Below are 72,089 nucleotides of genomic sequence, written 5' to 3' on the forward strand. Positions count from 1 at the left end.
AATGATAAAGATTTTAAAATAAAAAAGGGTTAATATCAATAATATACTTTTTATTTTTTTAAAATATATTTTAGTGATTTTTTTTTACAGAGAGGAAGAGAGAGGGATAGAGAGTCAGAAACATCAATGAGAGAAACACTGGGGATGTGCCCGCAACCAAGGTACATGCCCCCGACCAGAATCGAACCTGGGACCTTTCAGTCCGCAGGCTGACACTCTATCCACTGAGCCAAACCAGTTTCGGCAATAATATACTTTTTAGACCTGCTAAAATGGACAGAAAAAGAACAACAACTCGCAGGGAAAATTGTAAGAGATATAAGTCAGATTATATAATGAATGCCCATGACTCTTGAGCACTGAATGCATGCTCCATCTCCCTCAAAGAGAAGAAACAACTGCACTGATAGGGCAATTTTGATGACTTATTCTGATGGCAAATTTGAAGGGAATGGTTTCTTCTCCTACATAAATACTGAAAATGAAAAATGGTACAGCCTGTGTGGAAGAGAATTTGGCAACATTTAACAGCATTAAATACACAGTTACTCTGATTCAGCAATCCTGCTTCTAGGATTCAAAAGTACATCTGCAAAAATAAAAGAAAACAAATGTTCAATTTTATTAAATGTGACTTTATTTTTATTCCGAAAGACTGTAAATTCAAATGCCCAATGGGGCCAGTTGAATAAACTATGGTATATTTACACAAAGGAGTACTATCTATACTAATAAAAGCCTAGGTGGCGCTCGCGTCCTCATGTCATCACAAGATGGCCGCCCCCATGTCATCACAAGATGGCTGCCACAAGATGGCCAGCAGGGAAGGGGAGTTGGGGAGGACAAGGCTGGCAGGGGAGGGCAGTTGGGGAAGACCAGGCCTGCAGGGGAGGGCAGTTGGGGGCAACCAGGTCAGCAGGGGAAGGTAGTTGGGGGAGACCAGGCCAGCAGGGGAGGGCAGTTGGGGGTGATCAGGCCAGCAGGGGAGGGCAGTTGGGGGTGACCAGGCTGGCAGGGGAGGGCAGTTAGGGGCAATCAGACCTGCAGAGGAGGGCAGTTGGGGGTGATTGCGAGTGCTGGGGTGCAAATAGGCATCAATCAGGCCAGTGGGGGAGCACTTAGCCAGGCAGAAGCAGTTAGGGGCAATCAGGCAGGTAGGAAGGCGAGTGGTTAGGAGTCAGCAGTCCCAGATTGTCAGAGGGATGTCTGACTGCCTGTTTAGGCCCTATCAACAAGTCAAGGCGCCTCATTTAATTTCTGAATACTTCCAGTGCCAAGCGCTGGCTGACATCTTAGTTTTATATTCACCAGCACTGTGGCCTCTCTAAGTTTCTGTCTCCTCAGTTGCAGATGGTAATACCCAGCTCATCCTCCCCTCCCTCTGTATACAGTGAGACCAGAACAATTGCTCTCCTGTGGCTGCGTTTTATCTCTTCAGTATTCTATGACACCTTAAAAATTGCTGATTGTGGTTTCAGAATCACAGCACAAGGTTTTCCAGTAGCTTGAGGTATTATTTATCTGGAACTAAGGGAGCATTCCCAACCTTGTCTGAACATCGGAATCAACTAGGAAAAAATGAAACCTGGTCTCACCAGCAGAGAAGCTGACATGAATGCCAGTGGAATGTCCTGGGTATCAGTCTGTTAAATGCCCCTCAGGTGATTCTAAGGGACACTCAGCGTTGTTGATAACCACTAGGTTAGAGATGCATACTATTCAAAGCAGACAGATGATTATTCTCTTCAACATCATGTCTTTCTTGGGCTAACATTTTCTATTGACTTTAAGTTAGAAGAGTTGTTTACACAGAGCTGTGAGTCCTCAAGCCACATGCAGAGAAAAGCGTTGATTGAAAAACTGTAAATAGTAATATAAAGGAAATATAAATGAAAATCAAAGAAGGGGCAAAATAGTAGCTCAGGTCTTCATAAATGCTGGGCCTGGTTTGCTTCTGGAGTCCCAGCAGCCAGGTCAGTTCAGCAAAGCTCCAGTTCAATGACTTCCAACAGTTTCATCTCATGGCACATAAACTAATCACTAAAACTGAGGCACACCAAAAATACAGTTTTTGCTGATCTTAAAAATAATAGTTGTAATTTTTATTCACTCACAGTAGAAGGCTATTGTTGTATTGGCTGTTTTTGTTTGTTTGTTTTTTTAATTGACAATCTAAGGGAAAAGAGGTCAGTGCCCCCGACTAAACAATCAGGTATTGCATGTTTTAAAAATTCTTGCGGCACACGGTTGAAAATCGCTACACTAGTTCATTGGTTCTCAAAATGCAGCATGCGTTAGAGTGATCCTTCGGGTTCGTCCCACACACTTTGCTGGGCCCCACCTTCAAGGTTTGTGATCAGGAGACTCGATGATAAGCCCAGGATTCTGCGTTTCTCCTAAGCTCCCAGGTGACGTGGATGCTGCTCAGGGGGCGAACCCACTTTGCAGACACTGCTCTAGTTGGGTGCTCCTCCTGGAGCTCCCTGAATTCGCTTCATCTGCTCGTCACTGGTGCTGCTCTCATGCCCTCTGCATGGCAGTGGTTCCCAGCCCTGTCCACTGAGCTCTTCTTTCTCAGGTGAAGTTTAGAAGCTCTGGCTCAGCCTCCTCCAACTTGCTGTACCGGGACTCGACCTCACTCCTCCCTCAGGTTTTGCTCTCACCGATCACTGGTGAGCATTCAAACTGCCTTAGAAAAAAAAAAAAAAACTATTGGTCCAGTTCATCTTTTAAAACCAGATGATAGGCCACTGGTCACTGGTTAGTTTGGTTTGGCTATATCCTCAATCTGCCAGAGTGAAGGTGAACCCTCTCCCCTCAAATTTTGATTCAAGAAGTCTGGTGTGCATCCACATTAAGAACTATTGCTACAGGATGGGTGCTTGGCTGGGGTCCTCGGACCAGTAGCAATAGCATCACCTGAGAACATGAGAGAAATACAAGCTCTCAAGCTGTGCCCTGGACTTCTGAATCAGAAACTCTGGGTGGGGCTGGCAATCTGCGTCTTAGCCAACCCTGCAGCTGAGGGTGTCGTGGGCAGAAATGGATCAATTCTGCTATCAGAGGAATCCAACTTAAAGCTCCAGACCTCACATTAACTTTATCTCATCTCCAATCTCACACCAAACTGGTGGCGAGATTAGAAAATACTTCCAAAATTATAAAATATTCCCACTAAATTTGTACTTCTCCAAACTCCAAATTTTACAAGATCCAGTTATCCATTTTCTCGGGTATATTTAAAAACCAACAAAAAAGTAGACCTGTCTCTAAGGCCAGAGGCCCCTGCTGCCACACTTCCACACTGTCTACAGCTGAAACTTCCATAAACAGCCTTGCTTCAGTTTATAATTGTGAAATCCGCAAGGGCCACGTTGGCAATAAAATACTCCACAACTTCCATGGCAGGGAACATCTGGTATGCAATTTTACATAAGCAAATTCTACTTTGATGAAACTTAACCTATGAAATTTAAACAAAATGGTGTTAGTGCTGAATCCCAAAAGAAAAGGAAAGGAATTTGGGTTTCTGTTTTTCCTTTTTTGAAACCCAGGTGCACACTAAAGTCGGTGCCAGGACATACACTGTGTAATTTGGCTCAAGTGCAGGTTTTCCTGTCTAATGACACTAGGCTGCCTACATCAAAGGACCAGCCTCTAGCAGAGCTCAGTACTCCCCACCCTTCCAAGGAGCGGGGGGGGGGGGGGGGGGGGGAAGGAACTTGCTTAGGTAACCAGTAATGTGCTCTGCCGCACCATAACCTTCAACTTGATATCTAGGAAAACATTGAAGGAAAGCACTTTTTTTGCACTTTGGATTGAATTACTTATTCAGGAAACTGGTGCAGGCAGACACCTATGTAAGGAAGCCAAAATGTTATCCTTCACCTTCTCTTTAAAAAATAGTTGGGGACTGGGGGTGTCAGATGTACATGTTCATCCTTTTTAACTATACATTTTGTGATCTGTAATGATGAAGTTAGATTTTTATATTCATTAAAATACATTTTTTTCTAAAGCTCATTAAGTAATGAAACATAAATCTTAGAGCTTTAGATTACTGTCATTCAACTGTAGTCATTGTACTTTTAAATACCTATTTAAGTCATCATTTTGTACCTTTAATCAATATGCCAATCTGACCTCTGCAAAGTAAAGGCACTGTGCCTGGCAGGTGCCCTCCTGGCTCGGCCAGTGAGCGGGGTTCTGCAGGGATGGGAAAGCACCTCTCCAGGCCTGCCTGCCTGAGTCCACCTGTGCTCCCCTCTCAGGCCGGACCTAAGGCAAGCCACCTGCTCCATCCCACCTCACTTCTCATCCGTACTTACCACAGGCACCGCCACCTTAGTATGCCCAAGATAGACCTCAATGTCTCTTCTCTCTCCTCACCACAAACTGGTCATCCTCAGTGCTCCATCTTAAGCAATAACTCCCATGGTTATTCCTGGCTCCGTCCTCAACCTATTTTCTACATATTCTATATTTATGATTACCTATATACTAGTATATCAATTCTACTTTGGAATTGCCTTTTAAATCTGTCCTTCACATCAATTTTCTATCATCTTACCTAAATTAATGTACTATCCTCATATTTATTTCTGCCATTTTCTCATTCTAATCCACGTACGACTTGCACAATTTCTTTCTTAAAATGCCCTGATTGTTTCTCTGTTAAATTCTTACACTGGAGTCAGTGGTGCTTACAGAATGGGACTGAGCAGCATTGTATATGAGATATGAGGCTCTTCAAAACATTGCACTGGATGTTTAAATTCATCTGTACAATTACTTTATGTTCCAACATGTGCATTTCTTACCATTGTCAGAGCAGGCCACACTCCGACAGGCCTCTCTACACTGCCACATGGCTGCTCTCTCTGACTGCCATGCGCCTATCCTTTCTCTGTTGCCCTGCTCCCATTTGTCCTGTCACAGGAAGTTCACCTCTTAGCTCACCTAAGCAGCCTTCTTGACTCACCCAGATAGAACACGTTTTTATTTAGTTGAGCATTTTGCACATTATATTGTGAGGCTCTGTGTCACAGACCATTCTGGTGCTCACCCATATCGGGTTCTCTTCTCTCGGGGCATGTGGGAAGATTACTCAGTTCCACCCCCGTGCAGACATCAAAACTATGTCACCAGATTTAAGTAAGGGCCGGTGAGCAGGAGCGAAGGAGCCACTTACAGCACATACACACATTCATACATCTGCTGCAGGCCAGGAGGCCATGTGTTATGAAAGGGTAGCTACAACAAGGTGGTAACTTCTGTTGGTCTGGGTTTCCAACTGACTCTATGGAGCAGAACTTCCCTGCCAACCCATGATGGGCCGGTAGCATGAGTGAGAATAAACCTGGCCCTGTTTCAGTTGTCTCTTGCTCGATAACAAAATCCAGGCCAAAATGTAGTAGCTTAACAGCAACTTATACTTTCTCCAGGGACTTTCTCCAAAAGAATAACGTGGCCTTCCTGACAGCACAGTGGCTGTGGCTCAGAGGACAAAAGCGAGGCTGCCAGGCCTCCTGCGAACTATGTCTGAAACCAGCGCTGGCTGTTGGTCACAGCAAGTTGTAAGTCCAGCCAGATGCAAGGGCTGAGACTACCACACCTTGATGGGAGGTTCACCATGGACATACACAGAGGGAGTTGTTACTGTCGGTCATCTTTGGAGACAACTACCACATAAGATTAAGCCACTGAGATTTAGCTTAACTATAGCAGACACTAGCCTTTCCTGGGTAATATATTCTACTCATATGTTTGTTTTATGAAATAATTATGTGATTCTCTGTTCAAAGAGATCCATGAATTGTATTGTACTTAGCCTATTTCCACAATTCCCCCAAGTAATGGTTGAACCATAGTCAGCAATTAACTAAAAACTTACTGGGTGAAAGAATGAAGGTTTCAATTATAGAAACAAAGGAAATATAGCTTGAGAACAATAAATAGAAATAACTTGGTAGAATGATACTAATATACACATTGCCTAATTGCTAGTACTCTCTATGGGATACAAAATATTGGAAATATTACAATAATATTCTAAGTCAAGTACTTGAGTCACAGAAAGGTAGAGAGTATTCAAGATCAAATAACTGGGGAGTTTCAGATATTAGCCCTTGACTTAGAATTCAGTTCTTTATTCATACATTACTATATTATTACACTGGAATTGGGAAATTGTTTGCAAGTGAAAAGAAAATAAGTTATATGAATATGTAAGAGTGAAGATCAAAGCAAATATTTAAAGGGGGATAAACATATTCAAGGGTGATAGCTTTATGTCTTCAAGAAAAATATGAGTAGGTAGTAGATACAATGGGTACTTTCATTAGTTGAAATGGATATGTATGTTTGAGAGGACACAAAAATGAAAGAAAAAAAAACACTCAGAAGAAGCAGTCAGATATGCATTTGTATATATTCAGACAACAGTGGCACAGATCATGAATCTTCTCTGCTAAATTCAGCATTTACAAAAGACCAGTGAATATATTTTTAAAGAAGTAGTTCATACAAAATAAAAATAACATGGGTCTTTGGTTAGAGAGCTTTCTTTTAAGCATCATTTGGAGCTCTGTGTTCCTCCATGAAAGGTACCTCCTTTAGAGGTCTTTTTCATCACCTTCCCTCTTATCTTAAGGATAACTACCCTTTGGAGTGTCTATCTTCCCACTCCAGACACTCTACCAGTAAATGGGTGTCTATGGGAGGATCCTGAAACTTTACATGGGCAAATTTTTTCCTGCCAACCCTACCTGCAGTTTGTTTTCTTGTCAGGACTTTGGGGGTGTATGTAAGAACTGGGATGCATGAAGGTGAAGGGCTCAGAGGGGAGAGGGAACACAGCTCACTGAACCCAGCTTTCTGTGCTTGATTGAGCTCTTCTTTTTACAATAACTTGCCACTCCTCATATCAGTCTTAAACAGCAGCGAAACGTCCCCATTTCTCCACATCAAAAAGTCTGATACTCCAAACCCACACCTTCTTTACCCCATACTCAGTCTGGTTATGAACTCGGATTTCTTTGTATATCATGGTTATTTGCAGCTCTGCCCCACTGTCAAAAGGAAAGAAAGTGCTGCCGTGAATTAGCATAGACGTTCTCAAACATTTGATCTCTGTTCCCTTTTTACATTCTTAAAAGTCATTGAGGACTTCAGAGAGATTTTGTGTATGTGGATTATAACTATTGATATTTATAATATTTATAATATTGCAAAATAAAACTAAGACTTTAAAAAGATCTATTTATCGCTCTAGGTGGTTTTGGTCAGTGGATAGAACATCAGCCTGCAGACTGAAGGGTCCCAGGTTCAATTCTGGTCAAGGGCACATGCCCGGGTTATGGGCTCAATCCCCAGTGCAGAGTGTGCAGGAGGCAGCTGATCAATGATTCTCTCTCATCATTGATGTTTCTATCTCTCTCTCACTCTCCCTTCCTCTCTGAAATCAATAAAAATATATTTTAAAATAAAAAATAAAAAGATCTATTTATCAATGCACTTAAAATAAAAATAGTGACCCTAATATATGTTTATATAAATAACAATTAAAAAATAGGTATGCATTTGATAACAAAAATAATTAGTGAGGTGATTTTCATTGTTTTACATTTTTACAAAACATTTAATGACTGGCTTCATCTATATATATAAAAGCCTAATCGAACTGGATGACCAGCCAGTAGCTATGACATGCACTTAACACCAGGTGGCAGACACTCAATGCAGGAGCTGCCTCCTGGTGGTCAGTGTGCTCCCACAGTGGGAGCACCGCTTAGCTGACAAATGGGCGCCAGATGCCAGGCTCGCAGCTGGCGAGCGCAACTGTAGCAGTGCAAGCCTCTCCCACGGACACCCCCCCCCCCCCCCCCGCGTGCCCCAGTGTGGCTGTGGCAGTAGGTGTAGCGGGGCTGGGATGAGTAAGCACCCAGCCCGGCTTGGGCTTCTCCCCTACCACCTGCTGCCTCCCGTACTCCTTTGTGCTGTGCGGGATTGACGCAGACAGCGGGCTGGAGCTGCGGTGGCAGTTCACTGATCCCCATAGGCCAGGCTGAGGGACCCCACCAGTGCACGAATCCATGCACTGGGCCTCTAGTAAAAGATAACTGTATTGTCTTATCAGCTTCTACATTAATTCTGTTGTGACCTGCTGGGTTTGTGTGTGTGTGTGTGTGTGTGTGTGTGTGTGTGTGTGTGTGTGTAAGTTTATGAAGTTTGTGGAGTTATTTGACAATGGTGGCTTGTAGCTCTACTGAGCTGGCCTCAGAAACTCTCAGGTTTTCATAGAACATTTTGAGAAATGTGTGTTGTGGGAGTTACATTCAAGTGTTTCATAGATGATTTAGTTTTTGTAGTTAAAACTCATCCTATTTAATAAAAAGCTAATATGCAAATAGACCAAACAGCGGAACAACTAGAACAACTGGACAACTGAACAACCAGTTGCTATGACGTGTGCTGACCACCAGGGGGCGTGTGCGGAACATGGCAGGTGTTGGCCTTGGCGGGATGGTGGGGCAGGTGAACGGGGGTACCAGACCAAGGCAGGGGTGCCAGTCACTGTCATCGGGATGAGCCTCTGGTGGTTACTGAAAATTCTTTGCTCCTGCGCGCCATGGTCCCACCCAGCACTCGCACCTGCTGCCAGTGCTGGCCCCACTTGCACCCACAGCCAGTGCCAGAGCTGCTGCTTGCACCCACTGCCAGCACCGGCCCCGCTTGCACCCACAGCTGGCGCCAGGGTCGCCACTCACACCCACTGCTGGTTCCCAGCGCCGGTCCTGATCAATCAACACCGTCAGCAGGTGTGAGTGACAGCTGCTGTCCCTGATTGCCCCTGAGGGCCGATCGGGCAGCAGCCATCGCTCGTACCCACTGACAGTGGTCCAGTTCACACCCGCTGCTGGTGCCAGCCCTAATGTCTCCACACTGTCAGCGGTATTAGCGGGACCGGCGCTGTTAGCATGTGGACATGGCAGCAGCAGGAGTGGGGCTGCTGGCAGACAGGGGACTGGGGCCTGCAATGGGAGGGGCACAGAGGATGGGCCGAGACCCACCCCTGTGCCTACCACAGCCTCACGGCCCACAGTTCCTTTCAAAGTGCACAAATTCTTGCACTGGGCCCTTAGTAGAAAATAAGCAATATATGAAGATACACCTTGAAGTTTTAAGTTTGGGGATATATCCAGAATTTTAAGTAAAGAGAGATCACTAGGAACTAAATAAGTCAGATAAAGTTTTTCAGAAGTGGAAGGACTTTAGCTGGATATTAGAAATTAGGTAGGACTTGGATTATCAAATGTGTTTGAGACATCCTGATGGAAACAACATGAAATAAATATAGAGATAGATTTTAGCAGGTCCAAGACAAGAAAAACACCTGCCTGCTTTCTGATGTCTATACATCTTTGTGTGTGTTCCAACTTCCAGTCTATTGAGGAGTCCAGTGTGTCCATCATAACGCATATACACCATCACATGCTCTGTCCATGACAGGTGAGGGAGCACAGATAGTCCTTCCCATTTAAAATGGAGAGTCTGGCTGCCTCTCGTGTCCATCCTGGGCTGTGGGAGGGAGGAGCTGGACATGTGAGGGGTGACTGCTCTTCATTAGGCTGTATAACTCCAGACAACTGGGGACTATTATGTGACAGCCAGACACACCAACAACTCAGTTCAACATTCAAATTCTAATGTTGTCACCAAGCCCCTCTCTAGTTCCCAAATCAAGCCACAGCCCTCTAAGACCTCCCAGCATGGTCATTTCTAAAATAAGTAAATGTCAAATGATTTCTATCATGAATAGGCATTCAAAATAGGCAAGTGGTGTCATTGAATAATTTACTCTCTCAGTGACTTTAATAATAATAATAATAATAATAATAATAATAATATAGAAATAATTTATTCCTCCTTGCATTTAGATATGTTGAGGCTGCCCTTGGTTGAGGAAGTGCTCGGTTTATACCCTTTAGAATACAAGTCCAATCTCCCTTGGCCTAGAACAGTGGTCGGCAAACCGCGGCTCGCAAGCCACATGCGGCTCGCTAGCCGCGGTTTGCCGCTCTGTTGACTAATGAGTTTGCCGACCACTGTCATACACTACCCTTTACCTCTTTGCACACAATATGCCACAATTGCCTAATCCTCACAGCTTCCAACTACACGGTAACATTTAGTCTAGTCCAGTGGTCAGCAAACTCATTAGTCAACAGAGCGGCAAACCATGGCTCACTAGCCTCATGTGGCCTAGAATGAATAACTGCCCTAGAATGAATAACTGATTCCCACAATTCAACACTTCAGAGAGGACACAGTTTGCTCCTGAGGTGGTGCTGAGATTGGAGTTGAGGGCACTGGTAAGGGTGCAAGGGAAGCAGGCAGACCCAGTAGCAGGAAGAATTGGTGGGGAGGAAGGGGGTGAAGGACATATTGATTAGTCATTCCTACACCAAAATTGGCACCAAATGAAGCACAGCTCATGTACAACTGTAGGTCACAGGTTAAAGAGAAGCCTGACTTACTGGTCACAGTCATATGAAGAATAGATATTTTTGGAGATTTGTGACTAGTAAACTGTTCCTTTAAGCATCATTTTATTTTATCCACAGAGCACTCCTGTGAAGTAAGTTTGCTTCAGCATTATTTCTTACTAGAGGCCCGGTGCACAAAATTCATGCACGGAGGCGGGGGGGGGGGCAGTTGTCCCTCAGCCCAGCCTGCACCCTTTCCAACTTGGGACCCCTCAAGGGATGTCCGACTGCCCGTTTAGGCCAGTCGGACATCCCTCTCACAATCCAGGACTGCTGGGTCCCAACTGCTCTCCTGCCTGCCTTCCTGATTGCCCCTAACCGTTTCTGCCTGCCAGCCTGATCACCCCCTAACCACTACCCTGCCAGCCTGATTGATGCCTAACTGCTCCCCTGCCAGCCTGTTTGCCCCTAACTGCTCTCCCCTGCAGGCCTGGTCACCCCTAACTGCCCTCCCCTGCAGGCCTGGGTCCCCCCAACTGCCCTTCCCTGCAGGCCTGGTCGCCCCCAACTTCCCTCCTCTGCCGGCCTGATCACCCCTAACTGCCCTCCCTTGCAGGCTTGGTCCCTCCCAACTGCCCTCCCCTGCTGGCCATCTTGTGGTGGCCATCTTGTGTCCACATGGGGGCAGGATCTTTGACCACATGGGGGCAGCCATCTTGTGTGTTGGAGTGATGGTCAATCTGCATATTACTCTTTTATTAGAGAGGATAGAGGCCTGGTACATGGGTGGGGGCCAGCTGGTTTGCCCTGAAGGGTGTCCCTGATTAGGGTGGGGGTTCCCTTGGGGCATGGGGCAGCCTGGGCGAGGGGTCTGTGGTGGTTTGCAGGCTGGCCACGCCTCCTGGCAACCCAAGCAGAGGCCCTGGTATCTGGGATTTATTTATCTTCTATAATTGAAACTTTGTATTCTGGACCGGAGCCAAGCCTTCTGCTAGCTCAGTGGTGGCAGCCATTTCTGTTGGGATTTATTTATCTTCTATAATTGAAACTTTGTAGCCTTAAGCAGAGGCCAAGGCAGGCCAGACCTGTGGAAACTTGGCATCCTCCATCTCCGGGGGCAACCTTAGCCTCCTGTTCTCTCCAGCTCCATGGCTGCCGCCATTTTTGTTGAGATTTATTTATCTTCTATCATTGAAACTTTGTAGCATTGAGTGGAGGCCTAGGCCAGCAAGGGCAGGCATAAAGCTTGGCTTCCTCCATCTCCAGGGAAACCCAAGCCTCCCTCCTGCTCTCCATGGCTGCAGCCATCTTGGTTGGGTTTATTTGCATATTCGCTCCTTATTGGCTTGTGGGTGTGGCAGAGTCAATTTGCATATTACTCTTTTATTAGATAGAATATTAATACAGATGACACAGAAATCCAGAGAGAAGTAAGCTTTATAAGAAATTATTTACCTATTTTCTTTTTAAATGGTTATTAAAGTTTTGGGGGTGATAATGCTTAATAAAATTATATAGGCTATTGTCTTTATATTGTACTGGGTATTCACAATGAAAAAATCAAGTCTCCTTCTGTCACCATTTAACGACACTTTACCCTCTTCTACCTTCCTCCCACCCCCTTTTCCTCTGGCAAACAATATACTGTTATCTGTATCTGTGTGTTTTTGTTTTTTGCTTAATCCCTTCATCTTTTTCACCAAGCCATCTAACCTACCCCTTTTCTCTGTCAGCTGACAGACTGTTCTCTGTATTTAAATCTTTTTCTATTTTGTTTGTTAGTTTATTTTGTTCAATAGATTCCCCATATAATTGAAATTATATGGTATTTGTTTTTCTCTGACTGGCTTATTTCACTTTGAATAATATTCTCCAAGTTCATCCATGCTGCCCCAAAAGGTAAGAGATCCTTCTTTATATGACCCAGTGGTATTTCATGGTGTAAATGTACCATAGCTTTTTTATCCAATCATCTACTGATGAGCACTTAGGCTATTTCCAAATCTTACCTATTGTAAATAATGTTGCAAATATTCTATTGAATTAATTATTTGAGTTTCTTTGAATATATTCCCAGAAGTGGAATTCCTGGGGCATAAAGCAGTGTATTTTTTTTTTTTTTTCAGGAAATGCCATACTATTTCCCACAGTAGTTGCACAGGCAAGAGGGTTCCTACCAACAGGCAAGAGGGTTCCCTTTCCTCCACATCCTTGTCAAAACTTATGTTTGTTGATTTATTGATAATAGACAATCTGACAGGTGTGAGCTGATATCTAATTGTGGTTTTAATTTGCATTTTCATGATGATTACTGACATTGAGTATCTTTCCATATGTCTTTTGGCCATTATGTCCTTTTTGGAAAAGTGTCTATTTAGGCCCTTTGCCCAATTTTAATTGGATTGTTTGGGGGGTTTTTTGGTGTTGAGTTGTATATGTTCTTTATAAGTTTTGGGCTGTATTTCCATTTTGTTGATGGTTTCCTTTGCTGTACAAAACATTTTAGTGTGATGTAATCCCATTGTTTTGTTTTGTTTTATTTTCTTTTTGTTTCCCTTGCCTGAGGAGATATATCAGAAAAAAAATATTGCTATGAGAAATGTCTGAGGTTTTACTGCTTATGTTTTCTTCGAAGATTTTTATGTTTTGGATTCTAACATTTAAGTTTTAAATTCATTTTTTAGTTTATTCATCTGTATGGTGTAAAAAGATGGTCTAGTTCCATTTTTTTTGCATGTATCTGTCCAATTTTATTAACACTTTATTAAATAGACTATCTTTACCCCATTGTATGTTCTTGCCTCCTTTGCCAAATATTAATTCACTTTATATATGTGGGTTGATTTCTGGGTTCTTTGTTTTGTTCCAGTGATCTATATTCCTGTTCTTATGCCGGCACTTTGCTGTTTTGACTACTGTGGCCTTGTAGTATAGTTTAATATAAGGTAGTGTGATACCTCCAAATTTGTTCTTCTTTCTCAAGATTGCTGTGGCTACTTGGGGGTCTTTTGTGGTTCCATATAAATTTTTGGAATATTTGTTAGAGTTCTGTGAAATATTCCATTGGTATCTTGATAAGAATTACATTGAAACTGTAGATTGCTTTGGTTAATACAGACATTTTAATGATGTTAATTCTTCCTGTCCATGAACACAATATATACTGCCACCCCTTGGTATATTTTGCAATTTATTTTTTCAGTTTCTTATCATTTTAGAAGTACAGGTCTATTACTTGGTTAAATTTATTCCTAGTTATTTTATTTGCTTTGATGCAATTGTAAGAGAGGTGTTTTATTTTGTTTTTTCCCTTCAGTTTCCCTTTCTGATCATTAATGGTGTATAAAAATGCAACTGATTTCTGGATATTTGTTTATTTTGTATCCTGTTACTTTATTGAACTAATTTATCAGCTCTGTGTTTTTTTGTTGTTGTTGTTGTTTTTTGGTGGAATTATGTTGAGATATGATTTATTTCCACTTGCTGAGAGTTTTTATCATAAATGGTGGTTTTTAAGAAATGCTTTTTCTGCATCTATTCATGTATGTGATTTTTTATCCTTCATTTCGGTTATGTGGTGTATCATGTCCATTGATTTGCAAATATTGTACCAACCTTGTATCCCCAGAATAAATCCCACTTGATCATGGAGTATCATCTTTTTAATATTTTGCTGGATCCAGTTTGCTAATATTTTGTTCAGGATTGTAGCATCTGTATTCATGCTGGTTATTGGCCTATAAATTTCTTTCTTTATAGTGTCTTACCTGGTTTTGAAATTAGAATAATGTTGGCCTTCTAAAATGAGCTTTGGAGTCTTTTCTCCTTTTGAATTTTTTGGAATATTTTTAATATTTTTGGAATATTTGTTTGAGTTCTGAGAAGAATGTTTGATAAATTCACCTGTGAAGCCATCTGGTTCAAGATTTTTGTTTGATTTTAGAAGGCCAGATAACTGCTTCAATGTCATTAGTTTTACCAGTCTACTCAGATTTTTTTTTTAATTTTTATTTATTTATTTTTAAATATATTTTATTGATTTTTTACAGAGAGGAAGGGAGAGGGATAGAGAGTTAGAAACATCGATGAGAGAGAAACATTGATCAGCTGCCTCCTGCACACCCCCTACTGGGGATGTGCCCGCAACCAAGGTACATGCCCTTGACCAGAATCAAACCTGGGACCCCTCAGTCCGTAGGCCGACGCTCTATCCACTGAGCCAAACAGGCTAGGGCTCAGATTTTCTTATTCTTCCTGATTTAGTTTTAGAAGATTGTATGTTTCTGGGAATTTATTCATTTCACTTAGATTGTCCAATTTATTGGCAAATAGTTGTTTATAAAATTTTCTCACAATCCTTTGTATAAGTGTAGTATCAGTTGTCACATCTCTTTTATTTCTGATTTTATTTTGGGGGGCCTCCTCCCTCATTTTTTTCTTGATGAATCTGATTAAAGACTTTTTAACCTTTTTTATCTTTTTAAGGAACCAACACTTGGTTTCAATAATATTTTGTATTTTTTTTTTACTCAATTTTATTTTTTCTGCTGAAATATTTATTATTTTCTTTCTTCTACTCACTTTGGGCTTTGTTTATTGTTCTTTTTCATGTTTCTTTAAGTGTAAAATTAGATTGTTTATTTGAGATTTTTCTTCTTTCTTACGATCAGCCTATAATGCTATGAATTTCCCTCTTAGGACTGCTTTTCCTATTGTATTACTGTCAATCTCTCCCTTTATATCTATCAAGATTTGCTGTATATAATTAAGTGCTTTTATGTTGTGTGCATATCTGTTTATAAGGGTTATATCCTCTTGTTTAATTGCTCCCTTCTTTGTCTCTAACTATAGCCTTTGTATTAAAGTCTAGCTATTTTTTTCTTTTTCATTTGCATGATATATATTTTTCTATCCCTTTACTTTTAGTCTCTGCCTTTCATTCTGAGATGGGTCTCATTTTCTTACTGTTTCAGCTACCCCATATCTTTTCATTGGAGCATTTAAGAAGTTTACATTTAAAGTGATTATTGATAGGTATGTATTTGTTGGCATTTTATTCTTTACAACTATGTTTACCTGTTTTTATCTCCTCCTCCTCCTCCTCCTCCTTTTACTCCTCCTCCTCTTCCTCCTTTTCTTCTTCTTCTTCTTCTTCTTCTTCTTCTTCTTCTTCTTCTTCTTCTTCTTCTTCTTCTTCTTTTTCTTCTTCTTCTTCTTCATTCTAACATTTCCTGTAAGACTGGCTTGGTAGTAATATACTCCTTTAGCTTTCTTTTTTTATTTGGAAAGTTTTTAATTTCTCCTTCAATTTGAAATAATAATCTTCTTGGAGAGAATAGTGCTGGCTGTAGGTCCTTGCTTTTCATTCCCTTGAATATTTTATGCTAATCCTTTATGGTTTGAAATGTTTCTGCTCAGAAATCAGTCTTATTGGAGCTCCTTGTCAGTAACTAACTTTGGTTGTTTCTCAAAGATTTTTGATTGTTTGTGTTCATTTTCATTTGTTTCTGGGAAGTTTTTGATTTCTTCCTTGATCTCATTGGTAATCCATTCATTGTTTAAAAACATGCTATTAAACTCTATATGTTTTTCTTGTTTTTGAGTTTCTTTTAATTGTGATTGATTTCTAATTTCATGCCAGTTTGATTTGAGATGCTTGATATAATTTCAATCTTCTTAAATTTCTTTATTTTTAATTGTTTAAAGTATTATATTACATATGTCTCCTTTTCCCCTGATTGACCCTCCCCCCTTTAAATTTCTTGATACTTATTTTGTATAATAACCTATGGTCTATCTTTGAGAATGTTCCATATGCATTTGAAAAGAATGTATATTCTGCAACTTTGGGATGAAATGATTTGTAAATATTTATTAAATCCATCTGATCTAGTGTGTTCTTTATCACCATTTTCTTGTTAAGTTTTTGTCTGGAAGATCTATCCAGTGCTGTCAGTGGGATATTAAAGTCCCTACTATGACTGTGTTGCTGTCAATCTCTCCCTTCAGGTCCTCTAAGAGTTTTGTTTTGTTTTGTTTTAAGAATATTTAATTGTTCCTATACTGGGTACATATATGTTTACAGGGGTTATATTTTCTTGTTGGATTGATCCCTTTAGTATTATGTAGTGACCTTCTCAGTCTGTTATTATGACCTTTGTTTTGAAGTCTTTTTATCAGATATGAGTATTGCTACCCCAGCATTTTGTTTGTTTCCATTTGCATGGAATATTTTTTTTTCCATCCCTTCACTTTTTGTCTGTGTGCATCTTTTGTTCTGAGTTGGGTTTCTTGTAGACAACATATATGTGGGCCATGCTTTCTTATCAATTCAGATACCCTACGTCTTTTGATTGGAGCACTTAGTCCATTTACATTTATGGTTATTGTCAATAAGTACTTAATGTATTGCCATTTCTTTTCTTTTTTTTTAATATATATTATTGATTTTCCACAGAGAGGAAGTGAGAGAGACAGAGAGCTAGAAACATCAAGGAGAGAGAAACATCGATCAGCTGCTTCCTGCACACCCCCCCAACTGGGGATGTGCCCACAATGAAGGTACGTGCCCTTGACCGGAATCAAATCCGGGACCCCTCAGTCCGAAGGCCAACGCTCTATCCACTGAGCCAAACCGGTTTTGGCAACCATTTATTTTCTTTATACCTATGTTCCTCTCTCTCTCTCTCTCTCTCTCTCTCTTAAATTCTTCTTCTTAAAGCATTCCCTATAATATTTCTTGCAATGCTGGTGTGCTGGTAATGTAATCCTTCGGCATTTTTGTTTGTTTTGTTTTTGTTTTATGTTGTTGTTTTTCTTTTTGTCTGGGAAGACTTTATTTCATCTTTAATTTTAAATTATATTCTTGCTGGATAGAGTAGCCTTAGATTCAGGTCTTTACTTTTTATCATTTTTAATACTTCTTGCCACTCCCTCTGGCCTGAAGTGCTTCTGTTGAGAAATCAATTGATAGTTGATGGTAGGTTCTAAATAATAATAATAAAAAAACATAAGAGCACAATATTTATAAAACAGATCAGATTAACTCCATTCTGAAATTCTCTTTGAGATTTTATTTTTGTTTAAATGCAAAAAAGAGAGAACTACAAAGTATATTTTTATTTGGTAAGTGCAATTTTAGTTTGTGTGCGATTACAAAATGTGAATATATTTAAATTTAAAATTTATCATTTTAAAATATTAATGTTTTGTTTTAAAGGTAAAGAAAACAAGAGCAAATAATATTTTTATTCATTATTACTTTTTTTTTTTTTTTGGAGGAATGGGTGTTAAAAACTTGACACACTCAGCTCTCAAATATACTAGGAACATCACTGCTTGTAGTTCTAAAAGGCTACTAGAGATGAGTCAAAATTTATATCTGAACTTCTTAGCAACTGCCACAAAGAAAATAGACTTAGTGAATATTTGATTATACTTCGAGAAAAAAAATAAAGTTTCTACGTGCATTCCTTTTCCTGGTGATGTTCCCTAATAGCATCCTCCTGGGTTACTGTAAAAGTTGTACTAGTGAAATTGTGGACAGCATTCTCAGAAGACTTTGGAGAGCAAGGATCATGGGTCTTTTGTGGTAATGCCTTCAGACAGAGATGATGGCATGAAAACTTAGGAAAAAAAATAATTTTTTTAAATAGCCAAAATGAAACCATCTAGTTAGAGAGTCTTCTTATTTATTCCTGACCCAATGGCACAATTGTTTCCTAAATTGCCATATAGGGAACACTTAGATGACCCTTAGAGTTAATTATCTGCAGGTAAAGAAGCTTGGAAAATGGGGTGTTCTCTGTAACTACCTTTACTCCTTGGAGATTTACAAAGCACATTAGCATGTTAGAAGCTCAGAGAAGTCATGGGCTAAAGAAGCTTATTGAACTTTAGTTCAATGTTTTGCATATTTAATTTAAAATAACCTCAACTTTTTCTCCAAAGTAGCATACCTTAAAACTCCTGTTCTTTAGAAAACAAATTGGGATTAAAGGCATTTCATATTCTTCAAGAATTACCCTGTGATGCTCTTCTCGTTCTTTGTAGAGTGGCGGAGGGTCTCTGCTAACAATTATAACAGTAAGTGCTAAAGATCCACAGATATGCACTATTAGACATGTCTTCAGTAATGCTTACTTGAAAAAATGTCCAATAGTGTTACATTGACCTCCAATTTTGTAGTAACATAAAATTTCTCCAAGAAAGCTTTCACACTTTCTCTCAAGGTAGACAATCTCTCCTATAATCAGAACGTAGTACTTAGTAAGAAGTTTCTGCTCTTCCCTTTGCTTAGAATAGCTTCCTTGTGCCTATGATTTACCATTTACAAAAAGAAGATTTCTGTAGGAAGTGAGCCAGAAGAAATAGAACTAGCATACGAAATAACAACGAAAAAATAAAACAGAGTGGTAATAAAAATTTTTATGTATGGTAAAAAATAAAACAATGCTCAACAATTGTGTGTATGGGGAGGGGCTTAGAAAATGAAGATTCTATTTTACCAAAGTAGAATTGTCCTTAAAATACAGAAAGTATGATTAGATGCATAACTCCTTTTCATTTAGATCATGAGTGTCATTGCATACTTCTTTGAAGAAATCTACGACAGAAACTTGTCAGGAAAAAGAACAGAAAAAAGTTCTGAAAGTACTCAAAATGTTCTCCAGAAGAGATTTGTGAATTAAAAGAAGTAGTCAAGCTATCAGAAATCTAGGATTCTGGCAGAATCATTAAAATTTTGCAAAGGGCAAAGTTGAATGTTTTTTATATAATTTGGTTACAATGTTAGAAATTAAGGGAAAGTTCCTCCTGTTAAGATTTAAAGTATAAATCAACACTGTTGGTTGAAGCAGTGAGGAAGAGCCCCAGCCTGGCTGGGGCAGGTGTTTGAGTTGAGGTTGGATATAGAGAAGTCTACTTCTAGGATTACCCAGGCACTAGAGGTTGGGTAATAAGAGGGAGGGCAGTTTGGACATATATTCCAACCCAAACTAGCCTGATTTTCAAGTTCCACAGCATTCTGACTGATTTCAAATTGCCAGACATAGCTGGAAAGACAAAACATAATAGAATATAGAGATAAGTGACTAGAGAAAAAAACCCCAAGACAATGAATAGAATAAAAAACAAATTACTGTGTAGTGCTGAAGAACACTTATTTTATAATCAGATGGCCCACTTAATTTCAGCTATAGAACCTTGCTAGCTGTGTGATCTTGAGTGGTTTACTTAATTTTTAAACTTAGTTTCCATATCTATAAAATTGGAATAATAACGTCATCTACCTCTCAGGATTACAAAACTAGATTTGAAGTACTTAAGATAACACCTACCATGTAATTTTCCTTTTTTAATCAATTACCACTCATAAAAAAGTGAAAAATTCATCAAAGAAAAAAGCCAGCTACAATTTTTAAAGTCATCTAAATCGAAATGTTTGTTTGCTTTTTTTTTATTATGGTGAGAACACGTAATTAACAATCTATCCTTTAAATATTTTTATGTGTATAATACAATATGTCAACTATAAGCACTATGTTGTACAGCAGATCTCTGGAACTTACTTATCTAGCATGACTTAAACTTCATGCCCATCTAATAATATCTCCCCATTTATCCCTCCTTCCAGTCCCTGCACCCACCATGCTATTCTCCACTTCTTCATTGCAGCACTGTTCACGTTAGCCAAGACATGGATACAACCTTATGTCCATTGACAGATGAGTGGATAAGGAAAATGTGGCGTATACATAGAGCAGAATATTACTCGGGTTTTAAAAATTAGGAAATCCTGCCATATGTGACAACATGGATGAGCCTTAACATTACAGAAATAAGCCAGTCACAGAGGACAAACCTTATATGAGTCTACTTAGATAAGGGATCTAAAACCAAATGGAAACCCAACTGTTGAGGGCCTTTTAAACATAAGTATAGGATTTTTATTTTAGTATTTTTTGTTGTTAGTGATATAAAAATCTATACTAATAATAGAGAAATATGCAAATTATCCACTAAAGCATCATGTCACGACCAGATCAGCAGGCTCCGTCCCTGCCCTCTGCTCAGGCAGCTGTGAGGCCTTGGGTAGGATAGGATACAATAGGAGGGGATAAGAAAGGAGAGGGAGAGGAAGGCAGGCCCGCATGGAGACGGGCGGAGAGGAGAAACAGAAATACAGAAAGGGAACAAGAAAAAGCTGCAAGAATGGAAAAGGGAAGGAAACACAGTGCTGCACGCGGAGGAGGGGTGGTGATCACGGAGTGGAGGGGAGCAGGTGCGCCCAATGGGAGGAGGGCGGTGGGCCCCGGTGTGGGGCGGTGGCGGGAGGTGCCCACAGGTCCGGGATGGAGTGGTGGACGGTCCGAGGCCTTCTGGGCGGAGGGGCTCCTGCTTTGTAGTGGCAGCAGCAATGCCCGGGCCGTGCAGGCCTCGGCCACCCTCGCTGGGCTGGGCATCTGGGCAGGGAATGGGAGCAGGATGGTGGTGGGGAGGCCGGGGAAGGGAGGGTGGTGAACACCTGGCTGGGGCTGAGCCCTGGGCTGGGGGTTAATGCCCCCCCCCCCGCCCCATGGAAGTTTAAGAAGGGAAGGAGGGAGGGATGAACTTTATAAAGGAGTCAGTAGACAGCAGAGTTAAAGAAGGAAAGAGGATGTATGAGTGAACTGTAGGAGCTATAATGAAAATCAAGTATAATTGTGTACAGGGACAGATTTTAAAAGTAGGAGTCAGAAAAGAAAAAAGATAAATGATAGTGAATAATTAGGCAGGTAGATAGATAGATATTAAAAGAGTAGAAGTAAGTAGAGAAGAATGTATGGAAAAGATAGGATGAGAGAGAAAGAGGGAGGGAAGAAAAGTTTTAAAGGAGCCAGTAGAGCTTAAAAGGAGAATGGGAAGAAGGAAGAAATGGGGGAGGGAGCAAAGCAGGTCTGAGGGAGGAAGTGAAGAAAAAAATTAAGGTAGGAAGGAAGGAAAAGGGGAGGGCGGGCAGGGGTAAAGATAAAGGAAAGAAAGAATGTGGGGAGGGAGGGGGGTAGGAGAAAGATGGGAAGAAGGATTATGGAACAGAAGTAGGAAATAAAGAGGAAAGAAAAGTTTATAAATGATGAGTCAGTAGGAAAAAGTGTTACATAAAGGAGAGAGAAAAATTGTGTGAGAGGGAGAAGCCAATAAGCAAGTCAAATACAATTGTGCGTAAAGGGGATTAAGTTTTAAAAAAAAGTTAATAGGGGTGACCAGGCCAGCAGAGGAGGGCAATTAGGAGTGACTAGGCTGGGAGGGGAGGGCAGTTAGGGGCGTCAGGCAGAGTGGTTAGGGCAGGCAGGCAGGTGAGTGGTTAGGAGCCAGAGGTCCTGAATTGGGAGAGGGTGCAGGTCAGGCTGAGGGACCAAACCCATGCATGATTTCATGCACTGGGCCTCTAGTTAAAAAAAAAAAAAAAAAAAAAAAAAAAAAAGAGCAAAAGGTGATTTCTAACTATTTTTAACCTGAAAATCTTAATGTAAAAGAAATCTTTTGAGAAAGCACTTGATTTTGACATTTTGCTCTTTTCTTTTTCTGAAGAAAAGTCAAGGAAAACACTTGGATGTTGGAATGCCAATATGAACTTCGCATTGAGTAGTAAAGTTAATTTTCTGGTAACTGCCGTTAGCGCTGAGCATAGCATCCCCACAGAAGGAGAGGCATATTCAAACTGATACACAGAAAATCCAAACATCTGAGTTATACATTTTCCTAGTATAACATAGCTTGCCTCTATATGGGCCCAGCTGTTACATGGATCTATCCACTAGAAAAGAAAACAAAACAGAAATACCGTGCTTAGTGAGTAGTGTATTAAACTTTTGGGCAATGGAGACAGCTTGTCTCCGCTGAGAGGTTGGGAACATGCTGTTTTCTTAATCGAATTTTGAGCTGGAAGTACATGTTTGCATACCTTCTTCCCTAACAGAAGGCGGGCTGATCACAAGCGCCCTGCACATCAGTACTGAGGTATCACTGGGCAGCAGTGCATTCAGGAAATAGTTCCTGGGCACTTATCCTGGGCCACGTGTGGCCCTGGGATCTAACCCTGGACAGTGCTGCACTCAACAGAGCTTATGTTCTCATGTAAAAAGACACACAAAACAGGGAGACAAGCAAGATTATTCCAGATGAGCATTCGTTTCAAGAAGAAGTAAAACACGGAAATGAGATAGAATAGGCTGTCGCAGCATTTTTTGTGAAATGAAGGAAGGAAAAGAGTTCCCCCATAAATGTCTGTTGGCAATTGCTCCAGCAACCCAGTGCCCTTCTCCTGAGGTTACTGGTGGAGAAGGTTCTTCCTTGCCAGCTATGCAATAAAAATACCAAAAGACAGAGTCCCCTGGCCCCCGTCATACCTTCAATCCCCTCGCCCCACTTCACACACAGTTTCACCGTAAAAGACGATGTGGCTGTTCTTAGAAAAAGTTTCAATTGAGGCATGTAAGTCCTGTCCCTCAAACTATACATTTATTCACTTTCAATACACATGATGACAGCTTTATAATCTCGGTGCTATTCTTATCCCTTTTCACAAGGAGGATGGTAAGGCACAGAGAAATGTTGTCACTTGCCTAAAGGTCATATATCTGCTACGTGGCAAATCGAGACGTAAACCAAGGCTGTTGGCTTCAAGATCGGAGATCTTTCCTCCATGTCATGGTAAATGAAGGGCCGAAAATAAAGACCCTGCATTTTCCTCCCCACCCTTTCCTCAGCATGTACACACACTTCCTAACCACGCCTCGGTGCACGTGTGTGCTTATTTGCAAGGAGGATGGAGAGAGCCACGTCCCATACCTGCTGGGAGACAGCCTTCTTCTTTCCTTCCCTGTGCTCGTCAGTGTACTTCTTTCAGATATCCAACCTGGCTCATGACTTCCTGATGTTTGGCACCTCTGGACTCCAGAAAAGAGCAGTGTCATGTTGTTGAGGATATAAAATTTTGCTACATGAAATATGTTTTAATTTGTAATATCCCCTACTAAACTATAAACTGCTAAGAGGGTATAATCTATGTCTTGGTTAATGTTCTAACCCTTGCATTTAGGTTTATTAATCCTAAATGCAAGGTTTATAAATACACAATATTATTTATTAAACATGCATGAAATTAAAGAATGAATGAATGAATGAATGAGCAATGGGCTTACAGTTCTAAACCTACATATGATGTGACTTCTTGATTCGTTTTCACTCTTTCATAGTAGAACTGTCATTTTTGCAGAGAGCAATGAACCATTAAGCAGTAAAATGATACTGCTTTTAACTGGACCATCACTATCAGGAACAGAAAAATTTAGAGAATGAAAATAATTGTCACTTTGAACCCTTCACAGCTGAGGAAACTTTATTTAGATCCTCTTCTAAAATAACTATCTATAATAATAAAAGGGTAATATGCTAATTAGACTGGATGTCTTCCAGACGTCATTCCGGATGTCTTTCCTGATAAAACCAGGGCCTGAGGGAAGCAGCCCGGGTCCCGGGTGCCTGCTGGTGGCTGGAGGAGGAAAGCCTGGGTCCGGGTGCCTGAGGGAAGCCGGTGCCAGCAGCCAGGGGAAGGAAGGCCTACTCTTGCAATGAACTTTTGTGCATCGGGCCTCTAGTCTTTTATAAACATACATTTGATCTCATCTGCTCTTTCATGAGTCATTCCTGTGTTTGGTGCTCTGTTTTGACTCCAAACTACCTTCTGGGGCCCCATCTGTCAATAGCAAAGTGTTACAATTATGACTTCCCCTCAGTCAAATCTGCTAGTTTCCTCCTACTCAGTTGCTATAGCACTTCAGCCTCCCTCCAAAGATCCTTGTTTTAATACTGCACATTTTTCTCTACTATTCACTTACTTACACTCTTTCACAGATTTCTGTTGACATGCTACTGACTTTGACACTTGACAGTTTTCTGAGGCTTTTGCTAAGTAAATTGACAATTGGGATAGTACAGCAGGAACCCAGCCTGTATTCGTACATGCTGTACTTCTCCTTCACTTTCTCTGAGATCCTGTTGTGTCACCTCTTCCATGTAGTGCTGATGATTCAACTCCATTTGTTATGTGTTTGCCATGTTTGTTTACTACTCTCAATGGCAGAGCTTTCAATTGTAAGCATTTAAAAACTTGACTGAAATTAAAATTAAAACAATACAGTGAGAGGAAATATTTAAAAACCATCTATATATAGAAAAGCCTAAGCGACTGAATGACCAAACGGCCTGTCGCTATGATATTCACTGACCACCTGGGGCCAGCCACTCAAAGCAGGAGCTGCCCCCTGGTGGTCAGTGCACTCCCACAGCCAACCTCCTGTGGTTGGTGAACCTCCCACAGTGCCTCTCCCCTGACCGGCCAACCTCCTGTAGCCCTGCTCCCCGGCTGGTCAACCTCCCATGACCTCTCCTCCGAGCCAACCTCCCGCAGCCCTGATTGGCCCTGATAGCAGGCCAGGCCGAGGGACCCCACCCGTGCATGAATTCATACACCGGGCCTCTAGTATATCTCATAAACAACTTATTTCCAGAATATATAAAGAACTCTTACAATTCTACAATAAAATACATGTAACCCAATTTAATAATGCAAAAGGATTTGAATAAACATTTATCCAAAGAAGATATACAAAAGTCCAAATAAACACATGAAAAGATGATCAACATTATTTGTCATTAGGGAAATGCAAAACAAAGTTACAATATACAACTTCACACTGACCTGCATGGATATAATAAAAAAAAATGAAAACTGTTGTCATAAATGTGAAGAAATTGGCCCAGGCCAGGTGGCTCAGTTGATTGGAGTGTCGTTCCACATACCAAAAGGTTGCGGGTTCAATTCCCAGTCAGGGCACATACCTGGGTTTGATCCCAAGTCAGGGTGTATACAGGAGACAACCAATTGATGTTTCTCTCTCTCTCCCTTCCTTTCTCTCTAAAAATCAATAAAAACATATTCTTGGGTGAGGATGAAAAAAATGTGAAGAAATTAGAGCCCTCAGACATTGCTGATGGGAATGTAAAATGGTGCAGTCTCTGGGAAAACAATTATAGTTCCTCCAAAAGTTAGACATAGAGTAACTATGTGATCCAACAATTCCATTTCTAGATATATACCCAAGATAAATGAAAATATATGTCCTCACAAAAACTGATATATAAATGCTCATCACAGCATCATTCCTAATAACCAAAACATGGAAGCAACCCAAATGTTCATCAACTGGTAAATGAATAAACAAGATGTATTATATCCCTATAATGGAATGTTACTCTTCCATAGAAAGAGAAAAAGTATCTGTGTTCTACAATATAGATGAACCTCAAAAAACACTTGGCTGATGAAAGAAGCCAGATGCAGAAGACCACATAGTGTATGACTCCATGTATCTTAATGTCCAGAACAGACAAATCACAGAGACGGAGGTAGTTCAGTGGTTGTCAGAGGGCTAAAAAAAAGAATGACTAGGAATGGCATGAGATTTTTTTTTTTAAGGATGATGAAAATGTACTAAAATTAGATTACAATGATGGTTGCACAAATAGGTATATTTTATGGTATATGAATTAAATCTCAAGAAATCTATTTTTTTAAAGATTAATAATATAGTCCTCCAAACCCCAGTTGTCATTGATTCAAGGAAGTTGTAAACTTAATGGAAAAGGTTGAAAGGGCAAAATTATTTCCCAGAATGCGTCATCAGTGACTGTAAATGAGGCCCAGCCTCCCGTCGTGTGGCAGGTCACCGCACCCTGAACATAAATGCCAGGAATGTGTTCATCAGAGGGGTGTGTGTGTCTTGTATATTCTTTTGTGAGATTAATACATTTTATTAAATAACATATTTATGTTTTAAATTTACATATCTTGGAGAAAAACTGAAAACTTTTTAATCAATGGTTTCAATTAAAAAGAACATAAAAAGGAAAATTAAGACATAAAATTAATTTTTCTCATTTTCTAGACTCTTTGGTCTAGGACTATAAGGGCATTGTTTACTATGGGTAGAAAGTGTGTGGATTTTGTTTAGATTTATGGATTTTGACCTAATTCATTCCATGTCTTTGATATTGGACTTGGGGATCACCACTGAGGAGCAGAGATGATGCCTCTCTTCGGTTTTGTCAGACCTTATACCTGTAGATTTTCCTAGCAGAATGTTCCCTCTAAAATAATAAGGTCTCAAGAGATAACAAAAAACAGGCACCTGATTTATGGTGTCTTGTGAACTAGCAAATGAATGCATGGATTTTGGGGTGTATATTTTTTCTCTGTGTGTGTGCATATGTGTGTGTGTATGCGCGCTCGTGTGTGTGCTCATGTGTGCATATGTGTGTTTATGTGCTCACATACCCAGAAGATATAAAACCTTATTTCAAACTGTTAAATTGCATAGGAAGGTGACACTATATGTCAAGATGCTAATTCTCTTCATAATAAAAAAATATGAAACCAGTGTGTTTAATTTTGGAATTACATTTTAGTGAGAGAAACCTAGTTTCTATTGATTCAGAAGATTCTTGTCATACCTAATTTATTGTGGTAGAGTTTTGTGGAAGCAAACATATATAAATGTATAAGTTTCATGTATAATTGGGAAGCATAGATAAAAATAATTTGACATTGATATTTATACTTAAGAAATGGCGCACTTTGCTGCAATCAATTTTTCATTATGCTGTTGAGATCAATAGCTACAAATAAGATATAAAAACACCATTATTGATGGGGCACATGTCAGTATAAAATGTGCAGTTTTCTATAGCATTTCATGGGTAGAAAATTGTATTATACATTTCCAATGATATTCATATTGCTCTGTAGAGAATGCTTATTAAATCAATGTACAGTAAGTCAACATGGGGATATTTTATAACACTGAGAAAAGGCAGATCACATATATAAAAAATACACTGCTCTTTTATAAAAATATTACCTGAAATTGTTTTGTCAGAGGTTGGATCAGATTATTGAAATAAGGAGAACACATGAGGCTTTTTTTGTTTTTTTGTTTCTTCCATTTGAAAACTAATCTAGCTTGGTCATTACCAAATCCAATCTCTTCAGAAAGCTGTTGACCTTGTGAAAATTATTAAATAAAATATGTGCTCCCCCAAAAAAATATTTCATATCAGTGAGGATAATGCAGAATAGCCACATAGAATGAGTTTAAGAAGCGGGGAGACTAGTGCCTGGGGAAAATCTTTGGACTCCACAGAATATGTTGTACATGATATCATTCACTATACTTCAGGTTCCTAAACTGTTATCACAAGCCCTGTAATCTCAGTCACTTAGAAAATAAATATCACCTATAAGATAAAGGCAATCAAAATATTTTGATGTTAGATTGCTTAAACAGCGGTGGACTTCTCTGATGACACTTCTTCCTTTTTAAAATCTTGATAATTTTTTGTGGTTAAAATTTTACATAAGATTTTTTTCTGATGAATAAAACAATAAGTCATAAAATTCTCAGATTTATTTTAAGTAGTCACACTTTTCATAAATTTTTTCACTCAGTGACTTCTGCTTCAATGATAATCTAGTAGGCAATATTATAAATACATTTTCATCTGTGACCAATTGTGTCTGTCTTCCCTATTTGAAACTGTATGAGTTTAACATTTATTATCATTAAAAAGAATAACTTCACCAGGAGACATGTTTCAATAATATTCATGTTAGATTCATAGTTAAGTGATGTTTCTTTTTCTTATTATCTGGACAAACATGGCCCTCTGTGGGGCACCTGCACTTCATTATAAACATAAAGAACGGTGAAATTCACCAAGAGAGGTTGATATTCAGATTTTGAAAGGTATATATTTCCAGTGTAGACAATAAATTATTTCCAAGTAAAGTGATTATGAGTATGCAGACTTTGAAGAAAATAAGGAGAAAAATTGACAGTGGGTAGACTTAAAGTGTGTGTGTGTGTGTGTGTGTGTAAAGTAGTCATCAGTGATGAAAGTTTGTCATTCTATAAATATTTATTAAACCAAATTCCCAGAACACTGGGAAGTTCAAGTACTGTATTAGTAAGAAGCTTTTAATTTTGTACGGGAGATGTATTAGTCCGTTAGGGCGACCATAACAATACACCATACAAATTAAGTGTCTTAAAAACAGAAATTTATTTTCTTACAGTTCTTAAGGCTGGAAGTCCAAAATCAAGATGTCAGGAAGGTTAGTTTCTCTGAGGTCTCTCTCCTTGGCTTGCAGGTGGCTACCTTCCTCTGTGTCCTCACATGGTCTTCTCTGTGTGCACATGCCTGGTGTCACTTCCTTTCCTTATAAGGACACCCCTCCCATTGGATTAGAAGCCCACCCTATGACCTCATTTAACCTTAATTACCATTTTAGAGACCGTATCTCCAAATATAGTCACATTGGGGGCTAGGACTTAAACATAAGCAATATGCACAAGTATCTTTCAGTTATTTAGTGGGTTTCTGTAGCATTTAGGAGAGGGAAAAGTGTTAGAATTTTTAAGGGTCTGAACAGTAGTTATTTTGTTGCTAGGGTGACATGGCGGTGGCTTACATAACAATTACAAACTTTTCAATTCAAAACTACCAATAATTACCCAAAATGATCACAAAAGACTTTATCTGACAAACTGCAGGCCCTCAGAGCAGGTAAATTTTGCTTGAGTGGTGGTGAAACGGTGAAGGGACACATGCTGTGGGCAAGACCTGGGCAAAACAGAGGCAGACACAGCGGCCAAGCTCAGAGAAGGGTGAGCAGTGCAGTTTGCTGAGAACATGAGAGACTTGTGGGGAAGCATTGGGAATGACACCTACACCTGGGAGCACATAGCATCTGGAAAGTCAGTCTGAGGACATATTTAATTCAGGATTGTTTTTCTTACAGAGCGGAACGGCAAATTGATTGAAACTTGAGTTAGTGGGAGAAGGAATACAGGGTGAACACCCTTTGGTCGCACCAGTACTTGTGGAGCAAACTGAGGTAGTCACAATGCAGCCCAGGAACCATGGTCACTCTCAACGCCAATCCTACCTTGCTTCTATTTATGACACATTGTATTTTTCTTTACCAAAAAAAAAATAAATAAAAAATTGTTTCCTGAAAGAGTAGAAAGAACCAAGATTATGAAGTAGCTTTCCAATACTAGTTGTTCTACAACATTTGATTCTCAAAATAAAACTGTGAACTGGGGTATGACATCATCTATAATAATAAAAGCATAATATGCTAATTAGATCAGACAGCTGAACAACCTTCCGGATGTCCTTCCGAACAAAGCTGCAGTGGCAGGGGCCGAGGCAGAGGCAGTTAGGGGTGATCAAGCAGAGGTGTTAGGGGCAGTCAGGCAGGCAGGCAAGTGGTTAGGGGCAATCAGGCTGGCAGGCAGGAGAGTGGTTAGCGGTCCTGGGTTGCGAGAGGGATATCCGACTGCTGGTTTAGGCCTAATCCGACAGGGATCCCTGACATGCACTGAACACTACAGGGCAGATGCTTCGACTGGTAGTAGCCTGAAACCTCTGGCAATCCAGGACCCGTCAGGGGATGTTGGAGAGCCAGTTTCTGCCTAATTCCGCAGGCCAGGTCGAGGGACCCCACTGGTGCATGAAAATGTGCACCGGACCTCCAGTTATTTCATGAGATTGTTAAGCAAGTCTGGGGAAGCCCTATGTCACCACACTAGTTACGAGGAATTCATACAGATTGTTAATACTGTCATCTAAAAAGATTTTTGCAAGGCATGGTGAACAGTTCCAGTGTTCTAACAGAGCAGTTTGGCATGAGCTGGTTTATATGAGAGAACAGACAAATTGGGAGCAAGATAAAACCTGATGAGCTAGGCTAAGGGTCAGAAATAGAAGGAATGGAAGTAGCAGAACTTCAGAAATGCTGATAGGCATTGGAGATAGGCAAAGGTCCAAAAAAAATCTAACAACCCGGCATCATGCAACCTCGCTGCCTCATGCTATCTCATTGCATCAACCTGCCCTATTGCATCATCCTGCCCCATTACATCATCCTATCCCATTGCATCATCCTATCCCATTGCATCATCCTGCCTCATTGCACCATCCTTCCCCATTGCATCATCCTGTCCCATTGCATCATCCTATCCCATTGCATCATCCTGCCTCATTGCACCATCCTTCCCCATTGCATCATCCTGTCCCATTGCATCATCCTTCCCCATTGCATCATCCTGTCCCATTGCATCATCCTGCCCTATTGCATCATCCTGTCCCATTGCATCATCCTGCCCCATTGCATCATCCTGCCCCATTGCATCATCCTGCCCCATTGCATCATGCCATCCTACTGCATCAGGACTCCCTGGTTTCTAGTCTTAACTTCCATGAGAGTAACTGAAGATCATTTCAAAATATCATGTCAAGTTCTGTGATTTACCCATTAGAAGGTTTTGTTAAGAAGTGAAATAAAGACCAAACCAAACGAAATCACGCTATTCTGGTTTGAGTTTCTATCAAGACTAGAGGCCCGGTGCACGAAATTCGTGCACGGAGGGGGGTTGTCCCTCAGCCCAGCCTGTACCCTATCCAATATGGGACCCCTCAAGGGATGTCCCTTGGACATCCCTCTCACAATCCAGGACTGCCGGTTCCCAACTGCTCGTCTGCCTGCCTTCCTGATTGGCCCTAACCGCTTCTGCCTGCCAGCCAGATCACCCCCTAACCACTCTGCTGCCAGCCTATTTGCCCCCAACTTCCCTCCTCTGCTGGCCTGGTCACCCCTAACTGCCCTCTCCCTGCAGGGTTGATCACCTCCAACTGCCCTCCCTTGCAGGCCTGGTCCCTCACAACTGCCCTCCCTTGCAGGCCGGGTGCCTCCCAACTGCCCTCTCCTGCTGGCCATCTTGTGGTGGCCATCTTGTGTCCACATGGGGGCAGGATCTTTGACCACATGGGGGCAGCTATATTGTGTGTTGCAGTGATGATCAATCTGCATATTACTCTTTTATTAGATAGGATAGAGGCCTGGTACAGGGGTGGGGGCCAGCTGGTTTGCCCTGAAGGGCATCCCGGATCAGGTGGGGGTTCCCTTGGGGTATGGGGCAGCTTGAGCGAGGGGCCTGTGGTGGTTTGCAGGCCAGCCACGCCCCCTGGCAACCCAAGCAGAGGCCCTATATCTGGAATTTATTTTCCTTCTACAACTGAAACTTTGTAGCCTGGAACGGAGCCAAGCCTGGGGCTCCCTCAGAGGCCAGCAGCCATTTCTGTTGGGGTTATAATTGAAACTTTGTTGCCTTAAGCAGGTGGGCCTCGCCAGGGTGTGCGGAAAGCTTTGCTTCCCGTATTGCCGGCGGCAACCCTGGCCTGCTCTTTCAAGCTCCATTCTGCCGCCATTTGTTTGAATTTGTTTACCTTCTGTAATTGAAACTTTGTAGCTGGAGTGGAGGCTTAGGCCTGGCAAGGGCAGGCAGAAAGCTTGGCTTCCTCTGTTACCTAGGAAACCTTGCTCTCTGTGGCTGTAGCCATCTTGGTTTGGGTTAATTTGCATGCTCGCTCTGATTGGCTGGTGAGTGTGGCTTGTGGGCGTGGCTTGTGGGTGTGTCAGAGGTATGGTCAATTTGCATATTTGTCTATTATTAGGTAGGATAATGAGCAAATGAATGAATAAGTATTTATTGTGCTTGTAAGACAGCTCCTCAGGCTTGAGGTAAAGGGATACATTATTCCACTGATGTCATTTGACATGGGCATAATAAGATAGCCATAATAAGTAAGGAGTAAAGTAATTTAGAAAAATGCTGGCTATTTATTTACTTATTTATTTTGTTAATCCTCACCCAAGGATATGTTTCCATTGTTTTTTAGAGAGAGTGGAGGGGAGGGGGAGACACACACACAGAGAAACATTCACATGAGAGAGACACATCAATGATTGACTCCTGCACACTCCCTGACTGGGTACATGCCCTTCACCAGAATCAAACCTAGGACCCTTCTAATATAAATATGAAATAATTCCTGCTAGCTAGTTTCAGAAATATACACTTAAGCTATTTTTATTAAAATTAATTTGAACTATTGTATATCAATCTAGATAGTTTTCATCACTTTAAAAATTATTTTCTTAATTGGTTTTAATCCCTTTAAAAGTACTTATTAAAAACTGTTCATCACTTGCCATGTGTACTGTGCTAGGATAGAAAGGTAGATGCAAAAACTATTGGATCTCACTCTTTCAATATATGTGATGGGGTATTTTGAGGGTGTAGATTAACAGTTGCCATTGGAACACTAGTGAGGATATAGCATGGAACTTAGCACATTGAATTATACCTTAGTGGTCTACTCTATGGAAATAAGGGGTAAGTTTATAGTGATGAATGTCTACATTAAAAAAAGAAAGATATCAAATAAACAACCTAACTTTGCACCTGAAATGATTAGGGAAAAAAGTTCAAAGTATGCCCAAAGTTAGAAGAAAAAAATATATATATCAGAGTAGAAATAATGGAAAATAAAAGCCAGAAAAGCAATAGGAAAGTTTAAAAAATAAGCTTTTTTTGTTGTTGTTGTTAAAGTAAAATAAAATTGGAAAACGTGAATTACACATCACCTTATACCTGTTAGGATGGCTTTTATGGAAGACAACATGTAATATCACAAGTACCATCAAGGATTTAGAGAGAAGGGACCTGTCCAATGCTTCGGAGGATGTAAATTGGAACAGAGATTATGGAAAAGAGATGGAGTATTCTTCAAAACAATTAAAACTACCAGGTAACCCAACAGTCCCATTTCTAGGTGTACTGGTATATTCAAATGAAATAAAATCAGTATCTCAAAGAGAGATATGCACTTTCATATTCATTGCAGCATTATTCACAATAGCTAAAATATGGAAATAACTTGTATCCATTGATGGAATAATGGATGTGTGTGTGTGTGTGTGTGTGTGTGTGTGTGTGTGTGTGTGTATGAATATTATTTAACCACAAGAAAGAGAGGAGGAGCCAAGATAGCGGCGGAGGTGAAAGGCTGATCTGCTGCCTCGCATGGCATTTTTGGAAATACAACTAAAAGATGGACTGGTGAGCGCAGCGACTCCTGCTCGCGTCTCCCCAGGCCGGGCGGCTGCTCCTCTCAGTCAGCACCTCAGCCGGGGCCATGAGCTCGTGGGCGCCGCGGCAGCTGCTGTGGCAGCGGCCGCGGACTCGGCGCAGCGGCTCTCGGTGAAGGAAGAGACCATCTTTCTGCAGGACGGGCCCATCCGTGTCACCGACCTGGCCCAGCTCCCCACTGAGATCCTCGGGGCCCTGGAGACCGCCAACACCGACTGAGAGGATTCTTAGGACTTCCTGTCTTACACTCAAGTCCTCTAGCCATTTTGAGAGAGGAGAACCAAGAAGGCAGCAAAGTTAAACAAAGGAACTTCGCCGCACACAGCAATTTCAAGGATATAACTGGAGGACAGAGCGTCTGCCACCCAGAACCACAGGAGAGCTGGCTGAATGGTGGATTTACAGCTAAGAGAGAAGAGGAAAGAGCGAACTCTGGAGGGGCTGAGGTGCGGAGGCGCGTGGGTCGGGCTTAGGGCGGGGGAAGGGACGTGCGACTTTTGTTCCAACCCTAGGGGAGATTAGCTCCCCAGACGCCTGCGGGGAGAGGCTGGACTCTCGGCCTTCGTTTCGGAGAGTGGGAGTGACTTCCTTGCGGAGGTGCTCCCAGCAATCAGTGTTTGCTGCGCTGGAGTGTGGAACGAGGGGGCTTAGAAACGTGGAAAGCAGAAAAAGCAGACTTGCAGCCAGTGTGGTTCGCCACGCCATGGCCTGGTGGCACCCTGAGGCCCCGCCCCGCCCTGAGACTCGCCCTGCCCTGGGACCCGCCCCGCTCGTTTTGCAGGCCCTCCCTGCACGTTTTGCAGGCCCACCTGGGCTCCGAGCAACGGCTTTTGCATGTGGGTGGCCTGCCCTATGGCAGCTTGACCAGATAAACTACGGTTCTAGTCGGACTGCTCCAGGGACGCTCAGACAGGAGGAGGAAACTGCAGTTTTTGCTGTAATTCCTGCTGAGTGGCCTCAGGCAGTAGCTGACCTACACGCCATTGGAGACCCAGAAACGAGGGCATCTAGTGGTCGGTGTGAGATGACACCAGATTTCAAACACTCGCATAAGGGACACATTCAAGAGGCAGACTCAGTGAGCGCCAAAGCCTTGCTGCACCAAGACCCAGCCCATAGATGTGTCTCCTACACAGCAACTCTTCCTTTATAGACACAGAGGATCCGCATGGCCAATTGGCCTGGAGGACAATTCCTCCCAGCGACACCAACAACAATCAAGACTTAACTATACAAAGGAGGACCAAGATGGAGGCATAGGGCGGAAGCCTGATTGTTGCCTACCACAACAATTTTGAGTCTACAACGGGAGAGCAAAGCAGACACCATCCAGAACCACCGGAGGGCTGGCTGAGCAGATGCTCTATAACTAGAATAAAAGAGAGGGATACTCGGGATGATGCTGATGCCGGTGACCCAAAGATCACACTTTAAGAACTACAGCTCAGACGACACAATGGCGGCCTGGAACGTGCTCAGCGCAGTTCCCCCGGCGGTCTCCGGCTGAGGGGAAGGCCCCACTCGCTGCCGAGCACGGACAGACGAGCCACTGGGAAACATGGGGTGGGAGATTCCGCGCTTGCTGACCTCCGAGTCCTTCAAGAATCTCAACGCCCCGGAAGTGGACAGGTGCGCACGCTCGGCGACCGGCCACCACTGCAGACCCAAGGGCCGACGCAGCCACCCCGGACCAGCCCGCGGCCGCGCACCGGGCACACCGGAGCTTCGCCGAGTCCGCCACCCAACGAGTTCTGCGGCGGCTGCCCTGGAGCTCTGAGAAAATGGCCAAAGGAATTGCTGAGATGGAATTGACCAACAGGAAATGGGATCAAGAAGACGAAACCCCGCTGGGTCCCGGATCCAGGTGAAGCCGCACGCCCCTGGGTCCGGGTGAGGCTGGGAACTGGGTCAGGGTGAGGCTGGGTCCCTGGCCCGGGTGAGGCCACGTGCCCCTGGGTTCGGGTGAAGCTGGATCCCAGGTCCGGGTGAGGCCGTGGGGCCCTGGATCCAGGTGAGGCTGGGTCCCGGGTCCGGGTGAGGCCGTGCGCCCCTGGATCCGGGTGAGGCCACGTGACCCTGGGTCTGGGAGAAGCTAGATCCCGGGTCCGGGCAAGGCCATGTGCCCCTGGATCCTGGTGAGGCTGGGTCCCAGGCCCGGGAGAAGCCACGCGCCCCTGGGTCCGGGTGAGGCCATGCGCCCCTGGGTCCGTGTGAAGCTGAATCCAGGGTTTGGGCGAGGCCGTGTGCCCCTGGATCCAGGTGAGGCTGGGTCCCGGGTCCGGGTGAGGCCGTGGGCCCCGGATCCGGGTGAGGCCACGCAACGCTGGGTCTGGGAGAAGCTAGATCCCGGGTCCGGGCGAGGCCATGTGCCCCTGGATCCTGGTGAGGCCACGCGACCCTGGGTCCGGGAGAAGCTAGATCCCGGGTCCGGGCGAGGCCATGTGCCCCTGGATCCTGGTGAGGCTGGGTCCCGGGCCCGGGAGAGGCCATGTGCCCCTGGGTCCGGGTGAAGCTGAATCCTGGTTCTGGGCAAGTCCGTGTGCCCCTGGATCCGGGAGAGGCTGGGTCCCGGGCCCGGGAGAGGCCATGCGCCCCTGGGTCCGGGTGAGGCCATGCACCCCTGGGTCCGTGTGAACCTGAATCCAGGGTCTGGGCGAGGCCGTGTGCCCCTGGATCTGGGTGAGGCTGGGTCCCGGGTCCGGGTGAGGCCGTGGGCCCCTGGATCCGGGTGAGGTCACGCGACCCTGGGTCTGGGAGAGGCCATGCGACCCTGGGTTTAGGAGAGGCCACGCGCCCCTGGGTCCGGGTGAGGCCATGAGCTCCTGGGTCCGGGGGAAGCTAGATCCCGGGTCCGGGTGAGGCCATGTGCCCCTGGATCCGGGTGAGGCTGGGTCCCGTGCCCGGGTGAGGCCACGTGCCCCTGGGTCCGGGTGAAGCTGGATCCCAGGTCCGGGTGAGGCTGTGGCGCCCTGGATCCAGGTGAGGCTGGGTCCCGGGCCCGGGAGAGGCCACGCGCCCCTGGGTCCGGATGAGGCCATGCGCCCCTGGGTCCGGGTGAAGCTGAATCCTGGGTCCGGGTGAGGCCGTGTGCCCCTGGATCCGGGAGAGGCTGGGTCCCGGGCCCGGGAGAGGCCACGCGCCCCTGGGTCCGGGTGAAGCTGAATCCTGGGTCTGGGCGAGGCCGTGTGCCCCTGGATCCGGGTGAGGCTGGGTCCCGGGTCCGGGTGAGGCCGTATGCCCCTGGATCTGGGTGAGGCTGGGTCCCGGGTCCGGGTGAGGCCGTGGGCCCCTGGATCCGGGTGAGGTCACGCGACCCTGGGTCTGGGAGAGGCCATGCGACCCTGGGTTTAGGAGAGGCCACGCGCCCCTGGGTCCGGGTGAGGCCATGCGCCCCTGGGTCCGGGGGAAGCTAGATCCCGGGTCCGGGTGAGGCCATGTGCCCCTGGATCCGGGTGAGGCTGGGTCCCGTGCCCGGGTGAGGCCACGTGCCCCTGGGTCCGGGTAAGGCCACGTGCCCCTGGGTCCGGGTGAAGCTGGATCCCAGGTCCGGGTGAGGCTGTGGCGCCCTGGATCCGGGTGAGGCTGGGTCCCGGGCCTGGGAGAGGCCACGCGTCCCTGGGTCCGGATGAGGCCATGCGCCCCTGGGTCCAGGTGAAGCTGAATCCTGGGTCTGGGTGAGGCCGAGTGCCCCTGGATCCGGGAGAGGCTGGGTCCCGGGCCCGGGAGAGGCCACGCGCCCCTGGGTCCGGGTGAAGCTGAATCCTGGGTCTGGGCGAGGCCGTGTTCCCCTGGATCCGGGTGAGGCTGGGTCCCGTGTCCGGGTGAGGCCGTATGCCCCTGGATCCGGGTGAGGCTGGGTCCCGGGTCCGGGTGAGGCTGCACACACCTAGGTCCGGGTGAGGCCACGCGCCCCTGGGTCTGGGAGAGGCCACGCGCCCCTGGGTCCGGATGAAGCCGTGCCCCTGGGTCCGGCCGAGACCCAACCAGAGGGAATCAAACCTGCATTACCACCATTTGTCCACCATCCAGAGCTGAGGGGTCAGTGCCGACATGTACACATAAGGAACTAGTGGACATTGATATTGGGTCTCAAAAGAACTGTTGGTCCAGAAAGAAACTCACTACAGACTGATTCATTTGCCTGTCAGCATAACTATTATTGCTCATCTCACATTCAGTTCATATAAGTATATCTCTAGTGACACATGATCTCACTCATCTAGGGGAAATGATGAACAACATAGACTGATGAACAAGAACAGAACCAGAAACAAGGAGGCATCGATCGGACTATCGGGCCTCAGAGGGAGGATAGGGGAGGGTGGGGGGATGGGGGAGAGATCAACCAAAGGTCTTGTGTGCATGCATATGAGCCTAACCAATGGTTAAGTTCAACAGGGGGTTGGGGCATCCGTGGGGAGGGGTGTGAGATGGGAATGGGGGGATGAGGACAAATATGTGACACCTTAATCAATAAAGAAATAAAAAAAAAAGAAAGAAGGAAATCCTGCTATTTAAAAAAAAATGGATAAACTTAGAATATATTATGCTAAATGAAACTAGCAAGAAAAAGAAAGATACTGTATCATCTCACTTACATATGGAATCTAAAAAAAATTCAATTCATAGAAGCAGAGTACAATGGTGATTCACAGGGGCTGGGATTTGAAGGAGACTGGTAGTTGCTGGTCAAAAGGTACATGCCTTGCCCAGCTGGTGTGGCTCAGCATTTGAGCATTGACCCAGGAACCAGAGGTCACCGGTTTGATTCCTGGTCAAGGCACATGCTGGGTTGTGGGCTCGATCCCCAGTGGGGGCCATGCAGGAGGCAGCCAATCAATGATTCTCTCTCATTGATATTTCTCTCTCTATATATCCCTCTCCCTTTCTCTCTCTTTAAATATATACGTTTTAAAAAGGGGTATAAGCCTTCAGTTGTAAGAGAACCAGTTCTGGAGATCCAATGTACTGCATGGTAACTGTAGTTAATAATGTGTAGTGCACTTGGAATTGGCTAGGAGAGTATATCTTACATGTTTTCATCACACACAAAAAAAGTTAAATATGTGAGTTAATAGATATATTAATTAACCTGATTGTGGTAATCATTTAACAATGTATGCATATGTCAAATGATTACATTGTATACCTTAAACAGGTACAATTTTATTTGTCAATTTTACTTCAATAAAGCTGAAAAATTCTAATATTTAAATGACCAACTTAAAAATAATTCAACACAATACTTTCTTTAAAAATTCAAGGGAAAGCCCTAGCTGATTCAGCTCAGTGGTTAGAGCATCGGCCTGCGGAATGAAGGGTCCCAGGTTCTATTCCGGTTAAGGCCACATGCCCGGGTTGTGGGCTCGATCCCCAGTAGGGGCCATGCAGGAGACAGCCGATCAATGATTCTCTCTCTTCATTGATGTTTCTATCTCTCTCTCTCCCTCTCCCTTCTCTGAAATCAATAAAAATATTTTTAAAAAATAAAATAAAATTACAAGGGAAAAAAAACAACAACACGAAATCGGGACAGGAAATATTTGTAGCCCAGAGAACTACCAAAGACTAAAGTATTCTATTATTTGCCCTTTTCTTTCACAACATATTACTCCCAATTAAGGAAGCAAATACGTGCAAGGCAATAATTGCTGTTATTGTCTTATCATTAAGTTGAAGGACATCTACAAATGGACTCTGACTGTTCTTATGTTTTCTAATCTGTTATGTGCCAGCTCCTCATTCATAGGGCAACAGAATTTTTTAGATGAAAAAGTCCAGATGAATTGTCTTCTAACATTTTTTTTTTTTATCTCTAGCAACTTGAAAAGACAATCTAACTTCCTCATATTCACACTAACATTCTAAACAGATGCTTGTGGACTGAACATATCTTTGGTATTGTCAGCATAGGCAGATAGTTATTAACATGAGGAAAAATATCTAATTATTATTATAAGGGAAAAGCAAAAGAAATCTAAATAATTTCAGTAAACCAGGAAGCAGAAGTAAGTCAATGAGCGGAATTCCCATCTAGTTTACTGGTAATCAGACACATCGATACACTCTAGGGCAGTGGTCGGCAAACTCATTAGTCAACAGAGCCAAATATCAACAGCACAATGATTGAAATTTCCTTTGAGAGCCAAATTTTTTAAACTTAAACTTCTTCTAATGCCACTTCTTCAAAATAGACTCGCCCAGGCCGTGGTATTTTGTGGAAGAGCCACAATCAAGGGGCCAAAGAGCCGCATGTGGCTCGCGAGCCGCAGTTTGCCGACCATGGCTCTAGGGGACTGCCACCAGGAGATCTAATCACCGCCTAATGAGACAGAAAACTCTCCCAGGCACGCTGAAAACCCAGTGCTGGCGCAGGGCGAGAGGGTGGGGGGAGGAGGGAGGGCGGTATTTCTCTGCTCAGTGTATACACAATAGAAACTAGATGATGTAATGAAACTTTTGGACATGTGCAATGGGAGTCAGGGTGAGGAAACAGAAGAGCAGGGCCTAGTGTGGGAATAAATAGAAAGCTGATTGGATAGAGGGCATGAAACCCCAGTAGAGTTTACTGGGAAGTGGGCCCAATCTAGGCTAGGGAAAAGTTAGGAATTTGGGTTGAATAATTTAAAAAGATAATTTAAATCTTTGTCCTCTACCTAAACCAAGAAGATATATAGAGGATTAACTGGAGCCTCTTGAGAGTGCTTTTAGAGCCTGCCCACCCTCTGAGTCTCTGAGGGTATGTTAATTCCCCTGAATTCACAATCAAATCTTCCCTTCACGTTTAAACTTCTTCATGTGTTTGCACTTAGAATTCTTTCCTCATATCATTGCAAAAGAATCTATTACATTCACCAGCAAAATATTAGTATTAATATAAACTAATTATAAACAAATAGCTGGCCATAGCATTAGTAGCTGAGATTTCTAGTATTATAAAATATTGTAAGTTAACCTGCAACATAGGTTTCATTTATTTTATTATGTTTAAGTTTGAATACATTTTATTAGAATAATTTGTTATTCTATCATTATTGATTGTCCACTATGTACTAGTCACTGGGGATAGAAAACACACACACACAGAATAATCTAAAGCACTAATGTTCAAGCTTAATATAATTTGATGGTGACTATCCTATATAATAAAAGGCTAATATGCAAAGAGACCAAATGGTGGAACAACTGAACAACTGGTCTCTATGACATGCACTGACCACTAGAGGGAGCATGCAGAACATGGTGGGCATGGCAGCAGGTGGCAGAGTGCAGAACATGGCAAGCATCAACCATGGTGTGATGGTGGAGCAGGTGAGTGCGGGCACCAGACCAAGGCAGGCCACCAGTCACTGTTATCAGGGTGAGCCTCTGGTGGTTACTAAAAATTCTTTGCTCCTGTGCGCCGCAGTCCCACCCAGCCTTCACACCTGCTGCTGGTGCTGGCCCTGCTCGCACCCACAGCTGGCACTGGAGCCACCGCTCACGCCTATTGCTAGCACCCGGTGCCAGTACTGATCACTCAGCACCTTCAGCAGTAGTGCGAGCGGCTTTCATGAGGGCTTTTCCACCTCCCCCTGCTCCTGATGGGTGATCGGGGCAGCAGCCACTGCTCACACCCGCTGATGGCACCGGCCCCACTCACACTTGGTGCTGGTGCCAGCCCCAATCACTCTGCACCATCAGCAGGTGTGAGCTGGGCTGGCGCCATCAGCACGTGGGAGCGGCAGCAGTGGGAATGGGACTGCTGGCAGACAGAGGCCCGGGAAGCCACAGCAGGAAGAGCTGGGCGAGGATGTGGAGGATGGGCCAAGACCTGCCCCTGTGCCCACCGCAGCCTCGCAGCCCACAGTTCCTCTCAATGTGCACAAATCCGTGCCCTGGGCCCCTAGTGGATACATAAAGAGATAAGAAGGGGGTTCCAGTCAAGATAGCAGCATAGGTAAATGCAGTACCCAGAACCTCCCACAATCACATCAAAATTATCCTCTCTAATAAAATGGTAATATGCAAATTAACCATCACTCCGCTACATAAGCCACGCCTACCAGCCAAGCCACGCCCACCAGCCAATCAGGGCGAGTATGCAAATTAACCCCAATCCAAGATGGCTACAGCCACAGTGAGCAAGGTTTCCCAGGTAACAGAGCAAGCCAAGCTTTCCATAGCAGTTGCAGGCCTAAGCCTCCACTCAAGCTACAAAGTTTCAATTATAGAAGGTAAACAAATTCAAACAAATGGCGGCAGAATGGAGCTTGAGAGAGCAGGCCAGGGTTGCCGGCGGCAACAGGGGAAGCAAAGCTTTCCGCACACCCTGGCTGGGCTCACCCGCTTAAGGCTACAAAGTTTCAATTGTAGAAGGTGAATTAACTGCCACAGAGATAGCTGCTGCCCCGGAGGGAGCAGCAGGCTTGGCTCCGCTCCAGGCTACAAAGTTTCAATTGTAGAAGGAAAATAAATTCCAGATACCAGGGCCTCCCCTTGGGTTGCCAAGGGGCGTGGCCGGCCTGCAAACCACCACAGGCCCCTCGCTCAGGCCGCTCCACGCCCCAAGGGAACCCCACCCTGATCCAGGACACCCTTCAGGGCAAACCAGCTGGCCCCCACCTGTGCACCAGGCCTCTATCCTATCTAATAAAAGAGTACTATGCAGATTGATCATCACTGCAACACACAATATAGCTGCCCCCATGTGGTCAAAGATCCTGCCCCCATGTGGACACAAGATGGCCAGCAGGAGAGGACAGTTGGGAGGCACCCGGCCTGCAAGGGAGGGCAGTTGAGAGAGACCAGGCTTGCAAGGGAGGGCAGTTGGAGGTGATCAACCCTGCAGGAGAGGGCAGTTAGGGGTGACCAGGCCGGCAGAGGAGGGAAGTTGGGGTCAAACAGGCTGGCAGGGGAGCAGTTAAGCATCAACCAGGCTGGCAGCAGAGTGGTTAGGGGGTGATCAGGCTGGCAGGCAGAAGCGGTTAGGGGCAATCAGGAAGGCAGGCAGGCAAGCAGTTGGGAGCCAGCAGTCCTGGATTGTGAGAGGGATGTCCGACTGCCCGTTTAGGCCCGATCCCTGGGATCGGGCCTAAACGGGCAGTCGGACATCCCTCCAGGAGTCCCAGATTGGAGAGGGTACAGGCTGGGCTGAGGGACAACCCCCCGCCGTGCACGAATTTCGTGCACCGGGCTTCTAGTAACTAAATAACAGACCAAAAAACACCATTTGGAATGTCTGAAATCTAGCTGAACAGAAGTCCTAAAACTAAGGATATGAAGCAGAAAGCACCCAATCAGGATAGCAGAAAGAAAGAAAAAAATTAGTAAGGAGCCTCTGGGACAACTTCAAGTGTACCAATATTCACATCATGTGGGTGCTGGAAGGAGAAGAGAGAGAGCAAGAAATTGAAAACCTATTTTAAAAAGTTATGGAAAACTGTCCTAATGAAGGAAATAGACATACAAGTTCAGGAAGCATAGAGATTCTCAAACAAGATGAACCCAAAGAGGCCCACACCAAGACACAGCACAATCAAAATCTCAAAGTTAAAGACAGAGAATCTTAAAAGTAGCAAGAAAAAAAGCAGTTAGTTACCTATAGGGAGCTCCCATAAGACTGTCAGATGATTTCTCAACAGAAACCTTGCAGGCCAGAAGGGATTGGCAATAAATATTCAAAGTGATGAAAAGCAAGGACCTACAACCAAGATTATTCTACCCAGCAAAGCTATCATTTAGAATCCAAGGACAGATAAAGAGCTTCCCAGACAAGAAAATGCTAAAGAAGTTCATTACCACCAAACCAGTATTACAAGAAATGTTAAAGGGTCTTCTTTAAGAAGAAGAAGAAAAAAACAAGATAAAAAACATGAATAATAAAATGGCAATAGATACACATTTAGCAACAATTACTTTAAATGCAAATGGATTTACTGTGGCTGAATGGATAACAAAATAAGCCCCTTACATATGCTATCTACAAAGGACTAATTTCAGCTCAAAAGACACACATGGACTGAAAGTAAAGGGATGGAAAAAGATATTTTATAAAAATGGGAACAAAACAAACAAAAAAACTGGTGTAGCAATATTTATACCAGACAAAACAGACTTTAAGCAAAGATTATCACATGAGGCAAAGAAGGATCCAGCAATCCACTCTGAGTATTTATCCAAAGAAACCCAAAACACTAAATTAAAAAAAACACATACTGGTACATCCCATATATTCATTGCAGCATTACTTACAGTAGACAAAATATGGACAGAGTAGCAACCGAGGTGTTCATCAACAGATGAATGGATAAAGAAGTGATGCTTGTATATAATGAAATATTCAGCCATACAAAAAAAAGAGAGAAATCTTGCTATCTATAACAACCTCAATGGACCCAGAGGACATTATGCTAAGTTCCAGACATCCATGACCTTCTCCTTAGTCCTGAATGACATCTCTACCTCATTTTGCTGGTCTTTGAAATCTCTCATCTTTGTGCGGATTCTCTGTAGATATGTATTAAATTTTATTTTCTCCTGTTAAAAAAGAAAGAGATAACAAGAACCCATTGTGATTATGGTGACACAGCATGCAGAAAGAGCGACAGGCCCAGGGAAATCGCCTGTGACACTCATTGAGTGCTGACTGACAAAGATGCTGCTCTAAACTCTTCATCTGTGTTAATAATCCAAGTTTCCTTGCAAGCCACCAAGTGCATCCTGTGTTTCACCCTCACCTTGTAGATGAAGATGTTGAGGGGCGAAAATGTCAATTGACCTACCTAAAGCCACAGAGCTAGTCCCGGCAGGGCCAGGAAGCATGGAAGTTTACTCAAGAGCTTGTCAGGAAGAGCCAAAGGAGCTCCCTAAGCCAGGTGTGGGGAGCCTTTAATTGGGGGCAACACAGTGGGTGCTGCAGAGCATTCCAGGGAGAAAATGCAGCTTGAAGAAGCATTGGCAGTGGAACCCAGATGCTGGTGAAGTCAGAGCACACTAGTTCAGCATGGCTACGGGGCAAAGTGCACAGTGCAGGGGGGAAAGATGGGGCTGGTGGGGGGTGGGCTGGGCCTGCCAAGCTAAAGCACGTGCTCCTTCAGCACTGCGCAGGGCCTGCCACATCATCGTTCTCCTGGTGCCACCTGATATCCGGGCTCTGTAATCAAATAACTCTGGGAAACTGATAAACACGATTTAAACAGGGTTCTTTCGCCAGGATCTGGCAGCGGCCTTAAAACTCTAACATGTTGTGAATGTCTCAGCAAAAGATACAACTTTGTTTTCCCATAGGTTTGGGACCAATGAGCTTTTTGTTACACAGCATTGTCTGGGACTATATTGTCCCTCAGAACCCACTGTGGGAAACATATTCCAGGCAATGGGGACTTACTTAGTGAACTGAGCAGAGACATGTGATGACAGCCTTGCACTAGTGTTGATCCTCTGGAGCCTGTGAAGATTAGATTTGAAAAAGTCAAAGCAGAATGTTTAGGGACTAAGAGTTGTGTCCATGCTCAGAACATTTGTACCTCCCTTTTCAAGAGTCCTTCCCTCCACAGCCCCCAAAGATTGCCCCCACCCCTCCTCAAATTCAGGACAACTTATTCTGTGTGTTTGACTATTTTTCCTAGCTAAGTCATCAACAAAGCTAGCACTGTGTCTAGAATATGGGAAATTAAAGAGTATGAGCTGCAGGTATCATGTAGGATGTTGAGGGCTCATTGGTATTTTTTTAATAGAGGGCCTTCAAGACCAAAATACCTCCAAGATCCAAAATAACAAATTGCAATGATGGAAAGATAGACAAAGGAGTTGATACCTTGGGAAAGTAGAAAGCAAATAGCACCTGATGTTCGGACACCTGCTGAACTTCCTGATGGGGTTACCCTTGCTTTAGATCACTTTCATTGGGAGGAGACCCATAAAGCCTCTATTTCTTCCCCAATAAATTGTGGACTATTAGAATTGTAGCAAATGCTGTTGGGCCAGTGACTTGGTTTTGAGCGCAGTATTCTACAGGGCATAAGAGAAAGTAAAAACAAAACAAACAAACAAACAAAAGACAGAAACTAAATATTAGGATTACAGTTAGGAAAATTATATCTTTATAGAACTTGTGGGCATTAATATTAATTTTGAACATTGTAGACATTCAAATTCTCACTCAGTTCTTGAGAGTTAGGATAACAGTCCCCAGGGAAATTCATGTATCACTGAATGAAATGGAGGCTTAGCAGTAAATATTTATTAGGACAATAAAACAAACATTTTCCTATATGAGTAAGAGTCCTGACATCCACATTTATATGAGCATGACTGTTGAATGCACATAGAGCAGACACAGACTCCACAGCTAAAATTTTGAAAAATTAGTTTTCTTTATTTTGTTTTAAAACTTTTATTTTCTTTTTAAGGAAAGCTTAACATTTTCTGAAAGAGAAGCAATGTGACTGTGAATCTTTACTGAAGCAGGTAGCTTATTCTTGCACGTTGGAGCACCAATTCATAAAGATTTCCTTCGGCTGTCAGTTTTGGCTTTAGGCATTTCAAAATTAATAGACTGGGTCGAGTGAAGGGCATATTTGCAGCCTGTGTTGAATAAAAGTGAACAGAAATATGCTGCTACCAAATGACTGTGAGCAAACATTTATAAGGAGATGAAATTTGAAAAAAAAATCCCGGGCCAATAAAGTAATTGGATTGAATCTGAGAAAATGAACACTGCCTCTTGCTTGTCGCCTCTCACAGGTTTTATTTTGTGTCCTGTGCCTTTATTTGGGGGCCAGCTACATCAATGCTCACTTACTGGGTGCTTTGAGTCTCTGAGCAATACTGTTCAGGCAATGACTCTCCAGCTGTGAGAGGCCTCCTCCTTGGCTCCTGTTAATTTATATGAGAGCATACGTGCTTGTAGGAGATGGTATCAAGAAAACACATTTTGATAACTTTTAAAAATGTTTGGTTGTAGAGGGAAGTTGATCTGAACAAGAAGGATAAAGAGCAATGGCTGGCAACAGAAATAGATAGGTGATCCCATGTAAAGCCCCAACTGGTTTTAAAACATTATGGCATCTGAAAAATGTGTGTCATAAACATTGTTCACTCATCATTCTGTCTATTATAAATATATAGTTTATGTCTTTTAATATGTTTCTGTGTGTTTCAACTGAGGAGAACATTAGGAAGCTTGAAACAACCAACATAGACCACCCAAACCTATTTTAATGGAGAATATTGCATTTTTCCACCCAGTGATATGTTCATTGATTTTAGAGAGAAAGAAAGGGTGGGGGAGAGGGAGAGAGAGAGAGAGAGAGAGAGAGAGAGAGAGAGAGAGAGAGAGAGAAGCATCCAGCGGTTGCCTCCCTTAAGCACCCAGACCAGGTATGCGCCCTGGCCATGAATCAGCCCCGAACCTTTCAGTGTACAGGATGATGCTCCAACCAACTGAGCCACCAGGCAGGGCTGCGTTGTTTTGTTTTTGTTGTTTCACAAACATGAAGAGAATCATTTGAGTTCTGAATAGTCCCACACTACACCTGTTTGTACCAGAAGCAGGGCCATCTTCACAGCCTGTGAAATCGGTAATGTCACACAGGCCCGTGCTCAGAGCAGGGCCCACATTTGGTGCAACACTCTGTGAACACCATTTTGAAATTCTTTGGAATCTTATCTTTGCTTTTTCTTAAGTAGACAATGGAGCATGTGCCGGGGGCTTGAGTCCCATGGGTGGCCCCATCTCCCCAGCGTGGGATTTGGTTGCCCACCTTATGCCCCATCCAGTGACCATTGCTGCTTTTGTCCAGCAGAGTCCTGGGCACGTGGAGGGTGGGACCAAGCAGCTGTGAGGGTCTGCACTCACCCTGAAGTTAACCATGTGTCCAAGAGAGCTGACTTGGAGAATTATTTAAAAAATTTGACAGATAGAGAAAGAGACAGATTTGCCATGGCAGTAGAAAATTATCTTTCTTTCTTTCTTTCTTTCTTTCTTTCTTTCTTTTCTTTCTTTCTTTCTTTCTTTCTTTCTTTCTTTCTTTCTTTCTTTCTTTCTTTCTTTCTTTCTTCTTTCATTCTTCTTTCTTCTGTCTTTGTAAAAGGCCTTGCATTTTTATTTTGTACTGAGTTTTACAAATTATGTAGCTGGCCCTAATTTAGGATGCTGCATGTGTAAATAAATTATGACTATTATTAGGTGTGGCCATAACAATGTTCCTGGTCATCCCCCGCCCCATCATTGTATTTGTGGTTAATGCATGATCCTGAGTCAATCCTGTAACCTGGAATGGCTACTCAAGGAATGTGGAGGATAAGAAAGAAGACAGAGGGTATGGGGACCTCAGCTAGTGCTTGCAATTTTCACATAACCACACGGACCAGCTTCCCTGACTCCTGGGGGACAGAGCACGCCCGGCAGTGTTTTCCTGAAGCCCCTCTGGGCTTGCACTCTGCGGTGGCCCCAGGGGACTGTGAGCATGGCAAATGGTAGCAGTCCCTGAATGAGCTTTCGTGGGTCCGAGAATATGGGGAAAGGTGTTGGTGAATAAACATGAATTTTAAAAGGTCAGTCTCTTTCTAATTCTCAGTCTTTCAAAGGAGAGGTATTTGTGTGTTTGTTTCTGTGTTTTGTTTTGCTTGTTGTTGTTTTCTTTTTTCTTTCTAAATTGCAATACTGACCCAGGATTCAGGACATGTGAATGCCCAAGGGAAGCTTCCTACGTGTGCAGGACTTGCTCCTGAGATGGATTCAATAGGTCCCACCCCATGGCTCCTTTTCCTTGGGCTCCTGTGTGGGTGTTACAGCACGGCTGGCTCTCTGTCTTTTCCTTACAAGCTCTCTCTCTGTCTTGTGTCTTTCACTCCTTTCTGGTCAACATTTAAGACAATGAGACTTTTCAAAACTCTGCTGTCATCCTTCCTTGTTTTCCTTTTTTGCTCTTTTCTTCATTCAGTGCCATTTCCCTATATTTCAAGCCACGGTAATATTTGATTAGATGATACAGCTGTTTGTGGTTAATCAACATATTACACTTCACATGTCATTTAATCTGATAATTTAATAGAGCATTAAAAATTAAAGTAGCATTTTATGAGTGAGAAACTTATTTATCCATGGATTTCTCTACGTCCAAAGCAAAGTAACCATTGAGCATTCCTAGAGTTATACATGTTTGTTTTCTGTGTTTTGGAAGAAAGTCCGCCAAGCCATTCTTTAATAGCCTGTGGTTTTGTTGATGTTAATGTAAATGTTTATGCTCCCACTGAGCTATTCAATACCATTTCTTTAAAGCTCACGTAATCATAGTCATAATGGGAAGACTACTGTGTGTTATTTCAACACACATCTTGTCTTGGACAAAGTTTCCCCACATCCTTCTCAAACACAGCATGAGTAAGACACACTGCCTTCCTGCACATTGCCCGCTGACCTCCATCAGGGATCTGCTGGAAAACAGGGTATGTACAACCTTAAATCCTGATCAAATTTGGTAACATATCCTCCTTGAACTGCTGTAGAAGGGGAAAAACAAACATGATTAAGGAGCCCCTCCCCCACCTCCCTCTCTTGCCCAGCTTGCCCCATCCTGCCCAACACAGAAGCACTGATGTCCTCATTAAGGAAGTCTTTTTTTTTTTTTTTAAAGTATGTTTTATTGATTTTAGGGAGGGAGAGAAGAAGGAAGAGATAGAAATATCCAGGAGAGAGAAACATCATTGATCGACTGCCTCCTGCAAGCCCCCTCCTGGGGATCGACCCTACAACCCAGGCATGTGCCCTGACCAGGAATCAAACCGTGACCTTCTGGTTCATAGGTCAATGCTCAATCACTGAGCCACACCAGCCGGGCAGGAAATCTTGGTTATGATTTCTCTTTTCTATCCACAGAACCAAATTTTGTTGTCGTTTCCCATGGGCATGGTGCACTGTCACTACTGACTCCAGATGCCACGGGAGCACAGCCCAGCATGAAGCAGGGTCCTGAGAAAATGCAAAGCTATTTTGTTACAAGTGAGTCTGGACTCTATATTGGACAATATGGATAAACACTTACATAAGTGTTTTTAAATTTGTCTCATTTACTTGCATGTTTCATGCTTCATGAAAATTATACTTAATTTAATAAAAAGCCTATTTCTGGCCAGCAAACACTTTTCTGAAAATTCGTGTCTTACACTTTATCACTCCTTATATATAAATTGGAACATGTTACACAATACATGTGACTTGTTCAAACTTTTAGATCTTAAAAGCCTCCTAATTATACCTTTGGTTTGAAATCTAAATATGTCTATAGCATAGAATACACACTCCCTTTATAATAGGTTGCTGGCAGGATTTGCTTTCGCTTTGGGGAGAAGCCTATTCATGGTGAAATGTTCCCACACATGTCTGTGCCTGTTTCTCAGAGAGTGCCACAAAGGCTCTGACCCCCTCGCTCCCACTCACCTTTCATGGTACTGAGTCGCCTGCATGTGGGTGCCGGTCAGCCCAATTGGATCTGCTCTGGTAAGAATAAGATTATATCTCACAGACGATGTCATTTCCAGGTTCAATAGGCACAGATTTAAAACTAGTCCTCTCTTTGACCCTCTGGGCTCTGTTGAACTCTTGCACCTTTTTTGACAGTGTTTGTGAATGAGTGAATTCATGGAAATTCAAGGCCATTTTAATGATAATGGCCCTGCAGTGACAAAGGAAGGAGGATGGGCTGGTGGGCCCTGCTCTGATGCTCCTTCTCCATAGAGACTTCCTTTCTGACAGACTGACTGCAGAGTGAATTCCTGGAGCTGGTCAAAAGCTGAGCGTCCTTGTGTGTCTGCTACGTGTCGCTGCTGCTGATCTGTGAACATGACATGCCTGAGAATATCGCATCACCATGGCAACAACAAACATGGGCTAAATTCCATTAGCCGTTGTGACTCAGTGAGTCAAACAGATAATGTGCTGGGCCAGGCAATGGCCCACAAAGGCGATGTGAAAGTTGTGATGAATTATCTTCTGCTCTTTATGTCTACTTTGGTGTAGATTCCCCTTTTTGGTTATCTAAGTCCTCATATTTATGATATTTTAAAATAGTTAAAAAACCATTTGGCTAGTCCACTCCCTGCAATGTCCATTTCAGACAATCCCCTGTTTATTTAAAATGCTCATCATATTCACTGCTACATCTTTTTCAGTTTTTCCATTAATCTAGGTTAATTTTTTAAAAATCTTTTTTGTTCCTCATAAGTTAGTGACAGGTAATTTTCAAAAATTGTTTACATTGTACTTATCCCGAAACGATTTTCTCTGAAGCATGTAGAACTAATGAAAATGGCCAGCACTCTTCATTGTGGTCAGTGACATAGAGTTTTTGTAAGGGAGGAGCTCCTAGGTCAAGAGGAGAAAAAAGTTAAGTCCTTTGATAAATTCAGTGCAATTGAGGGACATTAAGTTCCAGAGAAGATTAAAGAATGCAGACATCCTCAGAATAACTTTGAATGTAGAAAATAAATAGCTTTAAATGATCTCATATTAATGTACATCCTATTATCCTGAGTTTGTGAGTTGTGATCCATTTTCAAAGAAAAATGTGACTGAGTAAATAACTTACCTTCATATTTATAACTAAGTAGTGGCGGGGCTAAAAGAAGAAATGCCACCCGCCTTGTTTGTACCAGGGCGGTGTTCTGTATGAGCCCCTCCCTTCTCTGGCCCCCCTCTGTCTGTAGCTAGTTTCCATCCTGCTAGCTTCCTCTGCAACCTAACCATGTGAAATTGGGCCTTGTGTGGATAAGAAAGGCAATTAGACAATTTAATAGGCAGTTAGACAGAGGTGACAATGGGTCAGTTACAGAAGATCACCAGGGTGGAGAGCAAAGGGCAAACCTGGAAAAACAAGGACTTTGCCCCAGGTAACCTTTCCTTCCCTAACATATCACTGGTCATGTGGTTTAGACCCCCTGACCTCCTTTCCTCCCTAAAGATAACATCGAGGCCTCAGTCATATTTTTGCTCCAGGCCCAGATAAGCAGCAAAACCAGACAAATGACTCCTTGGCTCCCTCAAGACCAGCTGCATTGACTAATTCCTCTACACGCCACCCCCCCGCCTCCCCTCCCCCCGGGCACTGACCAATCAGTGGAGACCATGAACCTGAAGAGCACACCTGGAAGCTGATGGATACTCTATTGAGACCCTCCCCTGTGACCTCCCCTAAGATTCCCACCTTATATGGAGAGAGATAAAGACCCTCAACACAAAGGACCCAGCTGCCCTCTCCCCCAGGGAGCATGCCCTCACCAATCCCTTCCCCTTTCTTCCCTCTAAGGGACCCCATGAGACTTGCAACCAGGGGAGCAGTGGGCAGTGGCAGCTCATCCTGGGCTCACCCCCTGAACCTGTTCCCAAGGCCCCTTTTCTCTGACTTCCCAGGGAGTCAGAGCAGCCGGCCCAGGCTCTCCCGTGCTTCTTCTATGCTAAGCCCTGTTCACTGTCCTGAGTGTATTTTGCTGCAGCCAATAAGTTCTCACTTGCTTTGCTGCACTTTGTCTCTTGATTGAAATCTTTCCGTCAAGAAGACAAGAACCGAGATCTCTGTCTCGCTGGTAACATATGTATTATTATTGACCAGATGAGAAATAAAAATATTCTGTTTCTGCTTCAAAAGAATGATGTAGTTGATGAACCCCAGAGAGTATCTACTTTTATATTTTAGACAAATGTATAAGCTCAGCCTTCTAGTTAGCTTTCTTTGATTACATTCATAATCTGCCTCAGAACAGTGAATTAAATATGAATATTAAACATGAGAATTTTTAATAATTCTAAATGCATATACTACTGTTTTCTCCAGAAACCTTTTCATGAACAAAATCAAATAACTCTCTCTCTCATACACACACACAACTTTCTTCATATTCGTATAGCCAAACGTGTCTTTCTCAGCTCTCCTTCTCCCCCCACCCCCACAACAAAGCAATAGAGATTGTCTTAGATGCTGTGAGGTCCCTTAAGTTTTGCACTGCTCCCTCCATCCAGTATCCAGCTGTCATTTAAGGATAAAGATACACACACATATCTGAAGCAGGTGCTGGTTATGAAGAAAGAAGCATCATGCCCAGGGCAGGAACAGTCCTGCACCAGGTGAATGGGGCAGTAGACAGAAAAGGAAAAGGGCGGGGTTACTCAGGTAAGACTTGTTCTGCAGGAGGGCTAAGGAAGTCAGGCCTGGGAAGGCTTTTGAGCAGGACAAGGCTATCATAAAGGTGATGTGTGAAGAAAATTTGGGAATGGGCAATGAAAGACCAGGTGGTCATTTTAGTAGTCTGGTCGTGGAATGCTACAGGTTAGTGAACTGATGCAAATGACAGGAACTGACTGGTGCAAAACATGCAAATTAAATAGTTTTTGTTGTTGTCATGGTGGTAACTTTGATGGACCTTTCCCTCACTGAGGCAATAATAATGATTTTCTGTATCTATTTTAAATATTTGAATGCGGCCATTCTGCCAAGAAATTCAGCATATTTGAAAATATCAGGACATATATTTTGGAGAGGTCTCCCTTTATCAGACAAATAGTGAAAATGTTTCTTAGCCCTGGTTATTTTAAAGCATCAAACACAAACTCTACATGTATTAGTATCCCTCTTTTTCTTTTTTATGAGAAACAAAATAATACCATAAAGTTTTTTTATGATTTTCATATTTTAATGAAGCTTCCCCTACTTACAAGATTGCAAAAATTATACACTTTATTGGCTATTTCTTAAATAAATAGTAAAATCACAGTGTCTTAAAACAATTAGAGAAAATCCCATCTAAGCCGATCTAAGTCTGTTTAGTGTTTTACTATGAAATTGAATTAAAATAAAACAGTATTATTTTCAAGCCCTTTATATTATTTCAACATAGAACACCATTTTCTCATGGTGTTATGAAATTTTCAGTAATAAATGGTTAGAATTTATTTGCAATTAGCATATGCATTTTTTAATGAGAATGAGGGCAAAGTGTTTCAGAATATTTGCAAACCTTTGTCCTTCAAGCATTGTAAAGAGTGAGAAGGTAAACTTCAGCTAAAGCCTCTTTCTTATATATTTTAAATTCTGAATAAGATTTTTGAATATTTGAGACTTTACCATGCTAAGAAATAATCAATACCCATTAAACACAAGAGCTTTTCTTCATAACCTAAGATTACTGAGCATTCCCCATTTCTGGAGCCCTAAGACGCAGCTGCTATGAGGCACAGTTTCAGGCAAGTCCCTTAGTGACTTAGGCCAGCCCTACCCAATATAGCTTCTTTAATAAGCTGCGAGCCCAGGCCTTCATTCCTTTAGGTGGAGCTTTAGAGGTGAGCAAGGCCTTTCCAATCTGCTCGCTGACTGTGCACCGCAATAACGCAGGGGTCAGAATGGAAGGAGCCCATGCCCTGCGCGACTAAGCGCAGTGGTGTCTTCGCGTGTCCTGGGCGCTCTCGTTGCTCTCAGGGGCTCAGGCGACGTTTATTATCGCGGCCTGTTTGATGGATGCCAGCCTGCCCTCGGCAGCCCCGGTGTCAGCATCTGCAGCAGGTGAGGGAATCATCGGCGAGGTCAGTGTCTGCACCCTACACCATGTCTCAGCAGCCGACCCCATGTTTGTTCTCGGTGTTATTTTAAATTCAAATTTATTTATTCTATGCTGGGTTTTTAGTAATATTTAGAGGAAAAATAATCTATTCGAGCTAAAAGAGAGAAGTAGATACCTTTTCATTTTTTGGTGGATTAGATAAACTAAAGAAGAGACTAAAGAGTTCTTTAAAGGAGCTATATGTAATCCTTATGTTTTCTGTTGCAGCTTCTTCTAACCTCTCAGGTAACTTCTCCCAGGAATTACATCTCTATATTTATTTCATAATAAAGCTTATGACCTCCAGGTGAAGCTGTCCTTTAAGACTATCAAAAAACTGCTTATAAGACAACAGTTGAGAATCTTAAAAACCCCATTGCACCACGCCCTTAAATGGCTAGCCATACTCCTCCCAGTCTAAAACTGTGATGTTCTTAATGCTTTGAGGTTATCCACCACAGAGTAGACCTGCTTGCCGAGGAATAACTTGAAAGATTCTCTGTAAATTCCTCCTGTACCGTAACAAGAAGTCCTCAGGCGTCATGGGCTTGCGGTTGGCTTTTACTTAGCCATAGGAACCCTGCCCTTCCAAATTGCACTCTAAAATGCTTCTATCCCCTCCTCTCAAGCTCTGTTGTTGTTATAGTAATAGTAGTAAGGATAAAATACAATATAGAATAAGTATTAAAGTGTGGAATTACAGTGTGATATTAAAGTGTGAAATCTGAAAGTATGGAATGTAATGTAACCAAATTGATAAGCACCCTTGAGTGGCCTGTATGTAGAAAATAAAGTGATCTGTTCCCCATATGTAAGACCAGATAGCAAGGCTCCTGGGACCCGCTGATAAGACACACTGAAGATGCCCATCTGGGCACATAAAAAGAGGAAGTACCAGAAGAAGATCAGAGAGGCTGCTCTGCTCCTCCACAGACGGTCACTCTCCACCCCCCTTCCTGCATCTGCCCGAGCTCTGCCATGGACCGTGAGTCCGAACAGTGAGCCGGAAACTGAGGCCTCAAACAAGACGCCGAGCTGCAGCTGCAACGTCCAACGTCCAGTGTGTGTGTCTGTCGGCGCGGATCCCCGGGTGGCCTCTGGAGGTCTGGAAACCACCAGGACTCTGGTAAATAAACCGTGAGTGATTCGTGCATTGCATGTCTGTCTCCTGTGTAATTTATGCTCAGTCAATATTAAGTACGTGCCTTGGGTCGAACGTGTCAGTGTCAGTTTAGAGACTGGCTGAGGCACCCTTGGTCACCTGTGCTTACGTCCCTGAAGGAGAAATTGGGACAGTTGTTCTCCGATCTCACCTCCTCATGCTTCTCACCTCATTCCCAGGCCAAACTGGAGTAGGTTTCCTCGTGCTGGCCAGGGAGGAGGCGGCAGAAGATGCGCCTGCTCTGCTGAGTCCTGCTCAAAAGTGAGAGCAGCAGCCATGCTCGATTCCTTTTTGTTCATTCATTTCTTAAAGAATACTTACTGATGGCCTCCTATGCTCTGGCTGCTAGATGGGGTTATGAAGACATTGTCACATCCCCAGAATTAAATATATTATTTTCTCAAGAAATATTAATCTACCAGTGAAACAAAGGAACAGACAAAGAGGAATGCTGTAGCATTTTCCTATATTAACTAGCCTTTCAAAAGGAGGACAATCCAAAAACCCCAGTCCAAAAAGTCAAAGCTAGCACAGGGAACGTTTTCAAGATCAAAATGAAAATTAGTTGTAGGAAATGCTGTTCATAAAGGTTAGACCATACCTGTCAACGACTAATGCAAGTTTCTGAAAATAATTATTTTCCTGAGGACATCATGTCCTCAAAATATATTGGATAAGTTAATTATTGTATTTATCTGAAACATATTTCGCAAACATTTTAGTCATTCAGTTGTAAAGATTAAAGATCATTTACTATGTCCCAGACCCTAAGAATAGAAGCGGGAACACCAGAGGGCTTTCAGCCAAGAAGCGTATGATCTACTGGAAGGGCCAGATGAGAACAGGACACAGACCATTGCAATTCACTGAGGCAAGGGACACGGAGCACCAAGGATGAGGTGACCAGCGAGCAGGGACAGGGTCAGCGCAGCGATGGCACAGGCAAGCACTCACATTAGCAGTGTTCTGACAAGAACAGGTAGCCCGGTCTGGCCAGAAAAGAGCTTCTGCGTAGAGATGGGTAAAGTTAGGCTGGAATCCTACTGAGAGGGGTTATTTTATCCTGAAAGACCTTGAGCATGACAGAAAGGAGATCAAATTTGCATTTTAGAAAGGGCAGTGTGGCAGAAATGTAAAAGATACACTTAAACAAGAGAAGACTAGAGATAGAGAGAGGAAGAGCGCTAATGAGGGCATAAATTTGAATGCTAGTACTTCAGTAGTACCTTCTGAAATCGGTATATGCCGTCTTTAATGTCTCATTCTCTCTCTCCGTCCACACACACACGCACAAACACACACACATACACAATTTTTGTAGCATTTACTTCTTTTTCTTTCTTTTAAAAAATTTTTTTGTTTTTTTCCCTTTATAAAATTTTACATCTTTATTGTTGAAAGGATTACATATGTCTCCATTTTCCCCCCATTTACCCCTTCTAGCCCTGCCCCACTCTTTCACCCCAGGCCTTTACCACATTATTATTTGTGTCCTTAAGTTATGCATATGTGCATACAAGTTCTTTAGCTGATCTCATCGCACCCACCCACCCCCACCTTACCTCTGAGTTTCCACAGTCTGTTCCATGCTTCTATGTCTCTGGATCTATTTTGTTCATCAGTTAATTTTGTTCATTAGATTCCACATATGAGTGAGATCATGTGATACTTGTTGTCCCAATTATGCCCCCAATTAATTGATTATCTGTCTAGACTTAGTGGGACAAACGCCGGTGACCAGGAGTCAGCAATAATGGCCTATCCCCTGGTGCTTCAATGTCTAGACAGCTGAGCTGAACCGGAACACATGACACACAGACAGAATTAGTATGCAATCACACAGGGTGTATTTACCTATTCCTAGTGGGTCCCGGGCTCCGGCAAAGGCTACCCGGCGATGCACACTGAAGGACAGACGATGAAAACAGAGGCAGGCAGGCGGCCGCAGTTGGTTCAGGCTCACACAGCAGAGCAATCAGGGGCTTGTCTCTCAGAGCGACGTGGAGTCCTCCTCTTATCGGGCAGGAGACCACAACTGAAGATGGTCCCGGGGTTATATAGACCGCCATAAACAAGTGTGTCCTTATCAGTGTGGGCCAGACGGTGTGCCTTATGCTGGGAGCAGGGTGTTTACACTTTAAGGGCGCAGAGCTTTTACATCAAGATATTGGGGTGTTCATTAATTTTGGAAGTTACAGAATATTGAGCGTTTCCATACAGCAAACATTTCACACAATAATTATTTCGTACATTAGAGGGGTTACATTATTATAACACTTGTCTTTCTCTGATTGGCTTAATAGTGTTTATTTCTAATCAGTCATCTCCATAAACAAAATCTCATGTCATTTCATTACATGAAAATACAGAGTGTGGCTCAGTTAGTTGAGCCTCATCCTGTGTACTGAAAGGTTGCCATTCAATCCCGTCAGGGCTCATGCCTGGGTTTCAGTTCAATCCCCAGTTCGGGTGCATATGGAAGGTAACCAACCAATCCATATTTCTCTCTCTAAGCATGTCCTCAGGTGAAGATTAAAATAATAATAACAGTAATCATGATGATGATAATAATAAGTTTTCTAATATTACACTGAATATTTTTTCATAACCAAACTCTTTGGAGAATAATTAATTATGTAATTAAATAATTTTATAATATTTAAATCAACAAACAAATGAACAAAAACAGACGGGGACAAGTGAGTAGAATAATAATTAAAAATTAAAACTTAGTAAGATGAAGGTGTGGTGCATTGGTGGAGCATTGTCCTGTGCACCAAAAGGTTGCTGATTTGATTCCCTCAGGGCACATGCCCAGGTTTCAGGCTGGGTCCCAGGTTACGTCGTGCAGGATGATGTTACATTCTCACATCTATGTTTCTCTCTCTCTCCCTGTCCCTTGCTCTCTCTCTCAAAATCAATTAAAATGTTCTTAAAAAATTAGTCAGATGAATCATGAAATTAGTGTTTGGACACTTGTCATGAGATGGAAATACTATGAAATTTTTACCCATTGGGTGGCTGATCTGCTAGAAAGACCAGAAAATGGAGCAAGTGCTGACAGACTTAATTATCACAGGATTTCATGAGTTTCCTTGATAGAAAGAGGGTTGGCATGTAGACTTTGCAAAGGCAGAGACCTATGATGCTTGTGACCACTGTGGGCTTGGTAGTATCACATTGATCATAGGATATACACATTGGGAGAGTGTTGTAATTGTTTCCACCATATTAAGTACTTGTCACACAATTATTAGAGTATTGAGTCTGACTTGTAATTTCTTGAAGAGTGGTATAATCAGAACTTGAAGTAATTTAGAGGGTGGATTTCAATGGAGTACCATGAATAAATCCCATCAAGGATAATGAGTTGTTTATGTGGAATAAAGAAAAGCTATGCAATAATGTATGTTTCAAAGATGTAAACTAAGTTCACAAATGCAAGTTGAACATTATTTATTATTGGACCTGCCCTATCAGCTGACCTATTAGACATAGGATGTGCTCATTCTAAATAATTGTCTTAAAAATGTGGGACTGAGCATAATGTTATCTGGAAAATATTTTAGAAAAAGCTACATAATCTCCAGAAAATTATTTTATGTGGGGTTCTTTCACCATGCTAATCTACTTTTTTCATTCATGCCCATCACATTTTAAAATATACCTTTTAATAATAATGTTGTTCAATTAACTTCCTACTTTTCCTTTCTAAACCTGAACATAGCATTTAGGTTTCCAATAAATTAAAAATGATAAGATTAAAAGAAACCAGGTAATATATACTTTTATATCCAATCAAATAATTATTTTCTTGACTGAAGAGATTTTCCTCTTTTTTTAAAAAACTTGTGTTTGTGTGGGATTGGTAGAGTTCTATTGATTCTTAAAGTTAATGTTAAAAATAACTTTAAAAAGCATTGTGTTGCTAATTTTGCCTTGAAATACAGCTGAGAAAAAAGTCTCACATGTAACAAGCAAATAAGCATTATGCTTTATAACTGCAAATTATTTCACTACCCTTATGATTCAAAAAAAAAATGACAGAGATCACTAAGCTATTGTATACTACATAGCAGTGTGGAAAATTTGAATTTGTGTAAATATGTCCATATATCATTATTAAATTATGCTAAACAAATACTAATATATGTAGAGAAGTGTCTTACAAAAATATTGATAGTATTTAAACATTATATACATGATTTAAATTAATATGTAAAATTAACTTTAAACAATTGTATTTATTATATCTGTATAATATCAATTATGATGCTGTTTAAACAGATAAATTTTAATTAGACTACACAATTTGGGAATTTATTTTAAATATAAGCAAAATAAAAATTAATAAAATATCACATACATAAAAACAAAATGTATTTGGATTTTCTTGGCATATAGTTATTAGACTTTTTAAAACAGAAATATTTTAAATGTAAATGTGATTTAGGATAAACTATGGTTTAAATGTTTAATGAAATAATTAAGTCTTATTAAACTATCTTCCTTTATTTTTAAACTACATGCCTGATGCATGAAATTCATGTAAGGGGCTCAGCCATCGCAGCTTCAGCTTCGTCCAAAAGGTCTTTCAGCTCTCCAGTCTAATTAGCATATTATGCTTTTATTATTATAGATTATAGATTCTTATGAATGCAAAGTTTTCATTTTTATTGAATAATTAATTGGTTTCAATTGTTATCAAATTTTGACTAACATAATAAGTAAATATCACTTTAATTCTCAAAATTAAGAATTATACTTTGTGTTGTATTTTTTACTATAGAATTATTAATATTTTATATTTATTCTCTGCCAGATTTCTGTGAAGCATTAAGGTATTGGGTAGCAACACTATTATCATTTACTGGGGTCCAGTGCACAAAATTCATGCACTGGTGGGGGGAGTCCCTCAACCCAGCCTGCCCCCTCTCACAGACGGAGCCCTCAGGGATGTCCTACTGATGGCTTAAGCCCGCTCCCCATGAGAAGCAGGCCTAAGCCTCAGTCTGGCCTCCCTCTGCGGGAGGCGACCGGGTTGATCAGGGGAAGGTGCCAGCTCCATCACCCTGCTGCTGCAGCCACTGCCAGCCACTGCAGCTGCCAAGGTGTTTTCATCAACACGGACTCCAGTCAGTCCCTTCACCATGAAAAAATGACAACTTTCTTTAGGCATTTTCAAGATGTGTCTTTCATAGGATATGACATTTCTTTCTTTTTTTATCCTCACCTGAGGATATGTTTCCATTGATTTTTAGAGAGCTTGGAAGAGAGAGGGAAAGACAGAGAGAAACATCAATGTGAGAGGGAGACTTTGATTGGTTGCCTCCTGCATGAGCCTTGACCTGGGCCCCGGCCAGGGAGTAGCCTGCAACCTAGGTCACAATCAAACCCAGACCCTGCAGTCAGCAGGCTGAGGCATTATCCACTGAGCCAAACCACTAGGGCAGGATATGACATTTCTTAGCCCCTCCAGCAGCGGACCTTAGTTTTTTCCTCCAGGAGTGTGGTGGAAAAACCCTAGATCACCCTTTTGAATTCTTATCACCCAAGTTACCAAGAACATTACCAGCGGCGTACAGGGAGCTTAGCCAATGAGAGGTCAGAAAAGGTGTTTCCTCTGCAGCTCAAGTGCAGAGGCAGGACTGCTGGCAAGCTGAGGCTGACACACCCCCTATCTCCAGGCCTGCTCAAGCCTCCATCGTGGCTTGGGCAGGGCCTCCCAGCTCTGCTCAAGCATCTGCTTGGGCAGGGCCCCCCGGCCTCACTCTGGCCCTGCTCAAGCCTCTGTTGCGGCTTGAGCAAGGCCCCCCCAGCTCTGTTCAATCCTCTGCTGCGGTTTGGGCAGGGTCCCCTGGCTCTGCTCAGGCCCTGCTCAAGCCTCTGTCACGGCTTGGGCAGGGCTCCCCGACTCCACTTAGGCCCTGCTCAAGCCTCCACCATGGCTTGGGCAGGGCCCCCTGGGTCCGCTCAGGCCTCCACCGTGGCTTGGGCAGAGCACCCCCGGCCCTGTCAGGCCCTGCTCAAGCCTCTGCTGTGGCTTGGGTAGGGCCTCCCCGGCTCCAATCAAGCCTGTGCCATGGCTTGGGTAAGGCCCCCCCCTGTTCCACTCTGGCCCTGCTCAGGCCTCTGCCACCCCATCCCCGACCGCTCAGCACCAAGGCCCGTAGGCCAGGAGTGGCCAGGGGCGTTCTGGGACCCCGGCCGCTCAGAGCCTACATGCGAGTCTACAGGCTCTGAGGATCCTGGGTCCTGAGGATGTTCCGGGTACCCAGGCCACTGGGCACCTGCGTATGCAAATTAACCTCTCCATCTTTGTCAGGTTAATTTGCATACCCACTCCTGATTGGCTGGTGGGCGATGTGGAGGTATGGTCAATTTGTATCTTTCTCTTTTATTAGTGTAGATAACTAGAGGTCCAGTGCATGGATTCGTGCCCTGTTGGAGTCCCTCAGCCTGGCCTGCGGGGATCGGACCAAAACCAGCAGTCCAACATCTGCAAAATTACTGTCACTCGGCAGCTCCTGCATTGAGCGTCTGCCCCCTGGTAGTCATTGCGCATCATAGTTACCAGCTTGTCGGCAGTCTGACAGTCATTTAGGCTTTTATATAGAGAGATTATTATATTGAAATTTTGACTTACCTAATTGGATGTTGTTTCTTTCTCCAATGGACACTCCTTGCACATTGAATTCATGTCACATAAGACTGAAATTTATTTGAGGAAAGGAAAGCTTTTTTGTGTTTGTATTTGTGCTTGTGTAGCTTTATCTCTCACATACACACACACACACACAAGACTGAAAAATGTACACTTTAATTTGCTCCATATGTTCCTGTCATTTATTTTTTCTCCCATTCTAAGGTACCCTTTCTAAATCATCAATAGATGAGCCATCCACTTCAGTCATTAGATGTGAAATGTCTGGTTTAATTCTATTTCATAATATGCCTTTAACTTGAATAGACGTTATCATTTTTAAGTTAAGACATCAATGAAAGGGAACTTCCATTTCCACATCATTAATTCTAAATAAAAACTGAGGAAAAAGAAAAAGACTTCTTATCACATGCATACTATGCATTTTAATTCGTCAAATACATATTAATAAATGTTTTGTTGATGACAACTAAATAAATGATAAAAAGCAAAAAACATGCCCAACCAATTTAAGATTTCATGGGGGACTGAAAATTGAACCTTACATTATCAGGCAGGTCAACAGGAACCACACCGGGCAACTAGCTAGCTGTTGCCAGTTCACACAGCAGCGCCTAACCCAGACCTTGGATTTTAAAGGGCCTCCTGGAGGCTGTGGTGAGACTGGATGGGAGAAGCAGCCAGTGCTGAGAAGTAGGGGCGAGCTGGGGGAGCGAGAGAACCCTCCCAGGCTGTCACGGAGAGAGTGGACTCTTGGGAAATGATAGAAATTTGGTGCAGCTCCTTCTTTAATGAATTCAGATTTTCTAAAAACCAAGCAAACGAGTAACAGCAGCAACAGACTGCCTCCTCGTGCCTGGATCTGCAGAAACCAAACGGGAAAGTCTGCAGCTGCGCCGGCCTGTCCGTGGAGCCCTGACCTCACCGGGGCACGTGGGAGCCTGGGGGTTGCGGGACGAAGGGGAAATCAGAGAGCAAGGGCCATAAAACTGATATTTCAAGCTCGTATCTGTGAGCAGGCGCTGTCTGCTTGAGGAGGGTGACCGCAAAGAGAAGAGCGGGGCACAAGCAGAACCTGTCCAAACCTGAGGCTCCCCACCTGGGTCCGCAGGCGTGGCAGGCCCTGCCCTCTCTCCTGGAGAGGTGTTGCATTCTTGGGTCAGATCTGTGCTTTCGCTGGGATGCCAGGCCCACAGATCTTGCGTTCCTCAGTCATGTTGTGCCCTGGCCCACACCCTGCACTGCCCACTGCGACCTCCGCTCTCTCCCAGGGAGATCGCCTGAGCATGGGGGTCCAGACACGGGGTAGGGGAGGCCTCCCAGGCTCGCCCTGGGCCCTGGATGAGACCCCAGGAAGGGGGAGGAAAGCCGCTCAGCCTTGCAGTGGGAGAGGCACATCCCATAGCTGCTCATACAGTGTGGGGACTTGACCTCCTACAGTGGATGATGCGGGCAGTCATACTGTAAAGAACTGCATAAAAATAGGAAAGAAACGGAAGAGGCATCGTTGGCCATGGTTTCGGTCAAGGAGCATAAACGTCATTAGTGTTCTTAAGGGCAGCATATGCCCTTTCGAGTCTCCTCAGGGCAGGTGAGATCATGAGGCCAGGATGCTCGCCTCTGTTGGCCAGGATTGTGTTCGCGTGATTTGAGCTTTGCTGAGCCCTGCGGGGGTCAGGAACCGACAAACACACATACATATGTTAGGTGATTGTCCGCATGAGGAGCTAATCCTTACATACCAGTAAGGAGTAAGGATGTGAAATTCCACTGAGACTTTCAAGCAAGAATTTCAGCTTTCATTAGATGTAGAAATTGTTACCTCAATGATTTAAAAAACTCCCCTAACACTAGAAATGATACTAGATTGTAGCAAACTATTTTTTCATCATTTCTCTCTCTTTGATCTTTCTTGATGGAAAACTAAAAACCTGTCCACCCTGAAGATGACAGTTCTCTGAAGGTTTAGATGAGGGTCAAGGGAGACAAGTATTCCAGCTGCCAAGCCTATTCTCTTACATGCCAAGGATGAACCTTATTTCCACAGTGAAAATTGGGAACACGGCCCGGAAAAGCCAAAATGAATTAACACAATGCAACATACTCTATTAGAAAACTGCTCTCACCCGGGCTGAACAAGCCAGTGCAGTGAAATGAGGAGGGGCTATGGCTTTTTCAGCAGAGGGATAAGCATATAGACTCTTCCAGAAACTTGAAGGACATACCAGTAATTATGGCTAGATCAATGAAGGCAAAGGAGGAGACGCCTGCGATGAGCTGGAGAAGCAGGCATGGCCTGCTTCATGGAGGGCTTACGTGTCGTGCTCACGTCCACTCTATCTTGCAGAGAACCAAGAACTCCGAAAGAGGAGTCATTACCACTTGGAAGGCCAGCTGGCTGCTCCATCACTTGTCATTTCCGCACAACAATCTCAAATCTGCATATGCTCAGGCATCCAATGCCTGGGGGTTGAAATTGATTTCATTGTCAATGCACAAACAGCTACAAAGTTACACAATATTAAAGAAATGGTGTGCTGTTTTATTAAACTGCTCATAGTGATTGTGAAGCCCAAAACATAAAAATAAGAATTTCATTCACCAATTAGGAACAAGATGGTTTAAAAAAGCAATAGTTTTTCTATAGAGAAAGTATCTGATACTTTGTACTTGGAAATCTAGAGTGAATATTATCCATTATATCAGTGGGAGAAAAATAACTAAAAAGGAAAGGATAAGTTAAAATTCAGAATGAGTTTGTTATGAAGACTAAATTTACATCATAAATATTTCTAAAATAGAAGACTAATTCCAACCCATAAGTGATATCTTACAAAGATTTTTGATAAATGCTATATAGAATAGACAGAATGGTACTAAAAAGTTACGACTCTGGTTGAAATTCACTTTTGATACTTCTGGTTGGTCAAAATGAGTCCTATTTATTTTAAAAAATTAAATAGCAAATGGAGGCAGACATTTTTTGAAAGAATTTCATTTGGTTAACTCTAGTCTTCTAATTATTTAACAGAACATATTATTAATGGACAAACTTGCAGAATATCAAAGAACCATAATATTCATACTTAATACATAATTACTCAGATAATTATATGTATATAAGATTTGTCTATATAGGTAATGTGTTTAGATAGCTTTGATCATAAATGTTATAAAGTATTTATTTTAAGCATTTATACTGATCCATGTCATATATAATTTATCTTTGTAAGTATATACCTATCTATATACATGAGTGTGTATATATATATATATATATCCTTACTAATAAAAGCCTAAGTGATCGTCACACCATGATGCCCTCACGCTGTCACAAGATGGCTGCACGCACAGCAGGCGCGCGCAGGTGAGCGGGGCTGGGCTTGATGCTGCATGCATGGCATGGAGACTGCCTGGGAGTCCTGCCTCCTCCCGGTGCAGAGCCAGGAGAAGGCAAGTCCCCTGGCTCTGCGAGGCAAGGCCTGCCTGGGGGTCCTGCCTCCTCCCAGCTCCACACAGTGAGACCTGCCTGGGGGTCCCCTGACTCCACATGGCAAGGCCTGCCTGGGGATCCTGGGGGTCCCACCTCCTGGCTCCAAGCAACACAGAGGCAGGACCCCTGGCTCCGGCCTACTTCTTTGGGGCAATCCAACGAGGAGCCCCAGATGGGTTGGTGGGGCCTACCTCTTTGGGGCAATTGATCACAGGGCTCCCACACTGTGACAGGGCACAGGCCAGGCTGGGGTCCCCCCACCCAAGTGCACAAATTCCATGCACCGGGCCTCTAGCATATATATATATATATATATATATATATATATATATACACACACACACACACTTTTTTCATGTATGTGTACATTAGCACACATAGAAACATACCCATAGTTTAATCAATAGTGTATTATAGCACACGGCTGGCATGGCTCAGTGGTTGAGCGTCAACCTATGAACCAGGAGGTCAGGTTTTGATTCCCAGTCATGGTACATGTTCAGGGTTAAAGATCCATCCCAGTGTGGGGTATGCAGGAGGCAGCCAATCAATGATTCTCTCTCATCATTGATGTTTCTATCTCTCTCTCCCTCTCCCTTCCTCTCTGAAATCAATAATAAAAATATATTAACAAAATAGTTTATCATAGCTCAAAAATGTGAGTTTTACTTTTTTATTTCAAACTCCATAAATATATGCAAGTAATCTTATTTAAACTGCTATTTGGTATATGGAAAATATGAATTGATTTTAGATTTCCCAAGAGAATGTTCATTTTTAATATCTCACAAGGATATTTCACAACATTACACCAGAAATTATCTTCAGAAACAATAAGAGCCAATTTTAGTGAGGCCTTGGGTATTTTTCCCAGGGAATTTGCTAATGTATATAATCAAACCAAATAATGAGCTGCAATACAGTGAGCATGCTGTTTGTTTGAAAAGTATTCAAATGAAATCTTGCTCTGTATTTCATGTTTAGTGAGGAAGTTAGTAATAATTCAACAAAGAAACTTCAGTCAATTAATACTCCTGTGAAGCATAAATCTCCTTTCCCTTTAAAACTGCAATAAAAATAATAATCATACACATGGATGCATGAACAAATACACATGTACACACACACACACACACACACACACACACACAGCACAGAGAGTAGAAACCTGTAAAACCTGGCTAAGGAAGGCCAAAAATTAAAATGTGCTGAGCTTTTCCAGGCATGATAGTAGCAATGTCATATAGGTTTGCAGCGAGAAGGTCAGCTTCCAGGGAAGGAGAAATTTATTCCTCAAGGATATGGCATATAGCTACAGACCAAAAGAGTTTATATAAATGCTCCAGTAGAATTTTGCATGCCTTTTCAATTAAAAAAAATAACTTTCCAAATCAAAAGAATGAAAGAGAAGAGTTTTTCTTCCAGCCATGAGGGAGTAACAGGTAATGGTTTACTCTCATATGTTAAACAACTAAAACACAGACAAAATATATGAAATACCAGTGTTCGGTCATTAGGCAACAGGAAGAGTAAGACAGTATTCCTGGGCATGAAGAGACCACTGGAAAGAGCCCTGTGACTGCGTGGACAGATCTCCAGAATGCACTCCAGAGCTGAGGAACGCAAACAGAGCCTGGCACTCTCCAAGAGCTCAACAGACACAGGCCACATTACAGGTAGGGTGAGGTAGCTAGGATTTTCAGGGCAAACTACAGAGGAGAATTTCAGAGAGACAACTCAGGAAATTTGCAGAGGGTTTCTTCTACGTGAGATCAGTGGGAACACATGTCTACACACAGACTTGTACACAAATGTTCAGAGCAGCTTTTCCCCCCAATAGCCATAAATTGGAAACAACCCAAATGTCCAAATGTTCATCAAAAGTCAAATAGAGCCCTGACCAGGTGGCTCAATTGTTTGGAGCGTCATCCTGTACACCAGAAGTTTGGGGTTTGATCCCTAGTCAGAGTGCATATGGGAAACATCCAATTGATGTTTCTCTCACAGCTCTGTCTGTCTCTGTCTCTGTCTCTCTCTGTCTCTCTGTGTGTCTCTCTCTCCCTTCTCCTCTCTCTGTAATCAATAAAAACACATCCTCGTGTGAGGATTAAAAAATAAAGTCAAATGGATAGTGGTATTCAATGGAATACTACTCAGCAAACACATGGAATGAACTAGTGATACAAAAGCATAAGGGTCAATGTATTGAATTGAATGGTGCCCCCCCAAATAAAAGCTGTGAAATAGTCTATGAACATGAGAATGTGACCTTATTTGAATCAAGAGTTCATGCAGATCAATTAAGTTAAAATTCTTAAGGTGAGATCATCACAATTACCTGAAGGGAATTTTAATCCTATAACAACTATTCTTATGAGCGACAGCAGAGACGCAGACACGAAGGAGAAAGTGATGTGAGAATAGAGACAGATCGATGTTATGCAGCCAAAAGCCAAGGAAAGGTTGGAAATACCAAAAGCTGGAAGAAGCAAGGAAAGATTGTCTCTTTTTCAGCACCTGGGAATTACGTAATGACTTAGTCACTACCACAGAGACTATCACATATATCATAACTTATCACCGAGAAAATTATCTCTCTGGGAAATATGTGAGGTATTGTATCAAAGGGAGTCACTGATATTGCCAGGCATCCTCTGATAAACGCCCACTGACGTTTTAGGTATGTTGGTAACTTTGGTTATCATCAAGAGCTTAGACCTATTTGGAATACAGTCTTGGCTAACTCCATGATGCAAAACTAGCTATACAGTTGAGGGCAATGGGAATATGGAATAAGAGGTACAAAAATCATTAGAGAGATCCAAGTTGGTGGCACAGCAGATAGAAGTTACATTCACCTCCTCCCAGGTCCAAACCAGAATTAAAACTAAAGTGTAGAACAACCAACCTGAAAAACCAACCGAAGACTAGATGAACAAAAGTCTTATAACTAAGAATTTACAGAAGAAGCCACACCAAGACAGGTAGGAAGGGCAGAGAAGACAAATGGGCTGTCCCTGCATCTATGTGTTGAGATTGAGAATCCAGAGGGATATCCCAGCTGCAGAGGTCACCATGTGGCACCAGAGGTGGGAGGAGGAGCCCACATAACGTCTGGCTGTGAAAATCAGTGGGAATTTCATCTGCCACAGAGAGGCAGGAGTCTGCTATTAACCCAGGCACACTCTTAAGGGCCAATGCACAAAATTTTGTTTGCAGCCACACACACTGGGCTCTGGTGGAGTGACACTGGCTCTTAACAGACTGGTGTTATAAAGGGAGATATCAGGGTGTACGGCTTCAAGGAGAGGGCTACAAGGACAACTGCCATTGCCCTGTGCTGAGTTTCTCTCCCACACTGCCCACAGACACCATTGTTTCTGGGTCAAACACTCCCATTCATGCGTGTCAGCCTGGGAATATGCACTAGCCCTACACTTCTGACTCCTGTGGTCCTGCCTTGCCAAGCTTAGTTTTAAGACTTTGTCCTGTGGAGAAGTCTGGTGGCTGCAACCAGGCTGGGTCCATGCAGCACTTTCTTGGAAGGCTTTCAGGGAGGCCTACTTTTCCCTGACATGTTCCAACTGGCACCACTATTCCTGTGCAGAGCTCTTAGTCACATGGCCAATTTTTAATGTATTTTAGACTGATGAAATCTACTGGCTTCACCTTGATGACTCCCTGAGATCCTGCGCATCACAAAGTTCCACAGGCCCCAAGCAAGTGGCAGCTGGCCTTGGTGTATCCTGAATATTTTGCTGAATAGCCTCAGACCCAGCACTAAGGCCAAGTTTGAGTATTTATCAACCCGGTGAACATCACTCAACCCTACCTGGTGTCTCTCAGAGAACCTACCTCACACAGCAACCTGTATACTACCAGAGGTTCTTTTAGTGACTGAGCCTGAAATACAGCCAGAAGGCTGAGATGGATCTCAGGGTGCTTGGGCCATTGGCTGACTTGTCCCAAGGCTTGGTGCTGGTGGAATACAGCCTTGGGACACAACTTGACTCCTACCATGTGCACCTAGCCCAAGCAGAGGGAGCCATGAACTGTGGATCACTTTGTAGCTCCTACCAGGTCACACAGGGCCAGTCACAGGAACAATTGACATTGGCCTACACCTGAGACCTTCCAAGAGAGTACAAAACCAAAAAACTCAGTGGTGTGCTTCAGACCACATCACAGCATGACCCAATTAGATCCAAAGTGGCACACACAAAACAAGATATTAGCAGGCACCAGATACTGTTGGGGAAAATTCCACTTCATGGGGTCAGCTTCCACACAGCAGCTTATACATTGTTGTCAGGGTAAATCCTCAAAGTCAGCCAGCAGTCAACCCCACCCATCTATCTATGAGCCAACAGCAATCAAAATTCAACTACAGATAGACACAGAGGGTCCGCACAGCCAATTGGCCTAGAGGACAATTCCTCCCAGCGACACCAACAACAATCAAGACTTAACTATACAAAGGAGGAACAAGATGGAGGCATAGGGCGGAAGCTTGATTGTTGCCTACCACAACAATTTTGAGTCTACGACGGGAGAGCAGAGCAGACACCATCCAGAACCACCGGAGGGCTGACTGAGCAGATGCTCTACAACTAGAATAAAAGAGAAGGGTACGCAGGATGATGCTGATGCCGGTGACCCAAAGATCACACTTTAAGAACTACGGCTCAGGCGACACAAAGGCGTCCTGCGGCGCAGTTCCCCCGGCAGTCTCTGGCTGAGGGGAAGGCTCCACTCGCTGCCGAGCACGGACAGATGAGCCACTGGAAGACATGGGGTGGGAGACCCCGTGCTTGCTGACCTCCGAGTCCTTCAAGTATCTCAACACCCCGGAAGCGGCCAGGTGCGCACGCTCGGCGACCGGCCACCGCTGCAGACCCAAGGGCCGACGCAACCACCCCGGACCAGCCCGCCGCCGCGCACCAGGCACACCGGAGCTTCGCCGAGACCGCCGCCCAACGAGTTCTGCGGCGGCTGCCCTGGAGCTCTGAGAAAATGGCCGAAGGAATTGCTGAGATGGAATTGACAAAAAGGAAATGGGATCAAGAAGACGAAACCCCGCTGGGTCCCGGATCCGGGTGAAGCCGCACGCCCCTGGGTCCGGGTGAGGCTGGGAACTGGGTCAGGGTGAGGCTGGGTCCCGGGTCCGGGTGGGGCCGCCCCCCCTGGGTCTGGGTGAGGCTATGCGCCCCTAGGTCCGGGTGAGGCTGGTACCTGGGTCCGGGTGGGGCCGTGCGCCCCTGGACCCGGGTGAGGCCACGCGACCCTGGGTCTGGGAGAGGCCACGCGCCCCTGGGTCCGGGTGAGGCCACGCGCCCCTGGGTCCTGGTGAAGCTGTATCCCGGGTTCGGGTGAGGCCGTATGCCCCTGGATCTGGGAGAGGCTGGGTCCCGGGTCCGGGTGAGGCCTCATGCACTTGGGTCCGGGTGAGGTCACGCGCCCCAGGGTCTGGGAGAGGCCACACGTCCCTGGGTCCGGGTGAGTCCACACACCCCTGGGTCCGGGCGAGGCCATGTGCCCCTGGATCCAGGTGAGGCTGGGTTCCGGGCCCGGGAGAGGCCACGTGTCCCTGGGTCAAGGTGAAGCTGAATCCTGGGTCTGGGCAAGGCCGTGTGACCCTGGATCCGGGTAAGGCTGGGTCCCGCTTCCAGGTGAGGCCGTGGGCCCCTGGATCCTGGTGAGGCTGGGTCCCGGGCCCGGGTGAGGCCACGCACCCCTGGGTCCGGGTAAGGCCATGTGCCCCTGGGTCGGGATGAAGACGTGCCCCTGGATCCGGCCGAGACCCAACTAGAGGGAATCGGACCTGCATTACCACCATTTGTCCACCATCCAGAGCAGAGGGGTCAGTGCCGACATGTACACATAAGGAACTGGTAGACATTGATATTGGGTCTCAAAAGAACTGTTGGTCCAGAAAGAAACTCACTACAGACTGATTCATTTGCCTGTCAGCATAACTATTATTGCTCATCTCACATTCAGTTCATATAAGTATACTTCTAGTGACACATGATCTCGCTCATCTAGGGGAAATGATGAACAACATAGACTGATGAACAAGAACAGAACCAGAAACAAGGAGGCATCGATCGGACTATCGGGCCTCAGAGGGAGGGTAGGGGAGAGTGGGGGGAGGGGGGAGAGATCAACCAAAGGACTTGTGTGCATGCATATGAGCCTAACCAATGGTTAAGTTCAACGGGGGATTGGGGCATCCGTGGGGAGGGGTGTGGGATGGGAATGGGGGGATGAGGACAAATATGTGACACCTTAATCAATAAAGAAATTAAAAAATAAATAAATAAATAAATAAATTTTAAAAAAAAAGACTCAACTACAAGAGGAGGACTTACATAAACCAAAAAAGGGAAATTCCTGGAGAACCTAACTCTGGTGATCAGGGAGATTATGCCATAGCAGATCTACCTAATGCATGGAAACAAATACAGAGAAGCAGCCAAAATTGGGAGACAAAGAAATATGCCCCAAATGAAAGAACAGGAGAAATCTTCCCCCAAAAAACTAAATGAAATGGATGCAAGCAATCTTTCAGACACAGAGTTCAAAACAATGGTTATAGGGATACTCAAGGAAA

The sequence above is a fragment of the Cnephaeus nilssonii genome (genome assembly GCF_951640355.1).
Source record: "Cnephaeus nilssonii genome assembly, chromosome: 15".
Classification (NCBI taxonomy): Eukaryota; Metazoa; Chordata; class Mammalia; order Chiroptera; family Vespertilionidae; genus Cnephaeus; species Cnephaeus nilssonii.